Here is a 72,089-nt window from a genome sequence, read left to right as displayed (position 1 = left end):
TATGCATGTTGCATTGTCTTGTTTCCTGTACACCGTCCGTGACAACATCACAAAAAGTCTAATAGCAAGCGATCAAAAATTCATATGCACCCCAAAATAGAGCCAATCAAACCGTCATCTCATCCCACAAAAAATGAGACCCTACCTAATATAATCGCCCCAAAACTGAAAAAACTACGGCTCACAGAATATGGAGACACTAAAACATGATTTTTTTTGTCTTAAATATTATATTATTGTGTAAAACTTACATAAATAATAAAAAAGTATACATATTAGATATCGCCGCGTCCGTATAGACCAGCTCTATAAAAATATCGCATGACTTAAGCCCCTCAGATGAACGCCGTAAAAGCTGTGCTAAATAAACAATTTTTTGTCACCTTACATCACAGAAAGTGTAATATCAAGCGATTAAAAAGTCACACGCACCCCCAAAACAGTGCCAATAAAACCGTCATCTCATCCTGCCCAAAAACTGAAAAAATTATGGCTCTCAGACTATGGAAACACTAAAACATGATTTTTTGTTGTTTAAAAAAATAAACCATTGTGTAAAACTTACATAAATAAAAAAAAGTACACATCTTAGGTATCGCCGCATCCGTGACAACCTGGTCTATAAAAATATCACAAGATCTTACCTGTCAGATGAATGTTGTAAATAACAAAAAATAGAAACGGTGCCAAAACAGTTATTTCTTGTTACTTTGCCTCACAAAAACTGTAAAATATCGCAACAAAAAATCATATGTACCCTAAACTGGTACCAACAATACTGCCACCCTACACCGAAAGTGTTAACGACGTTTGTAAAATCTGTTTTGAATACCTTGAGGGGTGTAGTTTCTTAGATGGGGTCACTTTTATGAAGTTTCTACTCTAGGTTTGCATCAGGGGTGGCTTCAAATGGGACATGGTGTCAAAAAAACCAGTCCAGCAAAATCTGCCTTCTAAAAACTGTATGGCATTCCTTTCCTTCTGCGCCCTGCTGTGTGCCCGTACAGCGGTTTACGACCACATATGGGGTGTTTCTGTAAACTACAGAATCATGGCCATAAATATTGAGTTTGGTTTGGCTGTTAACCCTTTCTTTGTAACTAGAAAAAATTATTAAAATGGAAAATCTGCCAAAAAAGTGACATTTTTTAATTGTATCTCTATTTTACATTAATTCTTGTGGAACACATAAACAGTTAACAAAGTCTGTAAAATCAGTTTTGAATACCTTAAGGGGTGTAGTTTCTAGAATGTGGTCATTATGTAAGCCTCGCAAAGTGACTTCAGACCTGAACTGGTCCCTAAAAATTGGGTTTTTGATTTGCTTCTAAACTTCTAAGCCTTGTATCATTCCCAAATTGATTCGAACATAAAGTAGAGATATGGGGAATGTAAAGTAATTAAAAAAATTTGAGGTATTACTATGTATTATAGAAGTAGAGAAATTTAAACTTGGAAATTTGCAATTTTTAAAAAATTGTTGGTAAATTTGGTATTTTTTTATAAATAAAATTATTATTTTTTACTTCATGAAGTACAATATGTGACGAAAAAACTATCTCAGAATGGCCTGGATAAGTCAAAGCGTTTTAAAGTTATCACCACTTAAAGTGACACTGGTCATATTTGTAAATAATGGACTGGTCCTTAAGGTGAAATAAGGCTGTGTCCCAAAGGGGTTAATAATCTAAAATCATGGCTTAACAGTAATATGACTGCTTGATGCTAACAATATTGCTGTCAATTAGTGATGAGCGGGAGGTGCCATATTCGATTTCGCGATATTTCGCGAATATTCGAGTGAATATTCGTGTCATATTCGTCGAAATCGAATATTCGTAATTATAAAAAATTTCGCGAATAATATGCGATTAATTTAATCGCATGTTGCGAAAAAAATCTTTTTTCTAGTATAACAGTATAAGTCAATGGTATTTTACGAAATTTCGTACTATTGCTCTAACTTCGTCTTTTCGAATATTCGTTATATTCTAAAAGACGAAGTTAGAGCAATATTACGAAATTTCGTAAAATACACATATATATTGTAATTTAGCTAATATAGTGCTATAATAATTTTTTTTTTCTTAAATTTTTTCTTCCCTCTTCTGAACTTAAGTTTTGTAAAATATGTACACTGTTAAAAAAATTAAAATAGCAGTATATTAGCTAAATTACAATATATATGTGTATTTTACGAAATTTCGTAATATTGCTCTAACTTCGTATTTTAGAATATGACGAATATTCTAAAAGACGAAGTTAGAGCAATAGTACGAAATTTCGCAAAATACACATATATGGAATATAGCAGTGCTAAGCTGAAATCGCGATGCGAATAATATAACACAAAATAATCGCATGTTGATTTCTACTTTGTACTGCTATAGTTCATATTCGGCGAATATGGAATATAGCAGTACTATACTTCGAGTTATATTCATCGCATGGCAATTTCAACTGATGGACTATGGCAGTACAAAGTAGAAATCAACATGCGATTATTTCGTGTTATATTATTCGCATCGCGATTTCAGCTTACCACTGCTATATTCCATATATGTGTATTTTGCGAAATTTCGTACTATTGCTCTAACTTCGTCTTTTAGAATATTCATCATATTCTAAAATACGAAGTTAGAGCAATATTACGAAATTTCGTAAAATACACATATATATTGTAATTTAGCTAATATACTGCTATTTTAATTTTTTTTAACAGTGTACATATTTTACAAAACTTAAGTTCAGAAGAGGGAAGAAAAAATTAAAGAAAAAAAAAATTATTATAGCACTATATTAGCTAAATTACAATATATATGGGTATTTTACAAAATTTCGTAATATTGCTCTAACTTCGTCTTTTAGAATATTACGAATATTCGAAAAGACGAAGTTAGAGCAATAGTACGAGATTTCGTAAAATACACATATATGGAACATAGTAGTGCTAAGCTGAAATTGCGATGCGAATAATATAACACGAAATAATCGCATGTTGATTTCAACGTAATTCTCTAATCCGACAGTACATTATAGTATATGGAGCGTCCCCATGGTGATGGGGACGCTCCGTGAGCACGACAACAGGCACTGAATGGAGCATTTAAAAAAAAATAATAATAATAAAAAAAGAATATTCGATTTCGCGAATATATAGCACTATATTCTAAATATTCTCGAAATCGCGATATTCGAGAAAAATATTCGCAATTCGAATATTCGCACTCAACACTACTGTCAATACACAAACAAGCAAGCATACAGTTTTCCATGTTCACCAGAGTGCCTGAGGATCAAGTTCTTTCCGGCTCTGTCCCCACAGCGATGATTGATAATCATGGCTAGTGTCATTATCTTCAGCAGCAGTTGACTCACTCTCCTGTGCCACCTACTCCTCCTCATCGAGTGGTAGCTTCTTATCCTCCTCCTACACTTCCTTCTTCATGGCACTTTTATTGTGTGGGTCTCCAACAGCTACAGGACATCCAGTAATATGTACAAGATTACATGATGTCCTTCTTCCACGCTCCCTTGTTGGATCAGCATGAGCATTTCTGCATTTCTTCTAATATATATATATATATATATATATATATATATATATATATACAGTACAGACCAAAAGTTTGGACACACCTTCTCATTCAAAGAGTTTTCTTTATTTTCATGACTATGAAAATTGTAGATTCACACTGAAGGCATCAAAACTATGAATTAACACATGTGGAATTATATACATAACAAGAAAGTGTGAAACAACTGAAAATATGTCATATTCTAGGTTCTTCAAAGTAGCCACCTTTTGCTTTGATTACTGCTTTGCACACTCTTGGCATTCTCTTGATGAGCTTCAAGAGGTAGTCACCTGAAATGGTCTTCCAACAGTCTTGAAGGAGTTCCCAGAGATGCTTAGCACTTGTTGGCCCTTTTGCCTTCGCTCTGCGGTCCAGCTCACCCCAAACCATCTCGATTGGGTTCAGGTCTGGTGACTGTGGAGGCCAGGTCATCTGGCGCCGAACCCATCACTCTCCTTCATGGTCAAATAGCCCTTACACAGCCTGGAGGTGTGTTTGGGGTCATTGTCCTGTTGAAAAATAAATGATGGTCCAACTAAACGCAAACCGGATGGAATAGCATGCCACTGCAAGATGCTGTGGTAGCCATGCTGGTTCAGTATGCCTTAAATTTTGAATAAATCCCCAACAGTGTCCCCAGCAAAGCACCCCCACACCATCACACCTCCTCCTCCATGCTTCACGGTGGGAACCAGGCATGTAGAGTCCATCCGTTCACCTTTTCTGCGTTGCACAAAGACACGGTGGTTGGAACCAAAGATCTCAAATTTGGACTCATCAGACCAAAGCACAGATTTCTACTGGTCTAATGTACATTCCTTGTGTTCTTTAGCCCAAACAAGTCTCTTCTGCTTGTTGCCTGTCCTTAGCAGTGGTTTCCTAGCAGATATTCTACCATGAAGAACGGATTCACACAGTCTCCTCTTAACAGTTGTTCTAGAGATGTGTCTGCTGCTAGAACTCTGTGTGGCATTGACCTGGTCTCTAACCTGAGCTGCTGTTAACCTGCGATTTCTGAGGCTGGTGACTAGGATGAACTTATCCTCCGCAGCAGAGGTGACTCTTGGTCTTCCTTTTGTCAAGGAACCATGAACCAGACGTACAACAAGAGATAGTGGAAATAAGAAGGCTTTATTGAAGATCAAGCGTAAGGCAAAAGTCCAAACGGATGGCTAAACCGAAGCAGGGTCTTGCGAAGCCAGAGGTCAGGAACCAGGAGGGTAATCAGACGAAGCCTGGATCAGGAACCAGCAGGGTAGTCAGACGAAGACTGGATCAGGAACCAGCAGGGTAGTCAGACGAAGCCAGGATCAGGAACCAGAAGCAGCAGCAGTCTTAGAAGCATGTGAACACAGGAGGACCAAGCAAGGAACTGAAGCCACAGACCTCCTATATATATGAGCTAGGCATCCAGCTCCTCCCAGTGGGAAGGAGAAGCCGCCGGGTGGGAGGCTACGAGAAACCCAGAAACCAAGATGGCCGCCAGCACATGTCAAACGAAGGAGAACAGCAAGAAGGTAAGACCATGACACCTTTCCTGGGGCGGTCCGCATGTGAGCCAGTTTCTTTGTAGCGCTTGATGGTTTTTGTGACTGCACTTGGGGACACTTTCAAAGTTTTCCCAATTTTTCGGATTGACTGACCTTAATTTCTTAAAGTAATGATGGCCACTTGTTTTTCTTTACTTAGCTGCTTTTTTCTTTCCATAATACAAATTCTAACAGTCTATTCAGTATCCTCCTGACTTCTCCACAATGCAACTGATGGTCCCAACCCCATTTATAAGGCAAGAAATCCCACTTATTAAACCTGACAGGGCACACCTGTGAAGTGAAAACCATTTCAGGTGACTACCTCTTGAAGCTCATCAAGAGAATGCCAAGAGTGTGCAAAGAAGTAATCAAAGCAAAAGGTGGCTACTTTGAAGAACCTAGAATATGACATATTTTCAGTTGTTTCACACTTTTTTGTTATGTATATAATTTCACATGTGTTAATTCATAGTTTTGATGCCTTCAGTGTGAATCTACAATTTTCATAGTCATGAAAATAAAGAAAACTCTTTGAATGAGAAGGTGTGTCCAAACTTTTGGTCTGTACTGTATATATATATATTTGTGGTCATGGCTGCAGGAGACAAGAAACCTGACTAGAGGCAAGGTGCCTATCTGACTTTACTAATACCGAACCTATCTAAGATGGCTGGTGATGTGCCCTTAGCCATGAATGTGGGTATGCCTATAATTCCTGGCAGTGTTGATTGATAGTGATTTGTGGATGAGTGACTTGGCTGCTGAGATATGGATCCATTAATCCATTGTAAGTGCTTTGAACGCTGGCAGGGATAATCCGGTCTGTTCTGCCTCCGGCATTGCCTGAAAGAAAGTGGGGAAATTGAAACGTGATAACGCATCTGCCGCAAGATTTTGTGAATGTGCTTACATGAGAAGTAGAAATTGAAATGTAAAGAGAGCCAAACCAATTTACGAACAAAGGGCATAATTTGCTGAGATTTTAATCTGCCTTTGGTGACAATGTCAACTACTGCCTGGTTGTCTGTGATGAAGATGACTGCGGAGTTTGTCCAAAGCTTACCCCAAACTTGAGCTGCCGCAACTATTGGATATTTCCAGTAACGGGGAGGATTTTAAAGATTCCTTGAGTAACGAAACTTCTGGCGGCCATGAGCCTGCAAACCATTGGTTACCGTATATTGCTGTGAACCCTCCGGATGCAGCTGCATCAAAGAAGACTGTGGGTGAAGTGGGGCTCCATTGTGGAATGAACAGGGAAACGCCATTCCAACTAGACAAGAAGAAATTCCACATGGATAAATGGGCTAAGGCCTCATTTTCTAAGCGAATGGGTGAATCCTGTGCGGGGGCTGTGGGGAGCAGTTGGAGTAGTCTGGATATGAATGCCCTGCCTTGTGGCATGACCTTGAATGCAAAATTTAACATCCCCAATGATTATTGCAGCTCTAATTTGGTGAGTGTCTTGGAAGTCACTGATTTGGCAATGGTCTCTTTGATTTTGACTAATTTGTCTTCTGGCAGCCTGGCTTGCATTGTTTCGGTGTCTAGTACAACGCCCAGAAAGGTTACCAAAGTGGAAGGAACTTTGACCTTTGATGGTGCTACAGGGACGTTTAACTCGGATTTTTTTTTTTAAAAGGTTGTTGAGTTTGTCGGATCAAGCATAATCAATATTTGGTGGGAGCTGGTGTATCGCAGGCCTCAATCAATATTTGGTGGAAGCCGGTATATCAATCCCTTCTATCAGTATTTTGTGGAAACAGGTATATAGAACCTCTTAATGAGGATTTGTTGGAAGCTGGAATATCAAACCCTTTAATCAATATTTGCTGGAAGCTGTTATATCGCAGGTCTCAATCAATATTTAGTGGAACCCGGTATATCAATCCCCTCTATCAGTATTTTGTGGAAACAGGTATATAGAACCCCTTAATAAGTATTTGCTGGAAGCCGGTATGTCAAACCCCTTTGATCAATATTTGGTGGAAGCTGGTGTATCTCAGGCCTCAATCAATATTTGGTGAAAGCCGGTATATCAATCCCCTCTATCAGTATTTTGAGGAAACAGGTATATAGAACCCCTTAATGAGTATTTGCTGGAAGCCGATATATAAAACTTCTTAATCAATATTTGGTGGAAGCTGCTGTATAGCAGTCCTCAATCAATATTTTGTGGAAGCCGGTGTATCACACCCCTCAATCAGTATTTTGTGGAAGTTGGTATATTAAACCTGTTAATCACTATTTTGCAGAAGCAGGTATATCGCACCCCTTAATCAGTTTTTTTTTTTAGGGGCAACAGGTATATCACACCAGTTGCAATTAGATATTCTAATAGCATTTGTCCCTCTATCTAGCTGCGGTATCTCAACAGAACCGCACACAACTGCTGCACGATACAAATGCACTATAATATACTTTCTATGATAGAAGGTATATTAAAGTTATATCACACCCCTCAATCAGTTTTTTGTTTTTGTTTTTGAGGGGGGGGAAGCAGGAATATCACATCAGTTACAATTATTTTTTTCCAATAGTGTTTGTCCCTCTATCTAGCTGCTGTTATTGCAGCAGAACCGGACACAACTGCTGCGCAATAGAAGTGCACTATAATATACTTTCTATGTTAGAAAGTATACGTATATCAGACCCCTCAGTATGTCACACCTATTGATAGCACACCTATACCAGTTCTTAAAAGGACTTTTGTGGCCCTATTAGCTAGCATTTGTTGTCCCTAACAGTCTGTCTCTGCTCCACACAGCAACCTCTCCCTACACTGGCAAAAAAACAGAATGTAAAATGGCTGCCAGATCAGGTTTATTTATAGGGTAGGGGGTGTGTCCATGTGCTGAAACGTCTCAATTGGCTGTCCTGTCCCACCTGATGGATGTGTCATGGGTCAAAGTTCGGCACAATGCAAAAGAATATGGCACCAACGGACATCGCCATAAGTTTGCATGTTCGGCCAACCGCGAAGGAGAAAAGTTTGCAGCAAAACGACCACTGGGCGAACCGCGAGGCCATCTCTATACTGCTGTTTGCATTACTACCACCACCCACATTCTGACCCTCAGATGATGCGGTATGGGTCTTTTGTTTTCTACTCTTCCATTCTACTCTTCCAGACATTTTATTATAAGGCCTATGAATGAAAATTCAGAGGTTTGGTACATTAGATTATTAAATGGTAGAAAAATTGCACATATTTTTTCTGTAATTTACAGACGGGGCAATTAAATGTCTCTCCCCTTCTACAAACACACTGCACATGGGTATTGAAAATATACAATGGTAATGCAAAGTGTAGAATAAAACTTATAATAATAATGCAGTTATTGCAGTACAATGTGTTCACTAAAACTGCATTATATATTGACACAATTCAATGTGTTGATTGAAACTGGTATATTGACACAATACAATATGTTAAATAAAACTGCATGGTATATTGACATATTAACTAATACTGAAATATTAATGCAGTACAATCTGTTAAATAAAACTGTATTAATACAATGTGTTAACTAAAACTCGTATAATGCGTTAAAGAACACAGTATATTGACTCAACACAATGTGCTGACTGAATAATATATAGTAGTAAAATCGTAGCAGTTTTTGATAAGTAAAAGAGGCCCAGTTATATGTCCTCTACTATGAATACACTGGAATTGATGTAACAAAATGCACTGAAATTCACTGGAGTGCTAAATTAGAAACAGTATCAAAGTATCAAAATTAAAAACTGTTTTTAGAGAAAAAAGGGGGCAGCATTTCTAGCAAAATGTATGTCAATGATGCTGGAGGCCACTGGGAAAAAGCTTATAAAACACTTATGAACTGTAGAAAATTGAGTTTCATATACAGAAAAAAAGAGGTTGGTTCAGTATTTTGGTGATTGTAGAATTTTCATTTTACATGACGCCAGAGATTGCCCTCAGTATGGAAAATATACACAGACACATGCACACACAGAACTCTGAATGACCACTCTATGCTTTGCCTGATAAAACTCTGACTTTTCCACCTATTGATTCAATCGACCTAACTAAATATGTCCCTATACTGTCCCTACAACACTTTAAGATTGCTATCTTGTGTCTCTAATTGCTTTTTACAAGACACATCCAAGACACATGCTCTCAGATTGCAAACTAAGCTCAGACTGGGGTCTAGGGCTTATGATCAAGCCCAGAGTGTGAAGGCCCTGCCAAAATCCTGCCTCCTGATTGGCTCATAGCCTGTCAGCCTCAAATCGAATCAGGCAAAGCCCCCTCCCTCCCATGGTCATGTAATAATCAATCTTCATCCTCCCTGCTGTTTATCCTGCCAATTTTCATAGGAAAATAACACTGACGCCATTTTGCACAATTCATCTGAGGCAAAGCGGATTTGTTGCTATGGGCAACTAAGCCAGTTCTACTTTACACAAGTTTGATAAATAACCCCCATCATGTATTGTTGTATCTGTAATGACCAGCTCTGTAACAATTTCACATGATCTACATTGTTAGGGAGGGAAGGGATGCAAATGAGCTTTTAACAAGCTCTGCCTCTAATGCCACCAGAGGCAAGGCATCTAATAAGTCAATGTTCAGCTCTTAAAATAAGCCTTGAGACATGACTTGGGTATTAAATAAGCCAGCACCTCATCTGCAGACAGCTGTTTCGGGGTGATTGCCCCTCATCAGTGCAGAGCAGAGAGTACTGGCTTAACTGGGTGAGAGGCCTGTGTCCTGGTCAGGGGGGAAGTTAGTTCACCCCTACATTGTTAGGTGAATGATATTTTTAAAAAAAATGCCAGAACAGCTATTTTTTGGTCTCCTCACCTCTCAAAAAATCATAATATTGTGTGAACAAAAAGTTGTACATACTACTGTATAGTACAGTACCAATAAAAACATTTCATCTCACAAAAAACCTTCACACAAGACCATTGTCAGATTTTTTTTTTTACAACTATGTCTCAGAAAGTAGTGACGTAAAAAACCCAAAATCGATGGGCAAACATAGCACTTGCTAACACATCTAGCGGGTGTCATGGCCAGTGGGTCTTCACTGTTTTAACCCCTTAAGGACCGAGGACGTACCGGTACGCCCTATTTCCCGAGTCCTTAAGGACCGAGGACGTACCGGTACGTCCTGACTTAAAATCTGCATTCCGGCGCCGCAGGGGTTAATCGGAACGGGCCCCCGGCTGAAATCATTCAGCCGGCATCCCGTAACAACGCAGGGGGGGGGTCATTGGACCCCCCCGTATCGGCGATCGCAGAAAACCGCAGGTCAATTCAGACCTGCGGTTTTCTGCGTTTCCGGTCCATTCGGGTGTCCTGTGACCCGATGAACCGGAAAAAGACTGCGATCGGTGGCGTAATTTTACACCACCAATCGCAGTCCGAGGATTTGCAGAGGCGGAGCTGGCCCTGGTGCTGAATGCCGCTGTCCAGGGTGCTGATTGGTGCAGGGGAGAGAGGCGCGAGATTCAAACTTCCTGCGCTCCTCTCTCCCCTCCTCTTCCTGTCCAGCACCCTGACCGTGCAGCATCGTCCAGCACCAGCTCCTGTGTCCCCCTAAATCGGCATCCATCACCCTCCTGCACCCATCGCCACCCAGGTAGGTTAGGGTCAGTGAGGGAGAGGCACCGTTAGGCAGGGAAAGAAGGGAAAAGTTAGAAAAAAAAAAAAAAAAAAAAAAAAGCACATTTATTCCAAACTTTTTTTTTTCAACTTTCAGACCCCAGACCCCCCCCTGCCACTTGCCCCCCCCCGCCAGTTTTTTTTTCAGTAACCCACTGGTGAATTTGATGGTGGAGCAGACGAATCTGTACGCCCAACAGTTCGTCGCTCAAAACCCAGGCTCAGTTTTGGCTAGACCCGGTGGCTGGACGCCGGTCAGTGCAGCCGAGATGAGGACATTTTGGGGCCTCGTGCTGCATATGGGTCTAGTCCAAAAACCCAGTGTCAGGCAATACTGGAGTGGGGACGTCCTGTACCAGACCCCACTGTACAGTATGGTCATGACACGTCACCGGTTTGAGGCCATCCGGAAATGTCTGCATTATTCCGATAATGCAGCATGTCCCCCCCGAGGTGATCCTGCCTATGACCGGCTGTACAAGATACGGCCGGTCATCGATCACTTTGGGGCCACATTTCAGCAGGCCTACGTACCTGGAAGGGAGGTCGCGATTGATGAGTCTCTCGTTGCGTTCAAGGGGAGACTCAGTTTCCGCCAATACATTCCCACAAAGCGGGCGAGGTATGGCGTGAAGCTATACAAAATTTGTGAGAGTACCTCAGGGTACACTTACAAATTTCGTGTGTACGAGGGGCGAGATTCCCGGATTCAACCACCAGAATGTCCCCCCACTCTGGGTGTTACCGGGAAACTCGTGTGGGACCTTATGTACCCACTGCTGGATAAGGGTTACCACTTGTACGTGGACAACTTTTATACCAGCATTCCCTTGTTCAGGTCCCTTGCCGCCAGATCCACGTTCGCTTGTGGGACCGTGCGGAAAAATCAACGCGGCCTCCCTGCCTACCCCCTCCAGGTACCTATCCCCAGGGGTGAGACCCGTGCACTTACCAGTGGAAACCTGTTGCTGGTCAGGTATAAGGACAAGAGGGATGTCCTTATGCTGTCCACAATCCACGGTAACAGCACCACCCCAGTCCCTGTGCGAGGTACCGCGGCAACGGTCCTCAAGCCCGATTGTATCGTCGACTACAATCGGTATATGGGAGGAGTTGATCTCTCTGATCAAGTCCTCACGCCATATAACGCCATGCGCAAAACCCGGGCATGGTACAAAAAAGTTGCGGTCTACATGGTGCAGGTTGCCATGTACAACTCTTTTGTACTATCCCGAAGCGCTGGCAGCACAGGGACATTCCTCCAATTCTATGAGGCAGTCCTCAAAGACCTGATCTTTTCGGACCGGGAAAGAGCAGGCCGGAGTACCTCGGGAACTGGAGGCGCCCGGATCGTCCCTGGCCAACACTTTCCAGGTGTGGTCCCCCATACTGGAAAGAAGGGACGAACCCAAAAAAAGTGCAGAGTGTGTCACAAGAGGGGGATACGGAAGGACACCACAACTCAATGTGACACGTGCCCCGATCATCCGGGCCTCTGCATTATCGATTGCTTCAGGGAGTATCACACTTCCATGGAGTACTAAATTTTTATAATCCCCAACAGTTCACTAGAGAACATAAAACACTATGGCTCTCAGACTTTGGAGACACGAAAACAATTTTTCTTTCCCCAAAAAATATTAGTTTTAGTGCAGGCATCCTCAAACTGCGGCCCTCCAGATGTTGTAAAACTATAACTCCCAGCATGCCCAGACAACCTACAGCCATCATCAGGGCATGGTGGGAATTGTAGTTTTACAACATCTGGAGGGCCGCAGTTTTAGGATGCCTGCTTAGTGTCTCCAAAGTCTGAGAGCCATACATATTGGGCATCGTCGCGTGCGTAAAAGTCGTCGCTATAAAAATAACTTTTTACCAAATGCCTCGGATGAACGGTGTTAAAAATATAAAATAAAAACGGTGCCAAAACACCTATTTTTGGGCAAAATTTAAATTTAAATCCATTTTGCCGGTAATAAAGCAAGGGTTAACAGCCAAACAAAACTAAACATTTATTGCCCCAATTCTGTAGTTTGCAGAAACACCCCATATGTGGTCGTAAATGGCTATATAGCCGCACGGCAGGGCATAGAACGAAGGGAACTCCATACGGTTTCTGGAAGGCAGATTTTGATGGACAGTTTTTTTTTTTTACACCATGTCCCATTAGAAGCCCCCCCTGATGTAGCCTAGACTAGAAACTCCAAAAAAGTGACCCCATCTAAGAAACTACACCCCTCAAGGTATTCAAAAATTACTTTACAAACTATGTTAACCCTTTAGGTGTTCCACAAAACTAAATAGCGAATGTAGAAACAATTTTAGAATTAAATTTTTTTGTTACATTGCCTCAAAAAAGAGTAATATAGAGCAACCAAAAATCTAATTTACCCCAAAAATTGTCCCAAAACAACAACCACCTTATCCCGTAGTTTCCTAGATGGGGTCACTTTTATGGAGTTTCTACTCTAGGGGGGCATCAGGGGGCTTGAAAGGGTACATGGTGTAAATAAACCAGTCCAGCAAAATCTGCCTTCCAAAAACCGTATGGCGTTCCCCTTCTTCTATGTCCTGCCGTTTAGCCAAACAGTAGTTTACGACCACATTTGGGGTGTTTTTGCAAACTACAGAATCAGGGCAACCCATTTTGAGTTTTGTTTGGCAGTTAACCCTTGTTTTACTCCTGGAAAAAACTGATTATATTGGAAAATTTTCCAAAAAATAGAAATTTCTAAATTGTTTCTCCATCTGCCATTAACTCTTGTGGAACAGCTAAAGGGTTAACAAAGTTTGTAAACCCAGTTTTGAATACCTTGAGGGGTGTACTTTCTTAGATGGAGTCACTTTTTTGAAATTTCTATTCTAGGGGTGCAACAGGGGGCTTCAAATGGGACATGGTATAAACAAAACCAGTCCTGCAAAATCTGCCTTCCAAAACCCATATGGTGTTCCCCTCCTTCTATGTGCTACAGTTCGGCCAAACAGTAGTTTACGACCACATATGGGGTGTTTTTGCAAACTACAGAATCAGGGCAACCCATTTTGAGTGTTGTTTGGCAGTTAACCCTTGTTTTACTCCTGGAAAAAATTGATTATATTGGAAAATTTTCCAAAAAATAGAAATTTCAAAATTGTTTCTCCATCTGCCATTAACTCTTGTGGAACACCTAAAGGGTTAACAAAGTTTGTAAACCCAGTTTTGAATACCTTGAGGGGTGTACTTTCTTAGATGGAGTCACTTTTTTGAAATTTCTATTCTAGGGGTGCAACAGGGGGCTTCAAATGGGACATGGTATAAACAAAACCAGTCCAGCAAAATCTGCCTTCCAAAACCCATATGGTGTTCCCCTCCTTCTATCTGCTCCCGTTCGGCCAAATAGTAGTTTACGACCACATATGGGGTGTTTCTGTAAACTACAGAATCAGGGCAACCCATTTTGAGTGTTGTTTGGCAGTTAACCCTTGTTTTACTCCTGGAAAAAATTGATTATATTGGAAAATTTTCCAAAAAATAGAAATTTCAAAATTGTTTCTCCATCTGCCATTAACTCTTGTGGAACACCTAAAGGGTTAACAAAGTTTGTAAACCCAGTTTTGAATACCTTGAGGGGTGTACTTTCTTAGATGGAGTCACTTTTTTGAAATTTCTATTCTAGGGGTGCAACAGGGGGCTTCAAATGGGACATGGTATAAACAAAACCAGTCCTGCAAAATCTGCCTTCCAAAACCCATATGGTGTTCCCCTCCTTCTATGTGCTACCGTTCGGCCAAACAGTAGTTTACGACCACATATGGGGTGTTTCTGCAAACTACAGAATCAGGGCACCCCATTTTGAGTGTTGTTTGGCAGTTAACCCTTGTTTTACTCCTGGAAAAAATTGATTATATTGGAAAATTTTCCAAAAAATAGAAATTTCAAAATTGTTTCTCCATCTGCCATCAACTCTTGTGGAAGACCTAAAGGGTTAATAAAGTTTGAAAAAACAGTTTTGAATACCTTGAGGGGTGTAGTTTCTAGAATGGGGTCATTTTTGGGAGGTTTCTATTATCTAAGCCTCACAATATGACTGCAAACCTGAACTGGTCCATAAAAAGTGGGATTTTGAAGATTTCTCAAAAATTTCAAAATTTGCTTCTAAACTTCTAAGCATTGTAACATCCCCAAAAAATAAAATATCATTCCCAAAATGCTACAAACATGAAGTAGACATATGGGGAATGTAAAGTCATCACAATTTTTGGGGGTATTACTATGTATTACAGAAGTAGAGAAACTGAAACTTTGAAATTTGCAAATTTTTCTAAATTTTTGGTAAAAAATGTGGTTAAGCTGGTTTAAACAAAGTAATAAACAAACATTAGTAGCTGCACGTCACTGATGTTGTGCATGCAGCAGCAAGTAGTCCTCGGCACTAGAGTTGAGCGGACACCTGGATGTTTGACAGGTTCGGCCGAACTTCACCAAAAAGTTTCTACCATCAAAATTTAAAAATGTAACCTGACAATCTAATTGACAATTTTTTTTCATTTATGTTCCTGTCACCTATGTAGAGGTCCCCCAGTGACATCCACCATCCATTTGGATATTGTCTCTAACAACTTTCAATGTTCTTTTCTGAGCTTACCATGGTGATCACGGGTGGCGGGGAATCAGGGTTCCATGCCGGAGAGGGAGCATGAGAAAGAGAGACCACATCCAAGGGAGGATTCATTTTTTCAAATTTAAAATTATAGATTGGAAATATGGGACAAATTATTAAAGCGTAAAAGTGGGACAACTTTTTAAAGTTTAAGCATTGAATGAAAGGATGTGGCGCGCATCAATTAATGAAGAATTTATAAAATGTTATTCCCTGTCAACTATGCAGAGCAGGGGTTTCTATCCGGCAACATTTTAAAAATGTCACCTGACAATGTAATTGACGATTTTTTATTTATTTAGGTTCCTGTCACCTATGTAGAGGTGCCCCAGTGACATCCACCATCCATTTGGATATCTTCTCTATGAACTTTCAATGTTCTTTTCTGAGCCTACCATGTTGATCACGGTTATCGGCGAATTTGGAGGAGGTGGCACGCATCAATTAAAGAAGAATTTCTGAAATGTTATTCCCTGTCACCTATGCAGAGCAGGGGTTTATTCACGTCTTAAATTGTAAAATGTCAACCCAAGAATGTAACTGAAAAATTGCAGAAATGTATTAACCTGTCTGCTTGGTAGAGCAGGGGTCTATGACAGAAAACAATTGTTTATTGTCACCCGAAAATGTAAAAAAAAAAAAAAATATTGAAATTTATTAAGCTGTCAACTAGGTAGAGGAGGGGTATATTACAACCAAAAATTGTTTAATTTCAACCGAAAATGTAACGGACAATTTTATTTATTTTTTATTTATTTTTTACCGGTCTAATTGGTATAGCAGTGGTATATCACACCAAAAAAATCGTGAATTTCACCAGAAAATGTAACTGACAATTTTTTATTTTTTTTTACCTGTCTACTTGGTATAGCAATTCACACCCAAAAAAAGTAGTGAAATGACATAAAATAAAATACGTACAAATAAAAAAAAATTTATTTGATTTATGAGGTAGAGTTCCATATAAAGTAGGAGTTTGAGGAGGCGGTGGAGGAGGACGAGTTAGCCTACACTGCTTTTTGGTTTAAATTTTTTTATTTTTATTTTTTAACTTAGGGTACACCCAAAAACATTTGGGAAATATAATCCACTCCAGTCGTACTAAACACGCGTTCAGACAATACACTGGCTGCAGGGCAGGCCAGCACCTCCAAGGTTTTTTTTTATTTTTTTATTAGGGTACACTCCAAAATAGTGTGACATATCCAAAATACAAGAATGAGAAATTGTGCTGCAGTATAACAATGGCTGGTTGAGGCAGGTATACATGTCTATTCTGCACAAGGTACGACAAGTCCTGTGGCATCCATGCCTGGTTCATTTGAATAAACGTGAGCTTGTCCACATTGGCTGTGGACAGGCGGCTGCGCTTGTCTGTGATGACGCCCCCTGCTGTGCTAAACACACGTTCAGATAATACACTGGCTGCAGGGCAGGCCATCACCTCCAAGGCGTAAAGGGCAAGCTCAGGCCATGTGCCCAATTTGGCGACCCAGAAGTTAATGGGGGCAGACCCATCATTCAGTATGTGTAGGCATGTGCACATATACTGCTCCACCATGTTGGTGAAATGCTGCCTCCTGCTAAGATGTTCCATATCAGCTGGTGGTGCTGGTTGTTGTGGCGTGATGATTAAGCTTTTCCACATTTCGTCCATGCTAACCCTGCCATCTGAGGTGCGGGCGGTGCCCCAGCTGCATTGGCAACCTCTTCCTCTGCCTTCGCCTTGTGCTTCCACTGTGCCCCCGCTGTCAGGTGGCAATGCCACCAGCAGCGCTTCTACCAGTGTGTGCTTGTACTCGCGCATCTTACAATCACGCTCCAGTGAGGGAATTAAGGACGGTACTTTGTCCTTGTAACGGGGATCCAGCAGCGTGAACACCCAGTAATCAGCACAAGTTAGAATGTGGGCAACTCGGTGGTCGTTTGCGGAGACCCCGCAAACGAGGCAACGAAAAGCTGTCCTCTGTGGGAGGTGTATTGTCTGTGTCCTCTGTATCCCACCAGTGATGGCCATGAGCTGGTCTGGGTGCCACCCGGCTGTGAACATGGTTACTCCTCCTCCATCTCCTCATCCTCCACCTTGTCATCCTCCACAACTGTGCCCTAGCTGGAAAATTGTGTACCTGCCATTTATGGGTGCAGGAACCCACTCTCGGAGCCACTTGTGAATGACTGGCCGGAAACCCTATGAAATGATCCCTCTTCCTCCTCCTGTGCCACATCCTCTTCCATCATCACCAGCAGTATTTATTCAAGGAGGCATAGAAGTGGGATAGTTACGCTGAGAACAGCGTTATCGGCACTGGCCATGTTGGTGGAGTACTCGAAACAGCAAGGAACACAGGTTTCGCATGGAAGCCCAGTCATTGGTGGTGAAGTGGTGCTGTTCCACCGGGCGACTCACCCGTGCGTGCTGCAGCTGAAACTCCACTATCGCCTGCTGCTGCTCGCACGGTCTGGCCAGCATGTGCAAGGTGGAGTTCCACCTTGTGGGCAAGTCGCATATGAGGTGGTTAGCGGGAAGGCCGAAGTTACGCTGCAGCACTGACTGACGAGCAGCAGTAGGGTGAGAACACTGAAAGCGCGCACAGATGGCCCGCACTTAATGCAGCAGCTCTGATATATCGGGGTAATTTTTAATGAATCTCTGCACCAATTCAGCACATGCGCCAGGCAAGGAATGTGCGTCAAACCGGCTAGTCCCAGAGCTGCTATGAGATTTTGCCCATTATCACACACCACCAGGCCGGGCTAGAGGCAAACTGGCACCAACCACTCATCGGTCTGTTGTTCATGGCCCGTCCACAGCTCCTGCGCGGTGTGGGGTTTGTTCCCCAAAAAGATAAGTTTTAAAACTGCCTGCTGTCGTTTACCCCTGGCTGTGCTGAAGTTGGTGGTGAAGGTGTTACCCTGACCGGATGAGGAGCCGGTAGAGGATGAGGAAGCTGAGTAGGAGGAGGAAGCAACAGGAGGCAAACTGAAGCGCCCTGCAATCCCCGGTGGTAGAAGGACATGCGCCAAACTGCTATCTGCCTAAGGCCCAGCCGCCACTGCATTTACCTAGTGTGCTGTTATGGAGATATAATGGCCCTGACCATTCTTACTGGTCCACGTATCCGTAGTCAGGTGCACCTTGCCACAGATGGCGTTGCGCAGTGCACACCTGATTTTGTCCCCTACTTGTTTGTGCAGGGAAGGGATGGCTCGTCTGGAAAAGTAGTGGCGGCTGGGAACGATGTACTGTGGGACAGCCACCGCCATAAGGCCTTTAAAACTATCCGTCTCCACCAGACAGAATGACAGCATTTCAATGGCCAGTAATTTAGAAATGCTGGCATTCAGGGCTAGGGATTGCGGTTGGGTATGGGGGTACTTCCTCTTCCTCTCCAGTGTTTGGGAGATGGAGCGCTGAATGCTTCCGTGGGATATTGTGGAATTGCTTGGTGACCCAGGTGGTGGTGTTGCTGGAAGCTCCTCTGTTTGCGAAGTGGCAGGTGGCACTGTCACTCCAGAGGTGAATGAAGAGGCAGTGACTGCAGCAGAAGTTGAAACATGAGGAGCCAGAGACCTTTCTTGGTTTTTGAGGTGTCTACTCCACTGCAGCTCGTGCTTAGCATTTAAGTGCATGGCCATGCAGGTTGTGCTCAGGTTGAGAACATTTATGCCTTGCTTCAGGCTCTGATTGCACAGCTTGCAAACCACTTGTGTCTTGTCATCAGCACAGCACATTGTCTGAAGAACTGCCACACCAGGGAACTTCTTGGAGCTGACTTTGGTGTGCTCGGTCCCTTGCTGCGTTGGGCAGTAGCAGGCATACTGTCTAGAGGACGGCCGCTCCGCTTTTGCACCCTGCTCCCTCTTCTGCTGTGCTGCTGGCTCTGTGTGTCCACCGCCTCTTTTTCCGAACTACATGGGTCACATGACCTTGATTCCATGTGGGGTCGAGGACCTCATCGTCCTCCACATCATCTTCCACCCATTCTTCACCCCTGCCCTCCTTGTCGGTCTGCACACTTTCGAAAGCCCCAGCAGTTGGCACCTGTGTTTCGTCATCATCCAATACACCCTGCAAAAGGAGCTCCACCAGCAGCACCAGGACCTGCGCCATGTCCCTTATTTGATGCTCTCCTCATATTTCTCGAATTTAGGATCTTGCCCTAAATGGGTGTTTAATTAATAGTAGAATAGAACGACAGTATGCACAGGGTGTATCTCACACACCCTGAACCAGACTAGGCCTCAATTAAATTTGTTTTCCCAAAATGGCTGTATTTCAAATTCCTGACTAGAAGCCCTGTATATAAAGGGTGTATCTCACACGCCCTGATCCAGACTAGGTCGCAATTAAAGATTTATGCCCAAAATGGCTGTATTTCAAATAACTGAATATAACCCCTGCATATAAAGGGTGTATCTCACAATGGCATCTGCAGCAAAGGCTGCCAAATAAATATTTTTTGCCCAAACAGGTTTTTGTTTAATAACTGAATATGGCAGTAATATGTAACCCTGGAATTTCAAATGTCTTGATGCTGCAAGGGCAGAAAAATTGTGTATTTTGCCCAAAAAAGTTTTTTTTTTTTATTAATAGAAGAATATAACCCCTTGTGGTGTCTCACAGGGTGAATGAAGTAATTGAGGATATATACGTGTCTCCCAGGTTCTTACCATATGCTGAAGAAAGTTGTTTAGGAAAGGGTTAAGAAAAACCTAAGCCTGGGTCCTGATGAGCTGCACCTGGGGAGTTGCTAGAAAACTGGGCTGTCAACACACTTGCTCAGAACTCCCTGGGAGTGAGAGAAGCCACATCTCACTGAGGGACCCTGAAGGTCCAGAGCCTGCAAACTGCAAGTATCACAGGTTGCTGTACAGACAGCATGCTTATTTTGCGTGGACTGAGATTAGCTCATCCACGTCCTAGAGAGTGACCTATTGTTTAGTTAGAGCCTGGATAAGGCTAGGTGTTCCGTTTATGTTTTGTGTTTTAAATGCAACCTGTGAAATAAAGCTGGCAGGACGCCAGTGGAAATGCACTTCTGTCTCCTGAGGTTTCCTTCAGCGAAATATTCTGACTAATCCCCCTACCTTTTCACCGCTGGAAGGGCGAGCTAAATAACTGACTGTCACACCCTGTATATAAAGGGTGTATCTCACATGCCCTGACCCACACTAGGCTGCGATTAAAGATTTGTGCCCAAAATGGCTGTATTTCAAAAAACATAATATAACCCCTGTATTTAAAGGGTGCATCTCACATGCCATGATCCACACTAGGCCGCAATTAAAGATTTGTGCCCAAAATGTCTGTATTTCAAATAACTGAATATAACCCCTGTATATAAAGGGTGTATCTCACAATGACATCTGCAGCAAAGGCTGCCAAATATTTTTTTTTTTTGCACAAACGGGTGTTTAATAACTGAATATGACAGCAGTATATAATCCTGGAATTTCAAACGTCTTGATGCTGCAAGGGCGGATAAATTGTGTATTTTGGCAAAAAAGTGTGTTTTTAAAAACCCAGAAAATGATGGCTATATTTCTAGTTTAAATTGCACACTGACTAATCCAGATGTTGTATATTGCCAAAAAAGTGTTTTTTTTACTAACAGAATCACTGAAAGTAACTACCTAAAACTTAACTTTTATTCAAGGTTCTTTAACAATAAAACAAGTCCCAAATGGGACTAATGTATACGTAATGCAACTTCAGAAGGAACTATGATGACCTGGACAGTCAGCCACTAAATAGGACAACACGTCTATATACCTAACTTCTGTCCCTGTTTAACCCTACAAAGATCTGCTCAGCCCAGAGATACACCTGGATGGTAGGGGTACTGTGTCCACATACCTTGGTTAACCTGTCCTTAAAAAAGCCCTATGTTAAATCTAATACACGATACATGATTGAAAATCCCATTTATTTGATACACAATACTTGGTTCAAAGTTCCAACGCATTTCCCCTTATGCTAATTAAGGTTCACACTGATAAGAAAATATCAAATCAAGTATATCAAAATAGACAAAGTGAGAAAAAAAAAGAAGAAAAAAGAAGAAAGAAACTGGAGCGCCCCAAAGCAGCACTGGTCTGTGAGAGAATATGAGACACTATGCAATATATGTCAGAGATAGAGATATAAAACATATGCAGTGCTGACCTCTATAGGTGGTTAATTCAATAAAGACCACTAGTATAGTACTTAGCTGATGAATCCAGTCGACATTGCTCAGACCGATGGTGCACAGTTGGAGGGGCTCCAGGGGGCAAAAAGATACAGCTCCAGTTAGTCCATGTAACACACTCACTTTTTAAATGCCTGGATAGGGGCGGATATATCCTCCATTGGCCAATCCTAACACGCCCATATTTATCATGTGATGATGATTTTAAACTGCTATTGGGTAATTACTCCTCCCCATGCTATCAATTAGTATATAACCTAATGGTGCTTCTAATGATGAGAGATGCGTTGCAAGCAAGTTCGTAATGCAGTCACCCATGATAGGTGTACGAACAACAGAAAGAGGTCAATGATCAAATCATGCATGAAACACCACGGAAGGGAACAGGTGATATTTTGAGCGCAGGCAGTGGCAGCTAATCAGAGACGCATACTCAGATCTTGATTTGTCATTAGAGACAACAGTGGTATCAACCATGGCATCCTTCAGATATTTATGTTACAGAAAATGTTCACGCTGATCAAGCAAGGAATGCTGGAAGAACAGATTCCACATCTTGCTCGCCAACGTGTAGCTTATAGGATGTAGTCCCATGGCAAAAGTAGAGGAGGATGAGGAACTACTGCTGGAGCAGGGGGAGCAAAGGTAGTGCAGGAGGATGAGGCTGAAGATGATGATGATGTCAACACTGGCCATGATCAATCATCTCAGTGGGAGACAGAGCCTCAAAGAAGTAGGTCCTTTAGCAAGCTGGCAAGATTGGCAAGCTGCATTCTTGGTAGCTTACATGCTTACAAACATATAGTTAGCATCAAGCAAAGTGATAACTATTAGATATTTATACTTAAAGACCCTTGCTATCAAAGTAAAATTGGGGAATGTTTTCCTGATGCCAAAAGGAAGGCAAAATTGTAGTATCACCAGCATACATGCTGTACACAGCTTGCCACAGTTTTCAACAAGCAGATACCTGCCAGGCTTGTTCAGAACATGCCACTGCTTCTTCCCATACTACCATGTCTAACGCATAACTATCCTTTCTGATACTAGTATGCATGTGTATAAACATGGGCAGCCATCTGTCCCATAGTTTTTGGACAACTTGTTCAGAACAAGCCACTCCTTTTTCCAATACTACTGTGTTAGAATAAACATGCACAGGCATCTTACCCCAATATGAGACAAAAACATAACAAATTTGTGTGTGTATAAACCTGCTCTTTGTTAAGCCCTTCTCCCCACGCCAGTTTTCACCTTCCTGCCCAGGTCATATTTTGCAAATCTGACATGTGTCCCTTTATGTTGTAATAACTTTGGAACGCTTTTACTTATCCAAACTAATTTCAAAAACATTTTTTAAAGCACCTACTAAGTTATAAAGTTATTTTGTGGGGGTTACATAATGGAAACCACCCATATAGTTTTAGAAACTATACCTCCAAATCATTAAAAACTGATGCTACAAACGTTGTTAACCCTTTAGATGTTCCACAAGAATTAAAGGAAAATGGAGGTGAAATTTCAAAATTTTACTTTTGTTTGCAGATATTTCATGTTAATAATTTTTTTTATTGCAACACAGCAAGGGTTAACGCAAAATAAACTTCAATATGCATTACTCTGATACTGCAGTTTACAGAAATACCCCATATGTGGTAGTAAACTGCTGTAGGGGCACATGACAGTTGGCAGAAGGAAAGGAGTGCTACAGTTGCAAGAAAAAGTATGTGAACCCTTTGGAATGATATGGATTTCTGCACAAATTGGTCATAAAATGTGATCTGATCTTCGTCTAAGTCACAACAATAGACAATCACAGTCTGCTTAAACTAATAACACACACAGAATTAAATGTTACCATGTTTTTATTGAACACGCCATGTAAAAATTCACAGTGCAGGTGGAAAAAGTATGTGAACCCTTTGATTTAATAACTGGTTGAACCTCCTTTGGCAGCAATAACTACAACCAAACATTTCCTGTAGTTGCAGATCAGACGTGCACAACTCTAGGATTCTTCTTCACCTCATTGAGCAGTCTGCGCTGTGCTCTTACAGTCATCTTTACAGGACGGCCACTCCTAGGGAGAGTAGCAGCAGTGCTGAACTTTCTCCATTTATAGACAATTTGTCTTACCGTGGAATGATGAACAGCAAGGCTTTTGGAGATACTTTTATAACCCTTTACAGCTTTATGCAAGTCAACAATTCTTAATCGTAGGTCTTCTGACAGCTCTTTTGTGTGAGGCATCATTCACATCAGGCAATGCTTCTTGTGAAAAGCAAACCCAGCTCTGGTGTGTGTTTTTATAGGGTAGGGCAGCTGTAACCAACACCTCCAATCTCATCTCATTGATTGGACTCCAGTTGGCTGACCCCTCACTCCCATTAGCTCTTGGAGATGTCATTAGTCTAGGGGTTCATACTTTATCCACCTGCACTGTGAATCTTTAGATGGTGTGTTCAATAAAAACATGGTAACATTTAATTATTAGTGTGCTATTAGTTTAAGCAGACTGTGATTGTCTATTGTTATGGCTTAGATGAAGATCAGATCACATTTTATGACCAATTTGTGCAGAAATCCATATCATTCCAAAGGGTTCACATACTTTTTCTTGCAACTGTATATGGTTTTCAAGGCAGATTTTCCTATGGTTTTTGAGCACCATTTTGTATTTGAAGAGACTCTGATGTACTTCTACAGTGGAAACACTAAAAAAGCGACCCCATTTTGGACACTTCACCCCTCAAAGAATTTATTATGGGTTGTACTAAGCATTTTGACCCCATGAGCGTTTTACAGAATTTAGAAACACTCGGCTGTTAAAATGATTTTTTCCCCCAATAATTGTTTCCAATAAAATGTTGCTCTAGCCCAAAATGTTTCATTTTCACAAAGGGGTAACAGAAGAAAAAGCACCCCATAATTTTTTACCAATTTTTTCCTGAATATGGCAACACCCCATATGATGTGGCAAACAGCTGTAGGAGCACATGGCAGGACTCAGAAGGGAGGGAGCACCATATGGCTTTTGCAGCGCAGATAGATTGGTTTACAGGCACCATTGTTTTTAATTTTTTGAGCGATTGTCTAATATGGCAGTTTATTTTTTGCGAGATGAGGTGACATTTTCATTTGTCCCATTTTGGGGTATATATGACTTCTTGATCACTCTTTATTATGCACAAAAAAATACTGTTATAGCACAGTTATTTATTTATTTTTACAGGATTCACCTGACAGGGTATATCATGTGATATTTTTATAGAGTGGGTTGTCACAGATGTGGTGATACCGAATGTGTCTATTTTTTATTATTGTTAAGTTTTACACAGTAAAAGCATTTTTGAAAAGAATAAAATCTTGTTTTTGTGTTGCCATTTTCTGAGAGCAATTAATTTTTATTTTTTTAGCAATTGTCTAAGGTAGGGTTTCATTTTTTACGGGATAAGATGACATTTAGATTTGTGCCATTTTGGGGTACATACGACTTTTTGATCTCTTGGTATGACTTTTTGTGAGGTAAGGTGACCAAAAAATGGCACTGTTTTTATTTTATTTTTTTACGGTGTTAACCTGACAGGGTGGGTCATGTGATATTTTTATAGAGCCAATCCATACGAAAGCGACGATACCCAATAAGCCTATTTCTCTTTTTTCCCCCTATTTTTCACAATTTTAAATAATTTAATTATGGAAAAAGGCTGCTTTTTTACTTGAAACTTTATTTTATTTTTTATTATGTAAAACACTTTTTTTGTAACTTTTCTTTTGTCCCACTGTGTCTGATCTTCTATACAATGCATTATAATACATCTGTATTATAATGCATTGGCTGTCAGTGTATTACACAGTGTGCTTCGTGCTGCCTTCCTGACCATCGGGTCCCAGTCACTGCAGCGCAAGGACCCCATGAGGATGGGGAGGGAGCTCTTTCCCTCCACAAACCCCCAACATGCTGTGGTCAGTACTGGCTGTGGCATGGCAAGGGTTATTGTGCTGCCATTGGTGTTTTCACCGATGCTGGCCCTTACAGCAGGGGCTTGGCTGTCAGCAACAGCTGGACCCCTGCCACTGATTGGGCGGGTGCAGCTCCTGCACCCGCCTGATCAGTGTGTTGTACCTGTACGGTGCTGGGACTTACGTCACGTCCCGCAGCGCAGTACATGTATGGTGCTGGTCGGGAAGGATTTAATCACAATCAAGCATGCATGCCCATAGCAATATATGTCACAGTTGGTCTGACATTTGCTAATGCTATCTTTTTGTTAAAGAGTGTGAAAGGGTAAGGGAGAGAGAAAAAAAAAGGAAAATAAAAAGACAAAAGATGTAAAATATGGAGACCTCAGAGTGTTATACACCAATTTTCATGTCAGTTTCTATTCGGATCAAGTTTATTTATACTCTGTTCAAATTTTGTAACCAATTCATTAGAATCGGACCTGAAATGATTTACAAGAAATTCACTCATCTCTAATGTTAATAGAAAAAGAATATATCTAGTGTATTTGAACAAACATATCCTTGACAAGTGTCACTGAAAATAATAATATATAATTTCTATTATTGTAGAAGAATACGAAAACTTAATTTATATACATGACCTCCCATATGAGCAAGCATGAATGATTGGCACGTCATGTTTACATACAGTAAACTCATTATTGTATTCATTCCAACAATGCAGCACAGATGAGTTCTGCATACTGAACTTTTGAAGTTACCATTATAATAGACATATTGAATAGATGTCATTCTTATTTGCACATTAGGAAATTATCACGCCAAGGTCTTATGATGCTGAAATACCAGGTAAGCAATGCCTAAATAAAGACATGCATGCTTTACACTATACAAAGCCTATATGGAGAAGACAAGCTATTATGCAATTCTTCGTAACCTTGCTATGTAGAAGTGACAAATCTTCAGTAACATATAAAAATAGGCTGTATATAGCATATAGCACCAATAAGTTAAGCGCTGTATTAAAACATGCAGTAGGTCAAAGGTATAGAATCTATTTTGACAATGTCATTTATTTTAGATATAGTAAAATTCCCTTATATCCATATATTTGTAAATAGAAATGAACAAACTTTAGAAAAATTTTATTTGGCCAATTCGCTGAAGTTCGACAAGAAATTTGATTAGCTACGAATTAACAGATGCAGGTCAGACAATCCAGATCGGCAACAGGAGAGTCAAAGCAAGCAGGCAGGGATCTGACGATAAGCAGAGTCCAGGAATAGAGTTGAGCGGACACCTGGATGTTCGGGTTCGAGAAGTTCGGCCGAACTTCCCGGAAATGTTCGGGTTCGGGATCCGAACCCGATCCGAACTTCGTCCCGAACCCCATTGAAGTCAATGGGGACCCGAACTTTTCGGCACTAAAAAGGCTGTAAAACAGCCCAGGAAAGGGCTAGAGGGCTGCAAAAGGCAGCAACATGTAGGTAAATCCCATGCAAACAAATGTGGATAGGGAAATTAATAAAAATAAAAATAAAATAAATAAAAATTAACCAATATCAAATGGAGAGAGGTCCCATAGCAGAGAATCTGGCTTCACGTCACCCACCACTGGAACAGTCCATTCTCAGATATTTAAGCCCAGGCACCCAGGCAGAGGAGAGAGGTCCCGTAACAGAGAATCTGTCTTCATGTCAGCAGAGAATCAGTCTGCATGTCATAGCAGAGAATCAGGCTTCACGTCACCCAACATTGGAACAGTCCATTGGCATATATTTAGGCCCAGGCACCCAGGCAGAGGAGAGAGGTCCCATAACAGAGAATCTGTCTTCATGTCAGCAGAGAATCAGTTTGCATGTCATAGCAGAGAATCAGGCTTCACGTCAGCCACCACTGCAACAGTCCATTGTCAAAAATTTAGGACCAGCACCCAGGCAGAGGAGAGAGGTCCCGTAACAGAGAATCTGTCTTCATGTCAGCAGAGAATCAGTCTGCATGTCATAGCAGAGAATCAGGCTTCACGTCAGCCACCACTGCAACAGTCCATTGTCAGATATTTAGGCCCAGCACCCAGGCAGAGGAGAGAGGTCCCGTAACAGAGAATCTGTCTTCATGTCAGCAGAGAATCAGTCTGCATGTCATAGCAGAGAATCAGGCTTCACGTCAGCCACCAGTGCAACAGTCCATTGTCATATATTTAGGCCCCGCACCCAGGCAGAGGAGAGAGGTCCCGTAACAGAGAATCTGGCTTCATGTCAGCAGAGAATTAGTCTGCATGTCATAGCAGAGAATCAGGCTTCACGTCACCCAACATTGGAACAGTCCATTTGTATATATTTCGGCCCCGGCACCCAGACAGAGGAGAGGTTCAACCAACTTTGGGTAGCCTCGCAATATAATGGTAAAATGAAAATAAAAATAGGATTGAATGAGGAAGTGCCCTGGAGTACAATAATATATGGTTAAGGGGATGTAGTTAATGTCTAATCTGCACAAGGGATGGACAAGTCCTGTGGGATCCATGCCTGGTTCATTTTTATGAACGTCAGCTTGTCCACATTGGCTGTAGACAGGCGGCTGCGTTTGTCTGTAATGACGCCCCCCTGCCGTGCTGAATACACGTTCAGACAAAACGCTGGCCGCCGGGCAGGCCAGCACCTCCAAGGCATAAAAGGCTAGCTCTGGCCACTTGGATAATTTAGAGACCCAGAAGTTGAATGAGGCCGAACCATCAGTCAGTACGTGGAGGGGTGTGCACACGTACTGTTCCACCATGTTAGTGAAATGTTGCCTCCTGCTAACACGTTGCGTATCAGATGGTGGTGCAGTTAGCTGTGGCGTGTTGACAAAACTTTTCCACATCTCTGCCATGCTAACCCTGCCCTCAGAGGAGCTGGCCGTGACACAGCTGCCTTGGCGACCTCTTGCTCCTCCTCTGCCTTGGCCTTGGGCTTCCACTTGTTCCCCTGTGACATTTGGGAATGCTCTCAGTAGCGCGTCTACCAACGTGCGCTTGTACTCGCGCATCTTCCTATCACACTCCAGTGCAGGAAGTAAGGTGGGCACATTGTCTTTGTAGCGTGGATCCAGCAGGGTGGCAACCCTGTAGTCCGCACACGTTAAAATGTGGGCAACTCTGCTGTCGTTGCGCAGGCACTGCAGCATGTAGTCGCTCATGTGTGCCAGGCTGCCCAGGGGTAAGGACAAGCTATCCTCTGTGGGAGGCGTATAGCCATCATCCTGCCTTTCCCCCCAGCCACGCACCAGTGATGGGCCCGAGCTGCGTTGGGTGCCACCCCGCAGTGACCATGCTTCATCCTCATCCTCCTCCTCCTCCTGGGCCACCTCCTATTCCATCATCGCCCTAAGTGTTTTCTCAAGGAGACATAGAAATGGTATTGTAACGCTGATAACGGCGTCATCGCCACTGGCCATGTTGGTGGAGTACTCGAAACAGCGCAACAGGGCACACAGGTCTCGCATGGAGGCCCAGTCATTGGTGGTGAAGTGGTGCTGTTCCGTAGTGCGACTGACCCGTGCGTGCTGCAGCTGAAACTCCACTATGGCCTGCTGCTGCTCGCACAGTCTGTCCAGCATGTGCAAGGTGGAGTTCCACCTGGTGGGTAAGTCGCATATGAGGCGGTGAGCGGGAAGGCCGAAGTTACGCTGTAGCGCAGACAGGCGAGCAGCGGCAGGATGTGAACGCCGGAAGCGTGAACAGACGGCCCGCACTTTATGCAGCAGCCCTGACATGTCGGGGTAGTTGTGAATGAACTTCTGCACCACCAAATTCAGCACATGCGCCAAGCAAGGGATGTGCGTCAAACCGGCTAGTCCCAGAGCTGCAACGGGATTTCGCCCATTATCGCACACCACCAGGCCGGGCTTGAGGCTCACCGGCAGCAACCACTCGTTGGTCTGTTGTTCTATACCCCGCCACAACTCCTGTGCGGTGTGGGGCCTGTCCCCCAAACATATGAGTTTCAGAATGGCCTGCTGACGTTTACCCTGGGCTGTGCTGAAGTTGGTGGTGAAGGTGTGTGGCTGACTGGATGAGCAGGTGGAAGAAGAGGAGGAGGGAGTTGAGTAGGAGGAGGTGGCAACAGGAGGCAAAGAATGTTGCCCTGCGATCCTTGGCGGCGGAAGGACGTGCGCCAAACAGCTCTCCGCCTGGGGCCTAGCCGCCGCTACATTTACCCAGTGTGCAGTTAGGGAGATATAGCGTCCCTGGCCGTGCTTAGTGGTCCACGTATCTGTGGTTAGGTGGACCTTGCCACAGATGGCGTTGCGCAGTGCACACTTGATTTTATCGGATACTTGGTTGTGCAGGGAAGGCAAGGCTCTCATGGAGAAGTAGTGCCGGCTAGGAACAACATACTGTGGGACAGCAAGCGACATGAGCTGTTTGAAGCTGTCTGTGTCCACCAGCCTAAATGACAGCATTTCATAGGCCAGTAGTTTAGAAATGCTGGCATTCAGGGCCAGGGATCGAGGGTGGCTAGGTGGGAATTTACGCTTTCTCTCAAATGTTTGTGAGATGGAGAGCTGAACGCTGCCGTGTGACATGGTTGAGATGCTTGGTGACGGAGGTGGTGGTGTTGGTGTTACATCCCCTGTTTGCTGGGCGGCAGGTGCCAACGTTCCTCCAGAGGCGGAGGAAGAGGCCGAGGCGGCAGCAGCAGAAGAGGCCGAGGCGGCAGCAGCAGAAAAGGTAGCAGGGGGGAGCCTGAGTGACTTCCTTGTTTTTAAGGTGTTTACTCCACTGCAGTTCATGCTTTGCATGCAGGTGCCTGGTCATGCAGGTTGTGCTAAGGTTCAGAACGTTAATGCCTCGCTTCAGGCTCTGATGGCACAGCGTGCAAACCACTCGGGTCTTGTCGTCAGCACATTGTTTGAAGAAGTGCCATGCCAGGGAACTCCTTGAAGCTGCCTTTGGGGTGCTCGGTCCCAGATGGCGGCGGTCAGTAGCAGGCGGAGTCTCTTGGCGGCGGGTGTTCTGCTTTTGCCCACTGCTCCCTCTTTTGCTACGCTGTTGGCTCGGTCTCACCACTGCCTCTTCCTCCGAACTGTGAAAGTCAGTGGCACGACCTTCATTCCATGTGGGGTCTAGGACCTCATCGTCCCCTGCATCGTCTTCCACCCAGTCTTGATCCCTGACCTCCTGTTCAGTCTGCACACTGCAGAAAGACGCAGCAGTTGGCACCTGTGTTTCGTCATCATCAGAGACTTGCTGAGGTGGTATTCCCATGTCCTCATCATCAGGAAACATAAGTGGTTGTGCGTCAGTGCATTCTATGTCTTCCACCGCTGGGGAAAGTCTAGGTGGATGCCCTTGGGAAACCCTGCCAGCAGAGTCTTCAAACAGCATAAGAGACTGCTGCATAACTTGAGGCTCAGACAGTTTCCCTGATATGCATGGGGGTGATGTGACAAACTGATGGGGTTGGTTTTCAGGCGCCATCTGTGCGCTTTCTGCAGAAGACTGGGTGGGAGATAATGTGAACGTGCTGGATCCACTGTCGGCCACCCAATTGACTAATGCCTGCACCTGCTCAGGCCTTACCATCCTTAGAACGGCATTGGGCCCCACCATATATCGCTGTAAATTCTGGCGGCTACTGGGACCTGAGGTAGTTGGTACACTAGGACGTGTGGATGTGGCAGAACGGCCACGTCCTCTCCCAGCACCAGAAGGTCCACTAACACCACCACGACCATGTCCACGTCCGCGTCCCTTACTAGATGTTTTCCTCATTGTTATCGTTCACCACAACAACAAAAATATTATTTGGCCCAATGTATTTTATTCAAATTCAGGCCTTTTTTTACAGACACCTAACACTATCTGGCTATCTATTTAAGTACCGTATTACACTAATACAGGCACAGCAGTAACCACAGATTTAGCTGACTATGAATTTGAGACCTAGTATTTAGGCGCTGGGTGACAGGTATACGTTTTACGGACAGAATTAGACTGGGATATGCACAGTAGCGTGTGTGTGAAGTTATTGAGAATGACCCTATCAGCACCTTGATTCTGATATACCCTTTTAGGGATGTATTTAAAGTAGGCCTGATATAGCAGAAACCTCTAAATTAGGAAATTGCTAAATTGGGAATTGTATTTCAACCCAGAACAAAAAATGTGCTTTGACGGACACTAAATAACTTGCCCAGCCACAACAGTACAGCAGTAACGACAGATTTAGCTGGATATAAATTTGAGGCCTAGTATTTAGGCGCTGGGTGGCAGGTATAGGTTTACTGACAGAATTAGACTTGGAAATGCACAGTAGCGTGTGTGTGAAGTTATTCAGAATGACCCTATGTGCACCTTGAATATTATATACCCTTTTAGGGATAGATTTCAAATAGCTCTGATACAGCAGAAACCACTAAATTAGGAAATTGCTAAATTGGGAATTGTATTTCAACCCAGAACAAAAACTGTGCTTTGACGGACACTAAATAACTTGACCAGCCACACCAGTAACGACAGATTTAGCTGGATATAAACTTGAGGCCTAGTATTTAGGCGCTGGGTGACAGGTATACGTTTACTGACAGAATTAGACTGGGATATGGCCAAAAAATAACCACACTATTGATGGTTAAATGCACTTGGTGACAGGCGCAGCTTGCCCCTGATGTAGTATATGGCCAAAAAATAAACAGACTATTGCTGGTTAAATGCATTTGGTGTGACAGCTTGACCAACCACACTACTGAGGGTTAAATGCACTTGGTGACAGGCGCAGCTTGCCCCTGATGTAGTATATGGCCAAAAAATAAACAGACTATTGCTGGTTAAATGCACTTGGTGTGACAGCTTCACCCTGATGTAGGATTTAGCCAAAAAACAACCACACCATTGAAGGTTAAATGCACTTGGTGACAGCTTGCCCCTGATGTAGTATATGGCCAAAAAATAAACAGACTATTGCTGGTTAAATGCACTTGGTGTGACAGCTTCATCCTGATGTAGGATTTAGCCAAAAAACAACCACACCATTGAGGGTTAAATGCACTTGGTGACAGCTTCCCCCTGATGTAGTATATGGCCAAAAAATAAACAGACTATTGCTAGTTAAATGCACTTGGTGTGACAGCTTCACCCTGATGTAGGATTTAGCCAAAAAAAACACCACACCATTGAGGGTTAAATGCACTTGGTGGCAGCTTGTGCGGGCGCAACACAAGACACAAAATGGCCGCCGATCACCCCAGAAAAAAGTGACTGAAAAACGCTCTGGGCAGCCTAAAAACAGTGAGAAATTCAATAGCAGCAGTTCAATCATCCACAGCTGCAGATCGATCACTGGATGGAGTCTTTTGGAGGAGTTAATCAGCCTAATCTCACCCTACTGTCGCAGCTGCAACCTCTCCCTACGCTAATCAGAGCAGAGTGACGGGCGGCGCTATGTGACTCCAGCTTAAATAGAGGCTGGGTCACATGGTGCTCTGGCCAATCACAGCCATGCCAATAGTAGGCATGGCTGTGACGGCCTCTTGGGGCAAGTAGTATGTATAGCTTGGAAGAATAATATGTATAGCTTGGAAGAAAGAAGAGACCGAGGGGATATGATAGAAACTTTTAAATACATAAAGGGAATCAACTCGGTAAAGGAGGAGAGCATATTTAAAAGAAGAAAAACTACCACAAGAGGACACAGTTTTAAATTAGAGGGGCAAAGGTTTAAAAGTAATATAAGGAAGTATTACTTAACTGAGAGGGTAGTGGATGCATGGAATAGCCTTCCTGCAGAAGTGGTAGCTGCAAATACAGTGAAGGAGTTTAAGCATGCATGGGATAGGCATAAGGCCATCCTTCATATAAGATAGGGCCGGGGCTATTCATAGGATTCAGATATATTGGGCAGACTAGATGGGCCAAATGGTTCTTATCTGCCGACACATTCTATGTTTCTATGTTTCTATGTTTCTAGTATGACGCTTGTTGATTGGCTGCTTTGCAGCCTTTCAAAAAGCGCCAAGAAAGCGACGAACACCGAACCCGAACCCAGACTTTTACGAAAATGTCCGGGTTCGGGTCCGTGTCACGGACACCCCAAAATTCGGTAAGAAACCGAACTATACAGTTCGGGTTCGCTCATCCCTATCCAGGAACAAAGTATAAGTGTTTATAAGGCTCTTTAGCAAAAGACAACAGGAAGTGTTGGCATATTTTAGGCCTAGTGGCCACTGTGATTAGGATTTTTTAACTTCAACTAGACCAGCGGTGTACATGTACAGCGGAAGTCAGGTTTTTAAACATGGTATCCACTGTTTTAAACAGCAGACACCTAGGGCTAATGTCTAGCGATAACACCAAATTACACTTATCCCCTCAGTTGTGACCACAGAATCTGTGACAGCTTTCCCTGGAATTGCTGCACTCCCTGGGCTTGAACATCTCCCTTGCATGATCAAGGGATCAAGAGAGCCATTCACTGGTGGCAGGGCTCCATACGAATACAGGGAATCTGCAATACATTGCAATAATAATTAATTGTAATGTAAAGCAGAAGTGATTTGATATAATTTTTTTTTAATTAGCAAAAATAAAAATTCAATTCACACCCTTTCCCAATAAAACAATAAAAAATAAGCATTGTAGGCATGTTCGCATGCTAAATGGGATGAATTTCATAACGAGAGAAAAAAAATGCGGATTCAACATTTTGTCATTTCTTCACCTCCCCCCCCAAAAAAATTGAAAAGTGATAAAAAGGTAATACACATTCCAAAATGGTATGAATAAAATTACAGTTTAAACAGAACAAAAAAGTTATAGCTCCGGGAAGGTGTGAAGGAAATGAAGAATGAAATTGTAGAAACAAAAAATCACATGGGCTGAAGAATAGAAAATTAAAAATTCTAAAAAATATGTTTAGCATGAAAGCTTCATTTAAATAATATGTCATTTTCTGACACATTCACTTTAATGATGTCACAACAATGTTAAAACAGGAAAATTCTGCCATTAACTCTTAGGATACCAGCTCCGTACTTGTACAGCACAGACACGGGCAGGGAAGGTACATAACTTTTACTGCCCACTGGGTGAACCTTCTGACGGCCGTCAAGCATGTAACCCGTGGCTCCTGTGTGGATTTGGTGTTACCGGCACGGATTGCATGCAGGCCTGCCTCTTCTTCTCCTCCTCCTACTCCATCTTCCGTCTCCTCCTTGGCTGACTCCTCCTTTTCCACTGCTACCACCCCTTCCGCTGCACCCCCCAATCCCCAGAACCTATTCGATGTGCCAGGTGAGATTTTGCCATGCTGTGCTGCAGCTGTTGTGCCTGGAAGCCAAGAGCCACACCGGTCCTGCACTGCTTTCAGCTCTGCGGTCACAGGCCGATCAGTGGCTAACCCCCCCAATTTGACAGTTGGTAAAGTGATGTGCGACAATGGTGCCAATCTGCTGAGCACGCTGAAACAGGGCAAAATTACACATGTGCTGTACATGGCACACGTCCTGAACTTATTCATGCATTGAATCGTTGCCAAATACCCCGGGGTCCAGAACGTCTTGCGGCAGGCCGGAAAAATCTCTGGCCATTTTAGAAGATCTTACATGGCCATGGCTCGCCTTGCTGACGTCAGACGTCTATTTTGTGACAGCCCAACGTGCTGGAACTCCACCTTGTATATGCTTGATAGGCTTCTCCAGCAGCAACGTGTCATTAACGACTACCTGTACGAACTCTGCAGAAGGACAGGTTCTGGGAGCTTGGTTTCTTAACACCGCACCAGTGGCTACTCATGCGCAACGCATGCAGACTTCTGCGGCCATTTGATGAGATCACCAAACTGGTCACAGCCAGAACACCATCAGTGACATCGTACCTTATGCCTTCTTTCTGGAACGTGCATTGCGTTGTGTCATTGAGCAAGTTGTCGAGGAGCAGGAGTTGGAAGATGAGGAAGTTGCAATGATGAATTAATTTCTAGGCGGGGCTACTCCATCTGAGACAAGTCAGCAGGAGCCTGAAGAGGAGTCAGAGGAGGATGGTGGCTGGGAGGAGGAGCAGGAAGAGCAGGCTTTGAGGGGGACTTTCAACTTTTCAGGGATCCCTGGTGTTGTCCGTGGCTGGGGGGAGTAGACCGAGGACCACGTGTAATTGAATTTTCTCATGCCAGCCCACACATATTGTCCACCATTCAGAACAAAGAATGGTCCTTGTCTTATGTGTATACAGCGACATAAAATACCTTTTCTGTCAGGTGAATGTCTAATTTTTGGGGCCTGTACTAGCCGACAGTAAAATTTGTATTCAGTGACCGTCTAATGTACCTCTAGCCACAGCATCACAAGTTCTTTTCTGTCAGGTGAGTGCCTAATTTTTGGGGCCTGTACTGGCCAACATTAAAATTTGTATCCAGTGACTGCCTAATGTACCTCCAGCCATATCATCACAATTCATTTTGTTATTTTCTGTCATATCCGCCACCACCCAGAACAAAGAATGGTTCTTGTCTTATGTATATACATAAAAGACCTTTTCTGTCAGGTGAATGTCAAATTTGTGGGGCCTGTACTAGCCAACAGTAAAATTTGTATTCAGTGACCACCTAATGTACCTCCAGCCACATCATCACAAGTTATTTTCTGTCAGGTTAATGCCTTATTTTTGGGGCCTGTACTCCAGTGGCCTACAGTAAAATTTGTATCCAGTGACTGCCTAATGTATCTCCAGCCATATCATCACAGTTTATTTTGTTATTTTCTGTCAGATGAATGTCTAATTTTTGGGGCCTGTACTGGCCTACAGTAAAATTTGTATCCAGTGAATGCCTGATGTACCTCAAGCAACATCATCACAAGTTCTTTTCTGTCAGGTGAATGCCTAATTTTTGGAGCATGTACTGGCCTACAGTAAACATTTTCGCCAGTGACCACCTAATGTACCTCCAGCCACATCATCACAAGTTATTTTCTGTCAGGTTAATGCCTTATTTTTGGGGCCTGTACTCCAGTGGCCTACAGTAAAATTTGTATCCAGTGACCGCCTAATGTATCTCCAGCCATATCATCACAGTTTATTTTGTTATTTTCTGTCAGATGAATGTCTAATTTTTGGGGCCTGTACTGGCCTACAGTAAAATTTGTATCCAGTGAACGCCTGATGTACCTCAAGCAACATCATCACAAGTTCTTTTCTGTCAGGTGAATGCCTAATTTTTGGAGCATGTACTGGCCTACAGTAAACATTTTCGCCAGTGACCACCTAATGTACCTTTAGCCACATCATCACAAGTTATTTTCTGTCACGTTAATGCCTCATTTTTGGGGCCTTTACTGGCCAACAGTAAAATTTGTATCCAGTGACCTCCTAATGTACCTCCAGTCACATCATCACAAGTCACAAGTTCTTTTCTGTCAGGTGAATGCCAGTGTTGATCGAGCACCAAAGTGCTCGGGTGCTCTGGCGAACATATCGGGATGCTCGGGTGCTCTACCAAGCACCAAGGTATAATGGAAGTCAATGGGAGAACCCGAGCATTAAACCAGGCACCCCCTGCTCTGAAGAGGGGAGGGTGCCTGGTTCATAGGAAAAGGTCAGAAATTGATGTAAACACCATCAAAATGATTTGGGAATAGTGATGGACGAACATCTGCCGGGACGGTTCAAATGTTCGCGAACCGCAAGTTCGTGGCGGGTCCCATTCATTTTAATGGCAGTCGAACCTGAAATACCTTCAGCTCATATTTTCAGAAAATAAATAATTACTAGAATTGCACAAATAGTCCCACATCATGGACAGTGACATACCAGATGTATTATTCGAATTTGCGGTCTCCATTTATTATTTTTTTCAATGCGAAATATCGGCAATATAATTTTTGCGTATGCGCATGCGCAAATGCACTATACAGTACCCAAATGCACTATAAAGAAAGTATATAGGTATATAACACCCTGCTTCAATCTGTTTTTTGGGAGGACCACTGGTATATCACACCAGTAGAAATTATTTGTTCCAATAACGCTTGTCCCTCTATATACCTGCAGTATCGCAGCAGAACCGCACACAACTGCCGCACAATACAAATCCACTATAATATACATTCTAACATAGAAAGTATATTATAACATTGTACGAGGAAGGCAATCCATTAGAATATATATAAAGATAAAAAGTAACCTTTAATAATGTTACTATGAGGGTCCATTCACACGTCCGTAAGTGTTTTGCACATCCGCAAAACACAGACACCGGCAATGTGCATTCATCAATTTGCAGGACCGCATATCGCCGGCACTATCATAGAAAATGCCTAATCTTGTTTGCAATTGCGGACAAGAATAGGACATGTTCTATTTTTTGGCGTAAACGGAAACATGGATGTGGAAGTGCGGATCCGCAAATGCGGATGCGGACAGCACATTCCGGCTCCATTGAAAATGAATGGGTTTGCACCCATGCGGACCCATGGATGCGGACCCATTTTGCGGACGTGTGAATGGAAAACATATCCCTCAAAATGAAAATAAATTAAATTATTAAAGTTAAGCAAAAAGCATAGCTGTGGTAGGCAATAAAAAGTGCTCGGCGGCACTAAATCAGGTGCTCGACGGCACCAAATGAGAAATCATATGTCCTACCACACTCCGGGGGTTTCCAGTGCACATCCATGAATCCCAGAGGGAAAGCAAACAACATCTATCCCTGAGCTAGATGATGATGTGGTATTGAAGGACAGGGTTGGCAAAGAACTGTCCCTGATATTGCCCTACAGGGGGTGCTATTCTGGCCCTGATAGCCTAACCACAGACCACCTGCCCTGATTAGAGCGACCCTGTCTGGAACCTTACCCTATATACAAATGGCCCTAGTAAGCCTCTAGCCCCTAGGCCCCTGACTTCCAGGTGATCACTATATAGATCATTGTGTTTTTGACTCATTATAAAAGTATATTATAAGTATATTGCACCCCTCTGTGTATTACACCTATCGATAGCACACCTATACCAGTCCTTAAACATACTTTTGTGGCCCTATTAGCTAGCATTTAGTGTACCTAACAGCCTGTCCCTGCTCCACACAGCAACCTCTCCCTACACTGGGAAAACACTGAATTTAAAATGGCAGCCAGATCAGGTTTATTTATATGGTAGGTATGTCCATGTGCCGAATTGTCTCAATTGGCTGTCTTGTACCACTTGATGGATGTGTCATGGGTCAAAGTTCTTCACAATGTAAAAGAATATGGCGGGCGCGAATAGCTCCATATGTTCGCATGTTCGGCAAATCGTGAACACGCAAAGTTCACTGCTAAACAAGCGCCGGGCGAACCGCAAGGCCATCTCTATTTGGGAACAGCATTGGGAGGAAGTCTCGATTTTAGAGGAAAAAAAATTTCCTGTATAGTTACTTATATATAAAGTGCAAGTGAAATTACAAGGAAGAGGCACTCCGATACAACCTGTATATCACATAAAGTATGACTTTTCACATTGTGGTATAATTGTTCATGTAGTGGGACTCAAAAAACCTATGCAAGGGCTGCCGAAATTTGCAAGGAACAAGCACTTAATACACCCTTTGTTACACATAAAGGAGGGCATCATACACAGCCTTGAAAGATTATTATTAATGTCCTGCTGTTGACCCTCAAAAACATTTGGAGCAAGGGCCTGCTGATCTGACCCTCTAAAACATTATGGGCGAGGACCTGCTGTCGCTTTGGTGACTCTAGATAACCTGGGGCCGATCGCATGTCCCCGTGACGGTGACGATCCATTCGGATATCTGGCCTATCAACTTTCGATGTTGTTTTCATCGCAAACTATGGTGACCACGGGTAACCGTGAATCAGTGTTCGATTCCAGAGAGGGAGCCTGAGAAACGGCTACGTCTACCACATCCAAGTAAGGCAGCATGCATGCAAATTACCTATTAAGTACAATTAGGTGAGGGCCTTTAGGTGAGCTGACCCTGTACAAGATTTTAGGTGCGGGCCTGCAGGTGAGCTAACCCTGTAAAAGATTTTAGGTGCATGCCTGCAGGTGCGCTGACCATGTAAAAGATTTTAGGTGCGAACCTGCAGGTGAGCTGACCCTGTAAAAGATTTTAGGTGCGGGCCTGCTGGTGAGCTGACCCTGTAAAAGATTTTAGGTGCGGGCCTGCAGGTGCGCTGACCCTGTAAAAGATTTTAGGTGCGAGCCTGCAGGTGAGCTGACCCTGTAAAAGATTTTAGGTGCGGGCCTGCTGGTGAGCTGACCCTGTAAAAGATTGTAGGTGAAAGCCTGCTGAGGAGCTGACCCTGTAAAAAATTATATGTGAGGGCCTGCTGGTGAGCTGACCCTGTAAAACATTATATACGAAGACCTGCTGTTGAGCTGACCCTGTAAAATATTTTATTTGTGAGCCTTCTGGTGAGCTGATCCTGTAAAATATAATATGTGAAGGCCTGCTGGTGAGCTGACCCTCTTAAAGGTTGTAGGTGAAGGCCTGCTGGTGAGCTGACCCTGTAAAATATTATATGCGAGGGCCTGCTGGTGAGCTGACCCTGTAAAATATTATATGCGAGGGCCTGATGGTGAGCTGACCTTCTCAAAAATTATATGCGAGGGCCTGCTGGTGAGCTGATCCTGTAAATCATTGTAGGTGAGGGCCTGCTGGTGAGCTGACCCTCTAAAAAATTATATACGAGTGCCTGCAGCTGAGCTGACCCTGTAAAACTTTATATGCGAAGGGCATACATGCGAGGGCATTATATGTGACAAATAAGCATATTGATATGGTTGAAGAGGAGAAGGTGGATGAGAAAAGGAAGATTCAACCATATACCCTTGTTTGTGGTAGAAGGGGTGCATGGGAATACAGTGTATTTAGCAGTGGCGTGCTCTGGCGGAGGGGGTGGGGGGGGGGCGTTCCGCCCCAGGTGCTGGCTCTCAGGGGGTGCCAGAGCCTAGAAGTAATAAGTGCTTCCATGAATATAGATGGAAGCGTTCATTGCTGGAGCACAGGATTCTGTAGTCCTGTCACTCAGCTCCCTGTGCTCAGTCTCTCCCGCACTGAATGGTGAAGCAGGAAGACTTCTCCCTGCTCCACCATTCAGCCTGCAGGCACAGATCGCGCTGCCGACCCGTGTGGGCGGAGCCTGAAGCCCATAAATCTGCATAAACTCCACCCACACAGTGCTACAGAGCGATCTGTGTCTGCAGGGGAGAGAGATGTGAGCTTCAGGAACGGGACAAGGAGAGTAAGTAGTGTGTTTTTTATTTATTTAACAGAGGGCATTTCTACCATGGTGGGGGCACAGAGGGTATTTCTTCCATGGGGGGGCACAGAGGGCAAAATTACTAAAAAGAGAGCATAGAGGGCATTACTACTACAAAGGGGGCACAGAGGGCATTACTACTACAAAGGGGGCAAAGAGAGCAATACTACTACAAAGGGGGCACAGAGGGCAATACTACTACGAAGGGAAAATAAATAAAATAAACACTCCAGTACATTGCCTGTATTATCAGCGTCGCTGGTCGTGAATGTAAGAAGCGCAAAAGCAAAACTCGGGCAGGAGTAGACGATAGTGTTTTATGATTTTGATAAGCTTTTAATCAAGATTGGTTTTGTGAGTATAATTAATAAACCTTTTTATCACTACTATGAACGGGGCACAATGGGCATTACTACTATTAAGGGAGCACAATGGGCATTACTACTGTGAAGGGGCCACAGAGAGCATTACTCTTGTAAAGAGGGTGGGCATAACTGTTATGGGGCACTGAGTGGACATTAATACTATGAAGGGGCAAAGAGGGCATTATTACTGTTATGGGGGCACAGTGAGGGCATAACTGCTCTGACGGGGGCACAGATAGGGCATTACTACTTTGAAATGAACACAGAGAGGGCATAACTACAGTGAGGGAGGTGCAAAGAGGGCATTACAACTGTGAAGGGGGCACAATGAAGGGATAAGTACTTTAAAGGCACACAATGTGGGCATAACTACTGTGAAAGTTGTACAGTGAAGGAATAACTACCTTGAAGGGGCACAAAATGGACAAAACTACTGTGAAGGTTGTACAATGAGTGCAATACCACTGTAAGGGGGTACAATTTTTTTAAAGTATTGGTGGGGTGCCAGAGACAGAACCCGCCCCGGGTGCCAAAAACCCTACGCACGCCACTGGTATTCAGTACATTATAAATAGTTTTGAGAACAAAAATTTGAATTACAAATTTTAATCGTGAATATTGGCACTTTTGAGAATTTGCAAATAATTTGATTATAGTGCTATATATTAGTTTTTGGAATATTCGTCATTTTTTCCATCTGGACACATGATTCCTCCTTGCTTCTTGCTTGTGGGCCAATAAGTCATTGGCCCACAAGCAACTTAACCCCTTCAGGACCCTTCTATTTTTCACCTTAAGGACCAGGCCATTTTTTGCAAATCTGACTAGTGTCACTTTATGTGGTGATAACTTTAAAACGCTTTTACTTATCCAGGCCATTCGGAGATTGTTTTCTCATCACGTATTGTACTTCATGACAATGGTAAAATTGAGTAAAAAAAATATTTTCATTTATAAAGAAAAATCCAAATTTAACAAAAAAAATAAAAAATTAGCAAATTTCCAAAATGTCTCTACTTTTATAATAGATAGTAATACCTCCAAAAATAGTTATTACTTTACATTCCCCATATGTCTACTTCATTTTTGGATCATTTTATGAATGCCATTTTATTTTTTGGAGACGTTAGAAGGCTTAGAAGTTCAGAAGCAAATCTTGAAATTTTTCAGAAAAATTTCTAAAACTCACTTTTTCAGGACCAGTTCAGGTCTTAATTCACTTTGTGAGGCTTACATAATAAAAACCACCCAAAACTGCACCCCTCAAGGTATTTAAAAACTGATTTTAAACTTTATTAACCACAAAAACTAATGGAAAATTACAAAAGCAAGGGTTAACATCCAAACCAAACTCAATATTTATAAATCCTGATTCTGTAGTTTACAGAAACACCACATATATATGGTTGTAAACTGCTATATGGGCACATGGCAGGGCACATAAGGAAAGGGATGCCATACGGTTTTTGGAAGGCAGATTTTGCTGGACAGTTTTTTTGACACCATGTCCCATTTGAAGCTTCCTGATGCACCCCTAGAGTAGAAACTCCAAAAAAATTACCCCATTTTAGAATCTACACCCCTCAAGGTATAGAAAACTGATTTTACAAACTTTGTTAACCCTTTAGGTGTTTAGGACCAGTTTAAGTCTGAAGTCACTTTGTGAGGCTTACATAATAGAAACCACCCAAAAATGACCCCATTTTTCAAACTACACCCCTCAAGGTATTCAAATCTGATTTTATAAATGTTGTTAACCCTTTAGGTGTTCCACAAGATTTAATGGAAAATAGAGATAAGATTTTTCATTTTAATTTATTTTTTTCAGTTACAAAGCAATGGTTAACAGCCAAACAAAACTCAATATTTATGGTCCTGATTCTGTAGTTTACAGAAACTACAGAAATATGTTGTTGTAAAACTGCTGTGCAGAAGGAAAGGAACACCATATGGTTTTTGGAATGCAGATTTTGACAGTTTTTTTTTACACCATGTCCCATTTGAAGCCACCCCTGATGAACCCCTAGAGTAGAAACTCCAGAAATGTGACCCCATTTTGGAAACATCGGGATAAAGTGGCAGTTTTGTTGGTGCTATTTTAGGGTACATATGATTTTAGGTTGCTCTACTTTTTGTGAGGAAAGGTAACAAGAAATGTCTGTTTTGTCACCGTTTTTATTTTTTATTATTTACAACGATAATCTGACAGATTAGATCATGTGATATTTTTATGGAGAAGGTTGTCACGGACGCAACAATACCAAATTTTTATGGTTGTTTGTTCCAGTTTTATTTATTTATGTATGTTTTACACAATGATTTCATTTTTTAAACAAAAAAAAAATCATGTTTTAGTGTCTTCATAGTCTGAGAGCCATAGTTTTTTCAGTTTTTGGGAAATTATCTTAAGTAGGGTATGATTTTTGTGGGATGAGATGATGGTTTGATTGGCACTATTTTGGGGTGCGTATGACTTTTTGATCGCTTGCTATTACACTTTTTGTGATATATGGTTCAAAAGGAAAGAATACCGAGATGAAAGCCGCACAACTAAAAATTAACAAATTTATTTATAGCAACAGACACAACAAAGAGAGAGTTAAAATACAATAAATCAAGGCCATGTGAATCAACCATGTACACATGCCACCCTGACTCCCCACAAAGCCATGAACATGTCCCCACATGAATGAATGTGTAACAGTTTAAAATGCATAAGGATCCATCAACAAAAAATTAGAAAGCTGTAATACTTATCATTTAGAATAGCATGGTGGGGGGATGTGTAGTGGACAGGAAAAAAGCCCAACGCGTATCTCCAGGCTCTGCTGGCTTTCTCAGGGGTGCCTGTTCCCAAATGGCATTTGAGCTAGTATATATGGAGGGTCAGCATGCAACTGTTGAATGCCAAAACAGACGGCGACCGGAAGTGACGTCCGCCCATGTGCGCGACCAAGCCGGCGCGTCCTGCGTTCCAAACAGTGGAAGCAGCAGAGCGCGCAGGCCCAGAAGACACACACTGCATGCCACATACCGGAGATCATATGGCAAGATTAAAGCGCAAAATGCATAGGTGAGAAAACCTTGTGGGCGAGGGGACAAAGTGAAGAAAAAAAGGGAAATAAGCTGACAGATTAAAATAATTGACATATATAAGCAATACCTTAAATCCAAAAAGCTCAAACCCTAAGTAGTACATAATTGAAAGTGTTCAAGAAAACACCTAAAACACAAGAAACCACAAATAAAAAGATATACAGAAGAAATAAAGAAGAATTATTAATACAAATCCATTTCCATCTGCTAAATAGTAAAAAAATAATGAATTACAAAATATTAATGACCATGATTAGCTAGTATACACAAGGCACCACAAATATATTAGAATGACCCTATACTTTAATCACACTATCAATTTATACCCTTACTACGTGGTTCAATAAGTGTTAATTATGTGAGCTATTCAATTACTGTTTATATTCGTACTTGTATGTAAATGTCATATATATATATATATATATATATATATATATACATATAATTAATAAAATTTTATATTGTATCTTATTTATTTTTATAATTATTAATTATTTTCTATTTTTTATATTATTTTTAGTTTTTTAGTTTTTTTAATTATAATTATTTATTTTTACTATGTATTGTGATTTTTTTTATATTATTTATTATTATATATTTTATATTTTTTATTATTGTTTTCTATTTATTTTTTATTATAATTTTTGGTATATTATATGTTCTTATTATTTTATTAATTATTTTAGATTTTTTATATATTATATTATTGTTTTATATTTTTTATTTATTATTTTTTATATTTTTATTATTATTATTATTTTTATATTATGTTTATCTGTTTTGTTTATTTATGTTTTATTTATTATTTATTTGTATTCTATATTGATAGTTTAATATTATTTCCTTGTGTGCAAAATAATTATAAATGTTGCATTGAGTAAATATAGTCCGAAAAATATATATGGAGCAAACCTAATGTATCCTTCACTATGTGTCCAGATAAAGGCATCCCAAACGACAATCCAGAAGATTCTTTATGTTCAGTGCTGGGCCGTTCCAGGTGAGGGAAGGAGAAAGTGTTCTGGCAACACCCAAGGTGAAGAACCAAATAATCACGTGCAGAAAGAACCAAAACATTTTTGTGGTATAAATATTAAAGAAAAAAATGGAAAACAAAAATGTGTGTAAGTAAAACATTATCTGGCATAGAAATCTGTGAATAAAAATTATTCATTAAGACCCTGCGGAGACAAACTATCCAAGTTATAGATCCATCGAGATTCAGCTTTAAGTAAACATTGTGTCATATGTGTACCCTTAATATTATGATGGACTTTTTCTAAGCCCACCACTTGCAAACCATTATACTTAACACCATGATGATCCAAAAAATGTGTAGCCACAGAAGTGAGAGGTTTCTCCTTTTCAACCCTATCCCGGGCAGCCAAAGAAATGTTGGACATATGTTGCTGGATCTGCTTCCGCAATTCCTGTGAGGTTTGCCCCACATATACTTTCTTGCATGGACAAATAATTCCATATACAATGTTCCTAGTACGGCAATTAACATAGTAGTTAAGGCGTATACGCTGCTTGTCATTTAAAAAGTTATCCTAACCCAACATGAATGGGCAAACATTGCATTGGCCACACGGATGTGTACCCTTCAATTTGACACCTCTATTCAGCCCCTGTGTAGGGCGCTGAAAATGACTCCATACGAGTTGATCTTTAAGAGAAGGTGCCTTACGTGCAAAAATCTTTGGTTTGTTATCTACATAGGGCGTCAGCCTTTGATCAGACGTGAGCAGAAACCAATGATTCTCCAAGATCTTGTAAAGTGCTGTCCACTGATTGTTGTAACGGGTAAAAAGATGTATCTTACCATCCCTTGTTTTAGGCTTAGGGGTAAATAGCTCACTTCGATCCAAGCTCTTGGCATCCTCACAGGCACGGGATACAATTTTCTTGGTATAACCCCTATTACGGTACCGTGACGACAAATCTGCTGAAGCTGCCCTAAAATCGGTCAGATGTGTGCAGTTGCGTCATAACCTAAGAAACTGACCTTTCGGTATTCCATTCTTCATATGTGCTGGATGAAAACTCCGATAGTGTAGCAGGCTGTTGGTGGCAGTGCTTTTTCGGAAAAGAGAAATGACAATCCGTGTATCTTCCTTGCGTAATCTTAAATCCAAGAAATCAACTGCATCCTCCGAGATGGTATGTGTTAAACAAATGTTCAAATTGTTTTTATTTAATATGTCAATGAATTGGACACAGGTCTCCTTGGAGCCCTGCCAGAAAAACAGAATGTCATCAATATAACGGAACCAGCCCACCACACACTCACAGAAGAGCGGCAACGGGTACACGCACATCTCCTCCCACCGACCCAAAAATAGGTTTGCGTACGAGGGTGCGCAGCGCGCCCCTATCGCCGTTCCAGACTACTGCCTATAAAAAATCAGATCAAAAACAAAATAATTGTGATGTAAAATAAAATGCAGAAGGCTCACCAGGAATGCGTGGTGGGCTGGCTCCGCGGAAACAGACCTCTCCAAAAAGTGAGTAGTGGCCCAAATGCCATCCTTGTGCGCGATGCTGGTGCACAAAGATTCAACGTCGCAGGTCACTAATAGTACGTCAGATGAAATTGACACATGTTCCAGCATCTCAATCAAATGAAGGGAATCTCGTACATAGGATGGAAGCCCCAGGACTATGGGTTGAAGGAAAAAATCGATATAGGTACAAGCCTGTTCACACAAACCCCCAATGCCGGCAACAATTGGTCGCCCTGGGGGGTTGTGTAGGTCCTTATGGACTTTGAGGAGCATGTAGAATGTTGGAATGATAGGTTGACTCACCTCCAGAAATTGATGCTCCTTTTTAGTGATAACAAACATCTCCCGGGCTGCCTTCAATAGCTGATCCAATTTCTTCTTAAAGACCATTGTGGGGTCAGAAGGCAGGGGTGTGTAGAAAGTTCTGTTCTTAAGCTGTCGATTTGCTTCCTAGATATAAAGATCCATGTCCCATAGGACCACATTCCCACCCTTGTCCGCTTCTTTAATAACAAAGGTGGTGTTTGCTTGTAATTTTCATATAGTATCGGATTCCAACTTGTTCAAGTTTCTACCATGTAAAGAATCAGATTTAAGTTTACGTATTTCATGCACCACCGCTTTGAAAAAGAGCTGAAAGTTAGGAAATAAGTTCAAGGAGGGAGTGAGTAAGTACAGTTAATTCAAAGCGAAACACCTCCTACCTTTTTTCCGATTCGTTTTCCCGCAGGAGGTCCATGAATACACCACGTTCATCAACAGCCAAATTTTGTAATATTGCTGGTTGATTATATAAAAGTTTGAAGCAAAGTTGCCTGCAAAACAAATAAGTATCTTTAACAAATTCAAACTTATCCAGGATCCACATAGGGGAAAAGGAAAGCCCCTTTTCCAATACTGACTTCTCATGAGGAGTCAAGTTATGCATGGATAAATTTATGACTTGAAGGGTATTGGCATCCATACCATCTAATATTGTTGTAGTCGTCTCTTCTGGAAGAGTGGGTAGTTGCTGCTCATGCGATGTTGAGGTCCTCTTTTTCTTGGATTTGCGTAATCCCCTCCTTGACCTCCGTCGTCGCTGGCTTCTGATAAAAAATCACCCTCACTCAAGCTCTGATCACTGAGCTCGGAGTGACCCCCCAGCATTTTTTATTGATGGATTCATGGCATTCGTTCTACCCTGGCTCCGCATATTCCCTGCATGTTTCCACTTAAAAGCCTGTTTATTTAAAAAATCAGTTTTATCACGTTGAAATTTAGATTTCTTGCCCATCATGATTTCTTTGTCATACTTATCCAGTGTCTTTGATGTAATAATTCTCTATTTTTGTTTTGTCATGTGAAACCAACTTTGTCTCCAAACCAATTAATCTCTGGTTTGGCACAACAACTCTTTATCATGTTCAATGAGCATTCCCATGAGGATTTTGGAGCACTGAGATAAGCCCTGTTCCCAGGTGCTCTTAAATTCAGGAGAGACCTCCCAAGCTGCAAACTTCTGCACCCCCTAGGAATGATACCACATCTAACATATTCCTCTAAGCTCCTAACATTCCACCAAACTCTAGAAAATAATTTATGTGCTTCAGTAAGCTCACTGGTTAATGCCCTAAAATCACCACTGTCCTCCAAATCACCGCCCTCCTGGAAAATCGCAGCCACCTGGAAGTTCCAAGCTGCCTTCCTCTCCTCCACATGTACCGCCATAATGTCAACAGACCATAAAAAACTTAGAAAATATATACGAGTTCCTCGTCCAAGAAAACAGTGTAAAAACACACTGGTAAAAGACAAACATGTAATTCCGAAAACGGGGGCACATCAAAGTTGAAGTAAGAGTGCCGGCACACTGTATATAGTACACAATATGGTTCAAAAGGAAAGAAAAGAATACTGAGATGAAAGCCGCACATCTAAAAATGAACAAATTTATAGCAACAGACACAACAAAGAGAGAGTTAAAATCATTGTATACAATAAATCAAGACTATGTGAATCAACCATGTACACATGCCACCCTGACTCACCACAAAGCCATGAACATGCCCCCACATGAATGAATGTGTAACAGTTTAAAATGCATAAGGATCCATCAACAAAAAATTAGAAAGCTGTAATACTTATCATTTAGAATAGCATGGTGTGTGGTGGTCAGGAAAAAAGCCCAACGCGTATCGCCAGGCTCTGCTGGCTTCCTCAGGGGTGCCTGTTCCCAAATGGCATATGAGCTAGTATATATATACATAGTACTTATAGTAATCATTTTAACCTGGTAATGGGCGTTCACATGGAGCATGAGGGCAGTAGCCCCCGCTCATAAGGGAGGAAGGAGGGGATTGGGAGGGATTAAAAAAGAAGTCTAATACCTTCTATGGAGGGTCAGCATGGCAACTGTTGAACGCCGAAACAGACGGCGACCGAAAGTGAAGTCTGCGCATGTGCGCGACCAAGCCGGCGCGTCCTGCGTTCCAAACAGCGGAAGCAGCAGAGCACGTAGGCCCAGAAGACACACACTGCGTGCCACAAACCGGAGATCATATGGCAAGATTAAAGCGCAAAATGCATATGTGAGAAAACCTTGTGGGCAAAGGGACAAAGTGAAGAAAAAAAGGGAAATAAGCTGACAGATAAAAATAATTGACATATATAAGCAATGCCTTAAATCCAAAAAGCTCAAACCCTAAATAGTACATAATGGAAAGTGTTCAAGAAAACACCTAAAACACAAGAAACCACAGATAAAAAGATATACAGAAGAAATAAAGAAGAATTAATAATACAAATCCATTTCCATCTGCTAAATAGTAAAAAATAATGAATTACAAAATATTAATGACCATGATTAACTAGTATACACAAGGCACCACAAATATATTAGAATGACCCTATACTTTGATCACACTATCAATTTATACCCTTACTACATAATTCAATAAGTGTTCCTAATTATGTGAGCTATTCAATTACTGTTTATATTTGTATTTTTATGTAAATGTCCTATATATATATATATATATATATATATATTATTATTAATAATATTTTATATTGTATCTTATTTATTTTTTATTATTGTTTATTATTTTATATTTTTTATATTATTATTTTTTGTTTTGTATTTTTTATTATAATTATTTATTATTACGATGTATTGTGATTTTTTATATTATTTATTACTTATTATTATATATTTTATATTGTTATTGTTTTCTATTTATTTTTTATTATTATTTTTTGCATATTATTTGTTGTTATTTTTTATAAATTATTTTGTATTTTTATGTATTATATTATTGTTTTATATTTTTTATTTTTTATATTTTTATTATAATTTTTATATTATGTTTATCTGTTTTGTTTATTTATGCTTTATTTATTATTTATTTGTATTCTATATTGATAGTTTAAAGATATGTACATATCTGGGGGGGAAAAAAGGATACTTTCTCCCATCGCCCACAAAGCACCCAACCCAAGGCCCAGAGCAAAAAAGGAAGGAAATACTGCACACAGAAAATATTATTTCCTTGTGTGCAAAAGAATTATAAATGTTGCATTGAGTAAATATAGTCCGAAAAATATATATGGAGAAAACATAATGTATCCTTCACTATGTGTCCGGATGAAGGGATCCCAAAAGACAATCCAGAAGATTCTTTATGATCAGTGCTGGGCTGTTCCAGGTGAGAGAAGGAGAAAGTGTTCTGGCAATACCCAAGGTGAAGAACCAAATAATCACGTGCAGAAAGAACCAAAGAATTTTTGTGGTATAAATCTAAAAGAAAAAAATGGAAAACAAACGTTTTGTGATATAAGGTCACAATAAATGGCTTTTTTAACACTTTTTTTAACGGTATTCACCTAAGGGTCATGTGATATTTTTAAAGAGCAGGTTATTATGGACACGGAGATACCTAATATGCCTAATTTTATGTAAGTTTTACACAATAACAGCATTTAAAAAAAAATATAAAAAATATTTTAGTGTCTCCATATTCTGAGCCATATTTTTTTTTACTTTTTGAGTGATTTTCTTAGGTAGGCGCTCATCTTTTTGGGATGAGGTGATGGTTAGATTGGTACTTTTTTGGCGGGCATACGCCTTTTTGATCGCTTGGTGTTGTACTTTTAGTGATGTAAGGTGACAAAAAAATTGTTTATTTAGCATAGTTTTTATTTTTTTTATGCTTACAGTGTTTATCTGAGGGGTTAGGTCATGTGATATGTTTATAGAGCCGGTTGATATGGACGTGGCGATACCTAATATGTTTACTTTTCTTTTTTCTCTCCCTATTTTAAAATTAAAATTACTTTATTTGGGGAAAATAGCATTTTTTTTTTACTTGAAACTTTCAATTTTTGGGGGGAAACTTAATTTTTTCAACTTTTTTTCACTTTATTTTTTGTCCTACTTTGGACTTCAACTTTTGGGGGTCTGATCCCATTACAATGCATTCCAATACTTCGGTATTGGAATGCATTGGCTGTATGAGTAATACAGTGTGTGTTACTCATACAGCTTCCTGCCTGTGAGATCCAGGGGACTGGAAGGCATCGGGCTGCTTTCCATGCCATCGGGTCCCCGTCACAGCAGCACGGGGGCCCGATGGCAGAGCCGATATCCGCCCGACATCGCACGTACTGCGGTCAGCACTGACTGCAGCACATGAATTTCACCGATGCTGGCGCATGGAGCAGGGGTCCGGCTATTAGTGACTGCCAGACTCCTGCCGCGGATCGGGCTGGCGCAGCTCCTGCACCCGCTCAATCCCCATGAAGTACATGTACGTCACGGGTCTTTAAGTCCCACAAAGAAATGACGTACATGTAAGGGGTTAAGCAGGGAGGAATCATGACTTCAGATAGAAAAAAATGATGAATATTGTAAAAAATGAATATATAGCACTATATTCTATAGTGCTATATATTAGTTTTTTGACCCACGCCTGTATTGATCGTGTAATATTCGCATATTACGCGATCATTACCTTACCGATTTTCAAGTAAAAAAAAATAATGTAGAATATAACGAATATTCGAATTTGCGAATATTCAAATATTCTACAAAATATTTGCGAAATATCACAAATTCGAATATGACCCCTGCCGCTCATCACTGATCATAAACAATACATTTAAAGTGCCTTTATGTTCATCATCTTACCTCTGGTGGAGCCTTATCCCGTAGTTCATTTTTATAAGAGTCAACCTTTCAGCATTTTCAGTTGTCAGGCAGATACGCTTATCTGTTATAATGCCACAAGCAGCACTAAATACCCTCTCCCACAAAATTCTTGCGGCAGGGCAGGCCAGCACCTCCAAGGCGTAGAGCGCCAGTTCGTGAGACGTGTCCAACTTGGACACCCAGTCATTGTAAGGCACTGAAGGATCATTGAGGACGCTGACACGGTCTGCTATGTACTCCTTCACCATCTTCCAAAATGTTTCCCTCATTGTGACACTAGGCCGCGCATCAGGGTGAGGGTGCTGGCGGGGTGTCATGAAATTGTCCCAGGCTTTGGAGAGTGTTGCTCTGCCTCTGTTGGAACTGCTGTTTGTTCCCCTTGTCTCCCCTTCTAGGTTGGCCAAGCAACTACGTACTCTGCCGCCAGTGTTGTCAGATGGAAATTTTTGGAGCAATATTTCAACAGGGATCTTTTGGTATTACACTGTTTTGCTCGTCCTCTCCACCAGAGGAATGAGAGATGAGAAGTTCTCTTTGTAGCGGTGGTCGAGAAGGGTGAACAACCAGTAATCCGTGTTGTCTAAAATGCATATAACACGCGTGTCTAACATGAAGTCAGCCATGTGTGCCAGTGTACCAACAGGCAAGACTCTGCTGTCATCATCAGAAGGATCACTCTCAATCTACTCATCCTCTTCCTCCTCTTCTGCCCACTCATGCAGAACAGGTGGAATTAAACTTCCATGGGTACTACCCTCTTTAGCGGAGGCAACCGTCTCCTGCTCCTCCTCCTCTTCATCGTCCAATTCGCACTGAGAAGACAAACTAAGGGTTGTCTGGCTATCACCCTGTGTTATGTCTTTTCCTGTTTCCACCTCTTCCGCATGCAAAGCTTTGTCCTTAATTGCGAGCAGCGGGCGTTTGAGTAGACACAGAAGTGGGATGGTTACGCTGATAATAGCATTATCGCTGCTCACCATCTGTGTTGATTCCTCAAAGTTTCTTAAAACCTCACAGAGGTCAGACATCCATGCCCAGTCCTTGCTTGTGAATAGTGGAAGCTGACTAGAAAGGCGACGACCATGTTCCAGCTGGTATTCCACTACTGCCCTCTGCTGCTCCGAAAGCCTGGCCAACATGTGGAACGTGGAGTTCCAGCCCATCCTCACATCGCACTACAGCCAGTGAGCTGGCAATTTCCAGCACTGCTGCAGCATTGCCAGACCAGTTGAAGCTGTCAATGACTTTTGGAAATGTGCACACACGCGGCGCACCTTCACCAGTAGCTTAGGCAAATTGGGGTAGGTTTTGAGAAACCGCTGAACCACTAAGTTTAAGACGTGGGCTAGGTGTGATTGATATGACACTGGTTGCAAACTACTATTCTTTTTGTCATCCGCACTTTCCTCAAAGCGCCATACTACGGAACACCTACCCCTTGGCAAGGGAGATTTCCGCAAGGGGTTACTCCATGGAACAGTTGCGGGCCTGTTTGGTGTGGCCTGGCTTCTCCCTTTTGCCACCCCACTGACTCTTTCAGCCTGTTGTGGAGCAGCAGATCCCCCCCCCCCCCTCTGTACTGCTGGCCTCACTCGACTTTCCACCTTCCGAAGTTGGGTCAGTGACTTCATCGTCCACCACCTCCTCTTCCACTTCCTCACTCTGCTCATCCTCCTGACTTGTTGACCTAACCACTACCTCAGTGATTGACAACTGTGTCTCATCCTCTTCATCAACCTCTTGAGACAGTAATTGCTGTTGAGGTATTGGCAACTGTGTCTCATCTTCATCCACCTCATTAAACAGTAATTGCCATTCCTTACCATCATCTTCTTGTGATTGTGGATGCTCAAGAGTTTGGGAATCAGGGCTCAAGCGTGCTTGGCAAGAGGGCCAAATCAAAGAATGGTGCTGAAAAGAGCTCCTTGGAATATCTGAGTGTGGGATTAACTTGTTTGCCAATACTCTCCATGGTGGGAGGAAGGAGGATCAGGGTAAGGATTGGGTTGAGCAGACTCTTGGCTACTGAGACTGGACTTGGTTTGACTTCAAGAGTGGTGTCCTGCACCACAAACTGGGACATGAAGGTAGGTATTGTGGATGATTGTTTTCTTGACTTTGACCTGACCTAACCCACACAACCCAGTGAGTAATGCGCTCCACCCTTAAAGCAGTGAAACATGAAACCAGCCGAGCACAGGTTATGACCAGGGCTAAGTGGAAGCTGTGGAGCAGAATCCTCAGACTAGATAGCAGAACCCCGTCAGAGCCCAGTACTGCAGCTGTAAGCGGGGGAACAACTGCGCCCCGCAGCCACTGTTACATCTATAAATCAGGGATAGTGGTGTCTGCAGCAGCAGTGGTAGTAACTGTGAAAGTATCTAACCCCTTCAACTACCGTGATGTACCCATATGTCACAGTGACAGAGGGAATGTATGGAGCAGGCTGTTGCAGCGAGCCCTCTCCATATGCGCGGGTGCCGACTGTATAATACAGCAGACACCCAGCCACAATGAAATTATGGCTATGGCATGTTGGGAGGTGAAAATGTGAAGCCAAAAATGGACCCCATGCTATGCAATATGCTCTGAAAACAATACAAATAATGAATAACTTTCAAAAATGGATTGAGAAGAAATATAAAATATACACATTAAAATTGTCTCTAATCTGTCAAATGGTAAACTACTGAAAGAACAGAAATATTTTTTTAACATTGCAGACATGAATCCCTGCATAAAAATTACATAACGGGGCCACATGGGGACAATAGTTGACCACTATATAAATTTTACCTTATAATTAAAGTTATACTTACCTTTAACCCATCCTGAAACTAAATATGAATAGTACCTTGTGGCACAGCAGGTGACCGGCAGTTCAATCCAACAAACCAATAAAAAAGGAGAGAAAATTGTAATGGCACATTCCCAGACTAACAGAAGAAGAAAGTCCCCCCCACCAATTCCAAACCCACTTCTCCAACCCCAGCGCTCTATTGCCCTACAGGTGTAAGACCCTTCTTCTGCAATCTGCTTTTCCTCCTTTCCCACATCAACTAATATCGATGAGAATATATAATTAGGAATATCCAGCACTCCCCCTCTCTGCATCTTGCTGACTTTTGTAGGACATGGAATTCGCAAAGGATGATTTTAAGAAGTTTAGCCAGCAAAAGATGAGGATGGTCATCATTAAGACCTGCCCCCATAAGAGGTGCATAAAAAAATGAATGATTTCCATATTCCAAGTCTGAAATCTAAAACTATAAAAATATGTACTTTGAACCAAATGGTATTTTTCTTTAAAAATGTATTTTTACATGGACGAACATGGTTGATGGATCAAACATGGCCGCTGCATTATTGCCATAAGGGACAGGAGCCTGACATTTAATAGATGCCATATAATGTTAGTCAAACAGGGGCTGTTGCTGGTATGGGGTTTGGCTGGTTAGGTGGGGGCACAATATGCAAATTATTGTTGTTGTGGCCTGCAATCTCTTGAAAATGCTCCTTTTTTTCAAGAATATTTTCATTAATCAAGAAAGAAAGTCGGAGGTTCGAAGACGATCAGATAAAGTCGTAGTTCAGATGCCGTAAACGATGCAGTCCGAAAATCTGGCGGCAGTATTCCCATTACCCACTGAGCAGCTTCTGGGAATCAAAAGTATGTTGGTTCGGGGCGAGTATTGTTGCAAAGCTGAACCTTAAAAGAAAGTGACGGAAGGGCCTGAAAGCCTGTTGCTTCATTTCACTATACACAGAATACATCAAATGGCATGGAAATGGAAAGGACCAGGGCTTTTTTTCTGGCGGAACGCACCGGAACTGTCGTGAGCTAGGCGAGTGCGCTTATCGGTCACGATCCCCGCTGCTCCACTGAACATCCTTTCGGACAGGACACTCAACAAGGGGCAAGCCAAGAGTTCCATGGCAAATTGTGCCAGCTCTGGCCACAGGTCAAGCCTGCATATCCAGTAGTCAAGGGGTTCCTTGATTCTCAGAGCGTCCACATTGGCCGTTAACCTAATGTTATTTTAGGCCACAGAAGTACAGGCCACAAACATTAGGAATTCACCGGACAGAAAAGAACCGGACAGCAAAAAAGTCATTATGTGGCTGGAGGTATGTTAGACGGTCATTGGATATCAATTTTACTGCAGGCCAGTACAAATAAATGTTAAATACATATGTTTAAAAGAACTAAAAATATAAAATTTTATGAAAAACATAGCTAACGAAATCCCCCCTCTTGAATAAACCCCAAATGATAATAGGTGAAATTCGATAACACGTGGTCGTCACAGGTGTTGAATTCCTCCGAGCCCCCAACAATTACGCATTCACCGTACAGAAAAGATCAAGTGATTATGTGGCTGGAGGTATATAAGATAGTCATTGGATATCAATTTTACTGCAGACCAGTAGACTATAGCCCCAAAAATTATGCATTCACCATACATAAAAGATCAAGTGATTATGTGGCTGGAGGTATATTAGACAGTCAATGGATATTAATTTTACTGCAGGCCAGTGGACTACAGGCCCCCCAAAATTTTTATTCACCGGACAGAAAACATCAAGTGATTATGTGGCTGGAAGTATATAAGACGGTCATTGGATATCAATTTTACTGCAGGCCAGTAGACTACAGGCCCAAAAAATTAAGCATTCACCATACATAAAAGATCACGTGATTATGTGGCTGGAGGTATATTAGACAGTCAATGGATATCAATTTTACTGCAGGCCAGTGGACTACAGTCATGGCCAAAAGTTTTGAGAATGACACAAATATTAGTTTTCACAAAGTTTGCTGCTAAACTGCTTTTAGATCTTTGCTTCAGTTGTTTCTGTGATGTAGTGAAATATAATTACACGCACTTCATACGTTTCAAAGGCTTTTATCGACAATTACATGACATTTATGCAAAGAGTCAGTATTTGCAGTGTTGGCCCTTCTTTTTCAGGACCTCTGCAATTTGACTGGGCATGCTCTCAATCAACTTCTGGGCTAATTCCTGACTGATAGCAACCCATTCTTTCATAATCACTTCTTGGAGTTTGTCAGAATTAGTGGGTTTTTGTTTGTCCACCCGCCTCTTGAGGATTGACCACAAGTTCTCAATGGGATTAAGATCTGGGGAGTTTCCAGGACATGGACCCAAAATGTCAACGTTTTGGTCCCCGAGCCACTCAGTTATCACTTCTGCCTTATGGCACGGTGCTCCATCGTGCTGGAAAATGCATTTGTCACGGCTGGAGGTGGGGGAAACCCCCAGCCGTGCGGTACCCGAAGATGTTTGGTCGCTGCAAGGCCAGGACCACAGCATTAGGGAGCAGGTCACCTCCTATTGCGTCCCTAACGCTGACCCTGTCTCCTGTCAGTATGAGCCGACCTTGATGGTAGGAGGGCTCATACGCCGGAACCTAAAGTCCCTACAAGCCCTCAAGTCGGCCCTGACCTAGGTGACAGAGTAGGACGACCCACTCCTCCAAGACAGGGAGGAGCAGGAGTCCCAGAATGGCCAAGCTGTAATTAAGGGGAATCCAATACAACTTATGGCAGTGGCAGGTACGTGGAAACTACAACCTCACCTACCTGCCACAGACACACAGCCTGGAACCCATGCAAAAGTGCTGTTTGTCCACAACAACAGAAATGACAACAGCACACACCATACATCACACGGGAAACCAGGAAACCATAAGGTGCAACAAACCAGCAACCACATACACATAAAACATAACATCAGACAAGGTAACAAAGTTTTATGACCAGAAGGGAGTCCCCCACTGTTAGATGGTAAAATACACAGGAGGCTGCTCCAGCTAGCAGGGCTGAAGCAACCTACTGAAGCCTGCAAGAGACTCAGGCTATATAGGCCAAAAGGCCACACCCACCGGTCAACCACACCCAGTGACATCACACACACTGGGAAGGAAGTTAACCCTTCCAGCACACAGAAGGGAAAACACACATATAAGGGGAAGACACCAACTAAAAGGGAAATAGCACACACACTCACTCACCTGTTACCGCTGGCAACGGCATGCGTGGCAACCGTGTCCTGAAGAACAACCAGCAGGCCGAGACCCTGCCACCACATGCACACAACACCAGACGTTGCCGCAGACAACCGCAGGTGAAGGGAGGTGTCCAAGTGCATACAACCAACACAACCTCGTGCACAACAAACAGACAAGGAAGTGCACATAAAACATGTTGCCAAGGGCAACCGCACGCATGCCTGTTAACCGCGGCAACCGCACCTGAGGCAAACCACCAAGTGCCCCCAGCTGCGGTTGACACAACACCAAAAACCGCGGGTAACTGCATGCGGCTCCCAAGGAGTCACGACCATGACCAAGGGTCGTGACAGCATTGTTCTTCACCAAACTGTTGTTGGATTGTTGAAAGAAGTTGCTGTTGGAGGGTGTTTTCGTACTATTCTTTATTCATGGCTGTGTTTTTGGGCAAAATTGTGAGTGAGCCCACTCCCTTGGATGTGAAGCAACCCCACACATGAATGGTCTCAGGATACTTTACTGTTGGCATGACACAGGACTGATGGTAGCGCTCACCTTTTCTTCTCCGGACAAGCCTTTTTCCTGATGCCCCAAACAATCGGAAAGAGGCTTCATCGGAGAATATGACTTTGCCCCAGTCCTCAGCAGTCCATTCACCATATTTTCTGCAGAAGATCAATCTGTCCCTGATGGTTTTTTTTGGAGAGAAGTGGCTTCTTTGCTGCCCTTCTTGACACCAGGCCCTCTTCCAAAAGTCTACGCCTCACTGTGCGTACAGATGCGCTCACACCTGCCTGCTAACATTCCTGAGCAAGATCTGCACTGGTGGCACTCCGATCCTGCAGCTGAATCCTGGCACTTGCTGGACTTTCTTGAACGCCCTGAAGCCTTCTTAACAAGAATTGAACCTCTTTCCTTGAAGTTCTTGATGATCCTATAAATTGTTGATTGAGGTGCAATCTTAGTAGCCACAATATCCATGTCTGATGGATAATGATGGCTGCACGCGTTTCTTTGCAGGTCACCATGGTTAACAATGGAAGAACAATGATTTCAAGCATCACCCTCCTTTTAACAGGTCAAGTCTGCCATTTTAACCCAATCAGCCTGACATAATGATCTCCAGCCTTATGCTCGTCAACATTCTCACCTGACTTAACAAGACAATTACTGAAATGATTTCAGCAGGTCCTTTAATGACAGCAATGAAATGCAGTGGAAAGTTTTTTTGGGGATTAAGTTAATTTTCATGGCAAAGAAGGACTATGCAATTCATCTGATCACTCTTCATAACATTCTGGAGTATATGCAAATTGCTATTATAAAAACTTAAGCAGCAACTTTTCCAATTTCCAATATTTATGTAATTCTCAAAACTTTTGGCCACGACTGTACAGGCACCCAAAATTAATAATTTACCGGACAGAAAACATCAAGTGATTATATGGCTGGAGGTATATTAGACGATCATTGGATATCAATTTTACTGCAGGACAGTGCAAATACAAGTCAAATACATATGTTTAAATGAACTAAAAATATTAAATTGGATTAAAAACATGGCTAACAAAATCCCCCCTGTTGAAAAAACCCCAAATGATAATAGTTAAAATTCGATAACACGTGGTCAACACAGGTGTTTCATTCCTCCGAGGTCCCAAACATTAGGCATTCATCAGACAGTGTCGCAGTCGGTGGAAGCAGCGGTGGAGAAGGAGGTAGCCTAGACTGGTTTTTGGTTTTAAATTTTATTTTTAAAATTAGGGTACACCCCAAAACATTGGGAAACATGTGATAACCCCTTCCAGTCATGCTAAGCACACGTTCAGACAATACACTGGCTGCAGAGCAGGCCAGCACCTCCAAGGGGTAAAGGGCAAGCTCAGGCCATGTACCCAATTTGGAGACCCAGAAGTTGCAGGGGCATGTGCACACTTACTGTCCCACCATGTCGCACGTTCCCGTGATGTTCACCATCCAATTTGATATCTGCTCTATCAACTTTCAATATTCTTTTATGCGCCTACCATGGTGATCACGGGTGGCAGGGAATCAGGTTTCCAGGCGGAGAGGGAGCATGAGAAAAAGAGACTAAATTTAAGGGAGGATCCATTTTTTCAAATTTCAAATTAGAGTTGAAATATGGGAGAAATTATTAATGCATAAAAGTGTGGCAACTTTTCAAAGTTTAAAGGGACACTGTCAGGCCTTCTGAGCATAATTAGATCTTTATATACCCTCCTAGGTCTTGTAATAAGTTTCCAATTCATATAAGTATTATCCCTGTGCGCATTGTAAACCGTGAAAAATAATCTTTATAATCACCTGTCAATCAACTGTCCTTTATGCCCAAGGGGCGTTCTTTGTGCCGCATTTGTTCCCAGCCGCCCCCCAACTGACGAATCCTTAGACACGCCCATCTCATTAGAATTCACTTTGCTGGGCAGCATTTTCCTGTCCCTGACATTGTGAGATCCTGCGCATGCGCCCGGTAGTGGTACATCACACCCAAAAATGTTTTTTTTTTTTTTTTTTTACCATTCCACTAGGTATAGCAGTGGTACTATACACACCAAAATTTGTGAATTTCACCCTAAAATGTAAATGATAATTTATTTAATTTTTTACCAGCCTACTAGGTATAGCAGTGGTACTATACACCCAAAAATTGGTTCATTTTACCCGAAAAAGTAAATGACAATTTTTTTTTGTTTAACCTGTCTACTAGGTATAGCAGTGGTACCATACACCCAAAAATTTGTTAATTTCACCCGAAAAAGTAAATGACAATTATTATTTTTTATTTAACCTGTCTACTAGGTATAGCAGTGGTACTATACACCCCAAAATTAGTAAATTTCACCATAAAATGTAACTGACAATTTTTTTAATTTTTTTTTACCATTCCACTAGGTATAGCAGTGGTACTATACACACCAAAATTGGTGAATTTCACCTTAAAATATAAATGACAATTTATTAATTTTTTAACCACCCTACTACGTATAGCATGGGTACTATACACCAAAAATTGGTTAATTTCACCCGAAAAAGTAAATGACAATTTTTATTTTGTTTAACCTGTCTACTAGGTATAGCAGTGGTGCTATACACCCAAAAATTTGTTAATTTCACGCTAAAATGTAAATAACAATTTTTTTATTTTTTTTTAACCGGCCTACTAGGTATAGCAGTGGTACTAAACACCCAAAAATTGGTTATTTTAACCCCAGAAAGTAAATGCCAATTTTCTTTTTTTGTTTAACCTGTCTACTAGGTATAGCAGTGGTACTATACACCCAAAAATTGGTAGATTTCAACCGAAAATGTAAATGACAAAGTAGTGAAATGATATAAAATAAAACACGTACAAAAAAAAAAAATGGATTTATGAGGTGGAGTTCCTTATGGAGTAGGAGTTTGAGGAGGTGGTGGACGTAGCAGAATAGGTGGAAGCGGCGGTGGAGGAGGACGAGATAGCCAACACAGGTTTTTGGTTTTAATTTAATTTTGTAAAATTAAGGTACACTCCAAAAGAGTGTAAAATATCCAAAATGCAAACATGAGCAATTGCGCTGCAGTATAACAATGGCTGCTAGTGCCGGGATACATGTCTATTCTGCACAAGGTATGGACAAGTCCTGTGGGATCCATGCCTGGTTTATTTTAATGAACGTGAGCTTGTCCACATTGGCTGTAAACACGCGGCTGCGCTTGTCTTTGATGACGCCCCCTGCCGTGCTAAATACACGTTCAGACAATACACTGGCTGCAGGGCAGGCCAGCACCTCCAAGGCGTAAAGGGCAAGCTCAGGCCATGTGCCCAATTTGGAGACCCAGAAGTTAAAGGTGGCAGACCCGTCATTCAGTATGTGTAGGCATGTCCACACATACTATTCCACCATGTTGGTGAAATGCTGCCTCCTGCTGAGACGTTCCATATCAGCTGGTGGTGCTGGTTGTTGTGGCGTGCTGACAAAGCTTTTCCACATAACCCTGCCTTCTGAGGTGCTGGAGGTGCCCCAGCTGTGTTGGCGACCTCTTCCTCATCCTCTGCCTTCACCTTGTGCTTTCACTGTGCCCCCGCTGTCAGGTGGGAATGCCACCAGCAGCGCGTCTACCACCGTGCGCTTGTACTTGTGCATCTTACGATCACGCTCCAGTGACGGAATTAAGGATGGTACGTTGTCCTTGTAACGGGGATCCAGCAGCGTGGCCACCAAGTAATCAGCACAAGTTAGAATGTGGGCAACTCGGCGGTCGTTGCGGAGATACTGCAGCATGTAATCGCTCATGTGTGCCAGGCTGCCCAGAGGCAATGAAAAGCTGTCCTCTGTGGGAGGTGTATCATCTGTGTCCTCTGTATCCCCCATTCATGCACCAGTGATGGCCAAGAGCTGGTCTGGGTGCCACCCTGCTATGAACATAGTTCCTCCTCCTCCATCTCCTCCTCCTCATCTTCCACCTCCTCATCCTCCAGAACTGTGGCCTGGCTGGACAATTGTGTACCTTGGGTTTATGGGTGCAGGAACCCACCCTCTGAGCCACTTGGGAATGACTGGCCGGAAACCCTAAGAAATTATCCCTCTTCCTCCTCCTCCTCCTGTGCCACATCCTCTTCCATCATCGTCAGGAGCATTTTTTCAAGGAGGCATAGAAGTGGGATAGTAAAGCTGAAACTCCACTATCGCCTGCTGCTGCTTGCACAGTCTGGCCAGCATGTGCAAGGTGGAGTTCCACCTTGTGAACACGTCGCATATGAGGCGGTGAGTGGGAAGGCCGAAGTTACGCTGCAGCGCTGACAGGGGAGCAGCAGCAGGGTGAGAACGCTGAAAGTGCGCACAGACAGCCCACACTTTATGCAGCAGCATTGACATTTCGGGGTAATTTTTAAGGAATCTCTGCACCACCAAATTCAGCACATGCGCCAGGCAAGGGATGTGCGTCAAAGCGGCTAGTCCCAGAGCTGCTACGAGATTTCGCCCATTATCGCAGACCACCAGGCCGGGCTTGAGGCTGACTCGCACAAACCACTCATGGATATGTTGTCCAAGGCCCGTCCACAGCTCCTGCGCAGTGTGGGGTTTGTCCCCAAGACAGATAGGTTTTAAAACTGCCTGCTGTCGTTTTCCCCTGGCTGTGCTGAAGTTGGTGGTGAAGGTGTTACGCTGACCGGATGAGGAGCTGGTAGAGGATGAGGAAGCAGAGTAGGAGGAGGAAGCCCAGCCGCCACTGCATTTACCCAGTGTGCTGTTATGGAGATATAACGCCCTGACCGTGCTTACTGGTCCACGTTTCCATAGTCAGGTGCACCTTGCCACAGATGACATTGCGCAGTGCACACCTGATATTGTTCCTTACTTGGTTGTGAAGGGAAGGGATGGCTCGCCTTGAAAAGTAGTGGCAGCTGGGCACGTCGTACTGTGGGACAGCCACTGCCATAAGGCCTTTAAAACTATCCGTCTCCACCAGATGGAATGACAGCATTTCAAAGGCAAGTAATTTAGAAATGCTGGCATTCAGGGCTAGGGATCGCTGGTGGGTAGGGGGGTACTTCCTCTTCCTCTCCAGCGTTTGGGATATGGAGAGCTGAACGCTTCCGTGGGACATTGTGGAGATGCTTGGTGACCCAGGTGTTGCTGTTGCTGGCAGATCCTCTGTTTGTGGGGTGCCAGGTGGCACTGTCACTCCAGGGGTGAATGAAGAGGCCTCGACTGCAGCAGAAGAGGAAGCAGGGGGAGCCAGAGACCTTTCTTGGTTTTTGAGGTGTCTACTCCACTGCAGCTCGTGCTTTGCACTTAAATGCCTGGTCATGCAGGTTGTGCTCAGGTTGAGAACGTTTATGCCTCGCTTCAGGCTCTGATTGCACAGCGTGCAAACCACTTGTGTCTTGTCATCAGCACATTGTCTGAAGAACTGCCACACCAGGGAACTCCTTGGAGCTGGCTTTGGTGTGCTCGGTCCCCTGCTGCGGTGGGCAGTAGGAGGCGTACTGTCTACTAGAGGACGGCCACTCCGCATTTGCACCCTGCTCCCTCTTCTGCTGTGCTGGTGGCTCTGTGCGACCAACGCCTCTTCCTCCGAACTACATCGTTCACTCGCATGACCTTGATTCCATGTGGGGCCGAAGACCTCATCGTCCTCCACATCATCTTCCACCCAGTCTTCATCCTTGACTTCCTTGTAGGTCTGCACACTTTCGAAAACCCTAAGCAGTTGGCACCTGTGTTTCGTCATCATCCGAGACGTGCTGCGATGGTCCTCCCATATACTCATCTTGAAAAATAAGTGGTTAGGCATCGGTGCACTCAGTCTCTTCCACTTCTGGGCCAGGGCTAGGTGGATGGCCCTGGGAAACCCTGCTAACAGAGTAATCAAAAAGCAGAAGAGACTGCTGCATGACTTGGGGCTCAGGCTGCTTGGCTGATTTGCAAGGGGGTGAGGTGAAAGACTGATGGACATCGGCTGCAGGTGCCAACTGTGGTCTTTTAGCAGAAGACTGGATGGGAGACAATGTGAAGGAACTGGATCCACTGTCAGCAATCTACTATCGCCTGTACTTGTTCATGCCACACCATTCGTAGAGCAGCATTAGGCCCGACCAAATACCGCTGCAGGTTTTGTTTCCTACTCGCACCTGAGGAAGGGGTTTCACTTGTGCGTGTAGCTGGCACAGATCGACCTTGTCCTTTCCCTGCAACAGCGGCTCCACCTGCAGCACCACGACCTGGGCCACAACCCTTATTTGACACTCTCCTCATATTTTTTTTATTTAGTACCTTGCCCTAAATGGGTGTTTAATTAATAGTAGAAAAGAACGACAGTATGTAAAGGGTGTATCTCACACGGCCTGAACCAGACTAGGCCTCAATTAAAGATTTCTTTGCACAAAATGGCTTTATTTCAAATGGCTGTAATTCAAATGGATGAATCTAACCCCTGTATGTATAGGGGGGTTCTCACACATCCCTGAATCTGTGTAGGCCTGAAGTAAATATATCTTTGCACAAAATGGCTGTATTTCAAATGCCTGATTTAAACCCCTGTATGTATAGGGCGGTATCTCACACAGTCTGAACCAGTGTAGGCCTGAAGCAAATATATATTTGCACAAAATGGCCGTATTTCAAATGCCTGATTCAAACACCTGTATGTAAGGGGGTATCTCACACGGTCTGAACCAGTGTAAGCCTGAAGTAAATATATCTTTGAACAAAATGGCAGTATTTTAAATGGCTGTACAAATCGCTAGTCAGACCACACATGGAGTACTGTGTACAGTTCTGGGCTCCTGTAAACAAGGCAGACATAGCAGAGCTGGAGAGGGTCCAGAGGAGGGCAACTAAAGTAATAACTGGAATGGGGCAACTACAGTACCCTGGAAGATTATCAAAATTAGGGCTAATCACTTTAGAAAAAAGACGACTGAGGGGAGATCTAATTAATATGTACAGTCATGTGAAAAAATTAGGACACCCTTTGAAAGCATGTGGTTTTTTGTAACATTTTTAATAAAAGGTTATTTCATCTCCGTTTCAACAATACAGAGAGATTAAAGTAATCCAACTAAACAAAGAAAACTGAAGAAAAGTCTTTTCGAGATCTTCTGTAAATGTCATTCTACAAAAATGCCTATTCTAACTGAGGAAAAAGATAGGACACCCTTGCCCCTAATAGCGAGTGTTACCTCCTTTGGCTGAAATAACTGCAGTGAGACGGTTCTTGTAGCCATCTACCAGTCTTCGACATCGGTCTGAGGAAATTTTACCCCACTCCTTAATGCAGAACTTTTTCAGCTGTGAGATGTTTGAGGGGTTTCTTGCACGTACAGCCCTTTTCAAGTCACCCCACAGCATCTCAATGGGATTCAAATCTGGACTTTGACTTGGCCATTCCAGGACTCTCCATTTCTTCTTTTTCAGCCAATCTTTGGTTGATTTACTAGTATGTTTTGGGTCATTGTCATGTTGCATGGTCCAGTTCCGCTTCAGCTTTAATTTTCTAACTGATGGTCTCACATGTTCTTCAAGCACCTTCTGATACACAGTAGAATTCATCGTGGATTCTATGATGGTGAGCTGACCAGGTCCTGCTGCAGCAAAGCAGCCCCAAACCATGACACTTCCACCTCCATGCTTCACAGTTGGTATGAGGTTCTTTTCTTGGAATGCTGTGTTTGGTTTACGCCAAACATGTCCTCTGCTGTTGTGTCCAAATAATTCAATTTTGGACTCATCTGTCCAAAGAACATTATTCCAGAAGTCCTGGTCTTTGTCAACTTTATCTCTGGCAAATGTCAGTCTGGCCTCGATGTTTCTCTTGGAAAGCAAAGGTTTCCTCCTTGCACACCTCCCATGCAAGTTAAACTTGTACAGTCTCTTTCTGATTGTAGAGGCATGTACTTCTACATCAACAGTAGCCAGAGCCTGCTGTAGTTCTCGAGATGACACTTTAGGGTTTTTGGAGACCTCTTTTAGCATCTTGCGGTCTGCTCTTGGGGTGAACTTGCTGGGGCGACCAGTCCTGGGCATGTTGGCAGTTGTTTTCAAAGCCCTCCACTTGTAGACTATCTTCCGGACAGTGGAATGGCTGATTTCAAAATCTTTTGAGATCTTTTTAAATCCCTTCCCAGACTCATAGGCTGCTACAATCTTTTTTCTGAAGTCCTCTGACAGCTCTTTTGCTCTCACCATGGTGCTCACTCTCACTTCAACAGTCAGGAGCACACCAAACTAAATGTCTGAGGTTTAAATAGGGCAAGCCTCATTCAACATGCAGAGTAACGATCTACTAATTATGTGCACCTGGTGTGATATACCTGTGTGAGATCTGAGCCAATTTAAGAGGGAATACATGTGAGGGTGTCCTATCTTTTTCCTCAGTTAGAATAGGCATTTTTGTAGAATGACATTTACAGAAGATCTTGAAAAGACTTTTCTTCAGTTTTCTTTGTTTAGTTGGATTACTTTAATCTCTCTGTATTGTTGAAACTGAGATGAAATAACCTTTTATTAAAAATGTTACAAAAAACCACATGCTTTCAAAGGGTGTCCTAATTTTTTCACATGACTGTATAAATATATCAGGGGTCAGTACAGAGATCTATCCCATCGTCTATTTATCCCTAGGACTGTGACTGTTACGAGGGGACATCCTCTGCGTCTGGAGGAAAGAAGGTTTGTACACAAACATAGAAAAGGATTCTTTACGGTAAGAGCAGTGAGAATATGGAACTCTCTGCCTGAGGAGGAGGTGGTGATGGTGAGTACAATAAAGGAATTCAAGAGGGGCCTGGATGTATTTCTGGAGCGCAATAATATTACAGGCTATAGCTTCTAGAGAGGGGTCATTGATGATTGCCTGATTGGAGTCGGGAAGGAATTTTTTATTCCCCTAAAATGGGGAAAATTGGATTCTACCTCGCAGGTTTTTTTTTTGCCTTCCTCTGGATCAACTTGCAGGATAACAGGCCGAACTGGACGGACAAATGTATTTTTTCGGCCTTATGTACTATGTTACTATGTATTTCAAATGGCCGAAACAAACCCCTGTATGAATTTAGGGGATCTCAAATGCCCTGAATCAGTGTTGGCCTGAAGTAACTATATCTTTGCACTAAATGGCTGTATTTCAAATGGCTGTATTTCAAATGCCTGTTTCAAACCCCTGCATGTAGGGGGGTATCTCACATGGTCTGAACCAGCGTAGGCCTGAAGTAAATATATCTTTGCACAAAATGGCTGTATTTCAAATGCCTGATTTAAACCCCTGTATGTATAGGGGGGATCTCACACGCCCTAAATCAGTGTAGGCCTGAAGTAAATATATCTTTGCACAAAATGGCTGTATTTCAAATTTCTGACTCAAACCCCTGAATGAATAGGGGAAATCTCACACGGCCTGAATCAGTGTAGGCCTAAAGTAAATATATCTTTGCACAAAATGGCTGTATTTCAAATGCCTGATTCAAACCCTGTATGTAGGGGGATATCTCACACGATCTGAACCAGTGTAGGCCTGAAGTAAATATATATTTATACAAAATGGCTGTATTTCAAATGGCTGAATTAAACCCCTGAAGGTATAGGGGGGGGATCTCATACACCCTGAATCAGTGTAGGCCTGATGTAAATATATCTTTGCACAAAATGGCTGTATTTCAAATGTTTGATTCAAACCCCTGTATGTAGGTGGGTATCTCACATGGTCTGAACCAGTGTAGCCCTGAAGTAAATATATCTTTGCACAAAATGGCTGTATTTCAAATGGCTGTATTTCACATTTCTGACTCAAACCCCTGAATGTATAGGGGGAATCTCACACGCCCTGAATAAGTGTAGGCCTGAAGTAAATATATCTTTGCACAAAATGGCTGTATTTCAAATGACTGTATTTCAAATGGCTGAATCAAACCCCTGTATGTATAGGCTGGATCTCACATGCCTTGACTCAATGTAGGCCTGAAGTAGATATATCTTTGCACAAAATGGCTGTATTTCAAATGCCTGATTCAAATCCCTGTATGTAGGGGGGTATCTCACACGGTCTGAACCAGTGTATGCATGAAGTAAATATATCTTTGCACAAAATGGCTGTATTTCAAATGCCTGATTCAAACCCCTGTATGTAGGGGGGTATCTCACACGCCATGAATCAGTGTAGGCCTGAAGTAAATATATCTTTGCACAAAATGGCTGTATTTCAAATGGCTGTATTTAAAATGGCTGAATCAAACCCCTTTATGTATAGGGGGGATCGCACATGCCCTGAATCAGTGTAGGCATGAAGTAAATATATCTTTGCACAAAATGGCTGTATTTCAAATGGCTGAATCAAACCCCTGTATGTATAGGGGGGATCTCATATGCCCTGAATCAGTGTAGGCCTGAGGTAAATATATCTTTGCACAAAATGGCTGTATTTCAAATGGCTGTATTTCAAATGTTTGAGTCAAACCCCTGTATGTAGGGAGGTATCTCACATGGTCTGAACCAGTGTAGGCCTGAAGTAAATATATCTTTGCACAAAATAGCTGTATTTCAAATGGCTGAATCAAAACCCTGTATGTATAGGGGGTGATCTCACACGCCCTGAATCAGTGTAGGCCTGAAGTAAATATATCTTTGCACAAAATGGCTGTATTTCAAATGGCTGAATCAAACCCCTGTATGTATAGGGGGGGGGATCTCACACGCCCTGAATAAATGTAGGCCTGAAGTAGATATATCTTTGCCCAAAATTGCTGTATTTCAAATGCCTGATTCAAATCCCTGTATGTAGGGGGGTATCTCACACGGTCTGAACCAGTGTATGCATTAAGTAAATATATCTTTGCACAAAATGGCTGTATTTCAAATGCCTGATTCAAACCCCTGTATGTAGGAGGGTATCTCACACGCCATGAATCAGTGTAGCCCTGAAGTAAATATATCTTTGCACATAATGGCTGTATTTCAAATGGCTGTATTTCAAATGGCTGAATCAAACCCCTGTATGTATAGGGGGGATCTCACATGCCCTGAATCAGTGTAGGCCTGAAGTAAATATATCTTTGCACAAAATGGCTGTATTTCAAATGGCTATATTTAAAATGCCTGATTAAAACCCATGTATATAGGGGGGTATCTCACACGGTCTGAACCAGTGTAGGCCTGAAGTAAATATATATTTGCACAAAATGGCTGCACTTCAAATGACTTTAATTTTAAATGCCTGAATCAAACTCCTGTATGTTCAGTACGCAGCCCTGCAGAGTGAGCGATTGTGAGGTCACAGGGGACAGTTTACAGACCGAGGGTTGCTAGTGGTACTTACGATTTTTAATATACCCTGGGCAGGCGTACAGCAGTGATGGAGAGGCTGGCACATGGATCCTCTGGGGCACTCTCTATGTATAGGGACCAGGCCGGGTGGTAGGTGAGGTGCCCTGGGTGTTGCAGGTTTAGTGTGCCTGTGGCAAGATCCCTTATAGTTCATGACGCCAGTGCCGGTAACGGTGGCACACCGATTTGTTGTAGGAATAATTGAGGAACACAAGTTGCAGTGAACCAGAACTTCTTTTTACTGAACAGTTCAACTATTTACAGTCTTTAGTTAGTTCCAAATGTAAAAGGTTGGTAACAGGCAGGCTTCATACAAATGGCAGGCAAAGTCCTTGCAAGATACTCAGAGGGAATAACACTTACAGATCAGGCTGCATTTTACTTAGGGCTTTCTCCAAGGCCCGTATGCCCTATTGCTGGCTTTATCCTTGGGTAGGGAAAACTTCCTCTGGTATATATTCTCTTGCTGTAAAATATCCTTCTGCCCTTCAGCTCTCTACTTGGCTCTGCACTGTACTTTTAAAGGTACTAGATATCTTCAGGAGGCAACTTCTTCCCCTGGATTACCTTCTGAGCTTCTCTTGCTCAGGAACTTCAGGCAGGCTAGACTGAGCTACTTACCTACCTGTCTGGGCCTAACTATATATACTAGGGGGTTCCCTAGCTCCCTCTACTGCCTAGGAGGAGGAACTACATCCCTAACAGGCCTGGTACACAGGAGATAATATGACAACATACCTTAAAATGCAATACAAAATACCATGACTATGTTCCACAGGAGGTGGAGAACAACATTACCCTAGTAGAGCCCACCTTCACATAGTGGGACACTACATATGTAGGGGGGTATCTCACACTCCCTGAATCAGTGTAGACCTGAAGTAAATATATCTTTGCACAAAATGGATGCATTTCAAATCCCTGATTCAAACCCCTGTATGTAGAGGGTGTATCTCACAGGGCCTGAACCAGTGTAGGCCTGAATTCAATATTGGTGCACCAAATGGCGGTATTTAAAATCTCTAAATGTAACCCAAATGTATTAAGGGTGTATCTCACAATGACATCTGCATCAAATTTGTTGTGCCCAAATGAGTGTTTATTTAACAACTGAATTTGACAGCAGTATATAAGCCTGTAATTTCACATGTGCTGATGCTTCAAGGCCTGAAAATAGTGTTTTTTGTCAAAAAAGGTTTTTTCAAACCCCAGAAAATGATGGGTGTATTTCTACCTTAAATTGCACACTGACTAATCCAGATGTTGTAGATTGCCCAAAAAGTTTCTTTTTGGTAACAGAACATGAGAGCTGTATATATTAAAGAGGACCTTTCACCAGAATAAAACTTCTAAAGTACCTATACAGGCATGTAGCGCGGCGCCCAAGGACCCCCCTGCACTTACTGTTATACCTGGGCGCTGCTCCGTTCTCCCGGTATCTTTATAGTTAGGCTCCACCCAGGGGAACCTGCCGACGCCTCCTTCTCCCATGCTGTAGCGCTGGCCAATCACAGCGCTCAGCTCATAGCCTGAGAGGCTTTTTTCTCTCTCAAGCTATGAGCTGAGCGCTGTGATTGGCCAGCGCTACAGCATGGGAGAATGAGCCGACGGCAGGTTCCCCTGCGTGGAGCCTAACTGTGAAGATACCGGAGGCAATAACGGGAGAACGGAGCGGTGCCCAGGTATAACAGTAAGTGCAGGGGGGTCCCTGGGCGCCGCTCTAGATGCCTGTATAGTTACTTTAGAAGTTTTATTCTGGTGAAAGGTCCTCTTTAAACTTGAATTTAACACTTGCAGATCTGGAAAATACAGTTTTTTGGAAAAAAAAAAATGAAAATGATGGGTGTATTTCTACCTTAAATTGCACACTGACTAATCCAAATGTTGTAGATTGCCCCAAAAATATTTTTTTGCTAACAGAATATGAATGCTGCATATATTAAACTTGACTTTAACACTTGCAGATCTGGAAAATACAGTTTTTTTGAAAAAAAATAGTGTGTTTTTCAAACCACAGAAAATGATGGGTATATTTCTACCTTAAATTGCACACTCACTAATACAGATGTTGTAGATTTCCCCAAAAATATTTTTTTGCTAACAGAATATGAATTCTGTATATATTAAACTTGAATTTAACACTTGCAGATCTGGAAAATACAGTTTTTTTGGAGAAAAAAAAGTGTGTTTTTCAAACACAGAAAATGATGGGTATATTTCTACCTTAAATTGCACACTGACTAATGCAGATGTCGTAGATTGCCCAAAAAGTATTTTTTTGCTAACAGAA

The sequence above is a fragment of the Bufo gargarizans genome, chromosome 1 (genome assembly GCF_014858855.1).
Source record: "Bufo gargarizans isolate SCDJY-AF-19 chromosome 1, ASM1485885v1, whole genome shotgun sequence".
Classification (NCBI taxonomy): Eukaryota; Metazoa; Chordata; class Amphibia; order Anura; family Bufonidae; genus Bufo; species Bufo gargarizans.
Note: the sequence above shows the minus strand (reverse complement) of the source record.